The sequence below is a fragment of the Aulonocara sp. 'chitande type north' Nkhata Bay genome, linkage group LG7 (assembly GCF_057382095.1).
Source record: "Aulonocara sp. 'chitande type north' Nkhata Bay isolate Kocher_YH1m ecotype deep benthic linkage group LG7, A_spYH_male_GT1.1, whole genome shotgun sequence".
NCBI classification, from domain to species: Eukaryota; Metazoa; Chordata; class Actinopteri; order Cichliformes; family Cichlidae; genus Aulonocara; species Aulonocara sp. 'chitande type north' Nkhata Bay.
The window spans coordinates 14451430-14504030 of NC_141350.1; the positions used below are offsets into that span (position 1 = coordinate 14451430).

General features: G+C 41.1%; 3 protein-coding genes across 6 annotated transcripts; 1 reads left to right on the top strand and 2 right to left on the bottom strand.

Moving 5' to 3' along the window:
- Nucleotides 1–328: 328 nt before the first annotated feature.
- eps8l2 (EPS8 signaling adaptor L2) lies at nucleotides 329–28728 on the top strand. Of its 4 annotated transcripts, XM_086298835.1 has the most exons (21): nucleotides 329–689; nucleotides 5581–5631; nucleotides 6070–6116; nucleotides 10190–10254; nucleotides 11756–11917; nucleotides 12237–12386; nucleotides 13249–13328; nucleotides 13428–13537; nucleotides 13633–13703; nucleotides 13817–13943; nucleotides 14899–14987; nucleotides 15080–15154; nucleotides 15894–16042; nucleotides 17080–17248; nucleotides 17338–17372; nucleotides 17474–17579; nucleotides 17812–17934; nucleotides 25391–25466; nucleotides 25594–25747; nucleotides 26567–26699; nucleotides 27754–28728. In XM_086298835.1, the coding sequence occupies exons 2-21, from the start codon at nucleotides 5597–5599 to the stop codon at nucleotides 27829–27831; spliced, it is 2034 nt and encodes a 677-aa protein (XP_086154961.1). In that variant the 5' UTR covers nucleotides 329–689; nucleotides 5581–5596; the 3' UTR covers nucleotides 27832–28728. The 4 variants fall into 4 exon arrangements, with proteins under 4 accessions (XP_086154961.1, XP_086154960.1, XP_086154962.1 ...); XM_086298834.1 differs by lacking the exons at nucleotides 329–689; nucleotides 5581–5631 and having other exon boundaries at nucleotides 5884–6116; nucleotides 27757–28728; XM_086298836.1 differs by lacking the exons at nucleotides 329–689; nucleotides 5581–5631 and having other exon boundaries at nucleotides 5884–6116; nucleotides 13817–13913.
- Nucleotides 28729–28788: 60 nt separating this feature from the next.
- LOC147324783 (acyl-CoA Delta-4 desaturase-like) lies at nucleotides 28789–35791 on the bottom strand. The gene is made up of 13 exons (XM_086298837.1): nucleotides 35656–35791; nucleotides 34945–35208; nucleotides 33410–33520; nucleotides 32928–33125; nucleotides 32609–32710; nucleotides 32415–32540; nucleotides 32269–32329; nucleotides 32106–32182; nucleotides 30631–30728; nucleotides 30321–30417; nucleotides 30110–30189; nucleotides 29494–29619; nucleotides 28789–29406 (listed from the first exon to the last, which is right to left on the bottom strand). Exons 2-13 carry the CDS (start codon nucleotides 35152–35154, stop codon nucleotides 29355–29357), a joined length of 1338 nt encoding a protein of 445 aa, XP_086154963.1. The 5' UTR covers nucleotides 35155–35208; nucleotides 35656–35791; the 3' UTR covers nucleotides 28789–29354.
- Nucleotides 35792–37563: 1772 nt separating this feature from the next.
- Nucleotides 37564–46836, bottom strand: LOC147324784 (acyl-CoA Delta-4 desaturase-like). Its single transcript, XM_086298839.1, has 13 exons — nucleotides 46681–46836; nucleotides 45920–46197; nucleotides 42628–42738; nucleotides 42182–42379; nucleotides 41131–41232; nucleotides 40937–41062; nucleotides 40787–40847; nucleotides 40627–40703; nucleotides 40353–40450; nucleotides 40062–40158; nucleotides 39883–39962; nucleotides 38170–38295; nucleotides 37564–38078 (listed from the first exon to the last, which is right to left on the bottom strand). The coding sequence occupies exons 2-13, from the start codon at nucleotides 46127–46129 to the stop codon at nucleotides 38027–38029; spliced, it is 1338 nt and encodes a 445-aa protein (XP_086154965.1). The 5' UTR covers nucleotides 46130–46197; nucleotides 46681–46836; the 3' UTR covers nucleotides 37564–38026.
- Nucleotides 46837–52601: the final 5765 nt, after the last annotated feature.

The following is a 52601-nucleotide window of genomic DNA, read 5'->3' on the forward strand; positions in this document are numbered from 1 at the left end:
AATGCATGTAAAGTTGACGGTTTATTTTGCCCTGTCATTGGTTGAATGTCACCCACGACATCTCATGTGAGATCCCACGTGTCGTTTATATTTTGAAACAATGCTTCCAGCCGTTGCGCAAGGTTTCCCCACGGTAAACCGGAATAAGTAACATTTTTTAAAGAACTGTTTGCACAATTACTCCTTTAACCACTTAAATCCCTTAAAATCAAACTGCGGGAGAATAAGGAAGGACTACCCCCCTCCTCCCGTTTGGCGCCGAACGATTACATGATTTGCATTAACTTATATTGTAAAGAATAGTGACTGGCGACATTTTTTTTAGCGAATGACTGGAGTTACACCACCAGCATATTTCAAAACTGTCACCATCCTGACAGATTCTGAGAAAAACACAAGGACCGACCCACCTTCCAAACAAGGTGTCCAAGGAGCTCCGCCCCTCTAAAGTTACCTGCAGAGTCACCTTCTCAACGGCGCAGTTTCTGAGAACCGACTGGAAGCTTCTTGTGCTACAGGTGTGCAGTTGTGGAGTCCAGCGGGTTTACTGAGATTAGAGATAGTGCGAGATTTGCAGCGGAGGGTTTTCTTTTAGTTTTCTAGCTGCAGGTTGGGATGGCTGGCTGATGTTTAAGGCGCTGTTTCATCCACGTTTGTCACCTTTCGCATCCAATCCGGAAATTTTCACAGTAAGTTTCAATGATGGGTAACAGATATGCTAGTCAACTGTTTGTGTCTAAAGCCATTACATTAAATTTACATTAAAACGAATAAATAAATAAGTATTTGCTTCATAAATCGCAAATTGACTACACTGGAGCTTTTCAGTCGTGTCATACGATCTTGTGCGCCAGTAAAAGTTTAACTTTGCCCTTTAAGTTTGTCTTGTCTAAGTTTATATAATAACGCTGCGTGATTAGTTAAACGTATTCATTTATAAACTCCGTGTAACCTTGTGTACACCGATGTGAACCGAATGGATGGGAACCACCAGGCTTCATGGAAGCAGTCAGTTACTGGCATGGAAGAAAGCAGATGGCAGTATAATAAACAAGTAATTGGTTCCTGTGTGGTCAAAAATCATGTTTGCTGTTGTTTTAGACGTGGTGTGTTGAGGTTTTAAAATATATATATAATAAAAAGTTTCAATTTTTTTGCAGAGAAAACAAATGGTGGTGGTCTGGTAGCATAGACTACATGTTAATGAATGAGCTTATAATATACACGATTTATTTTTTAATATTATATAGTGTAGTCTATAATCTCACATAAAGCCACTGTATCCAGCTGAGATCTATATCACCTGACTAATACAGAACATTCATTATTTAGATATAAAAACTAGATATTAACCTGCAAGTGTGCAAATACTTTATAAGTTAAAAAACATTAAAATTCAGGAATAAGCTTCAGATAGTAGTAGTCAATGTTTTTTTGTTTTTTTTGAAACACACACACACACACACACACACACACACTACCTCTAAGCATTTTTAATTAAAATGTGTTATTAGACAAAGACTCGTAGCTAATTTGTTATCACATTTTGTTAAGTTTGTTACTGATGAAGTATAACTGACACTCTTGCAGTGCATCAGGTACTGCATGTGCATTATCAAAAGTAATTTGATTACATGTAGATTTTCCTATGTAATTTCACACAGTACATTGTAAAGTGTTACATTTAATGGAGTCTGGTCAAATGAAATTTGCTCAATTAGCACACATCCAGTTTATACCAAGCACATTTTCCTCAATGAAGAATTATTTGAATTAACAACACTTTGATTTGATATATTTTAGATGCATTTTGCACAAAGCTATCACTTCATGTTTTTGAGCGTGCATGTATTTGCTTTGCTTGCAACAGAGCAGAAAAGTACACGTCGCTGCCCTAGTTTACATCTGATTTCACCAACCGTTTTAATTGCAGCATTTAACTCGATTGTCAAAGGATCATGGTTTAATTCCAGATTAATGGGTGTAGGAGTAACCTCCTAATATGCTGCACATTAATCACCAAAAGAGAAGTAATAGCTACTAATATGAGAGTCACAGTCTTTATAAAAGTTACTTCCAGCTATCATAACAGTGTGAGCGAGTTACAAAAAAGCAAGGAACTGTTATCACTAATGAGATTGTTTTTCAAGACCATGGGTCAATGTAATGGCACTTATAAGAGATCATTGATGCAGCACTTACTATATAAGGTTTTCTAACTTTGTAGCGTTGATGTTTTTAAAATAAGCACATCTGTTGTAGTCGGACTCATTTGACATCAGTCTTCAAAACAAGTGTTCCTTATACAAGAGGCAGCTAATGAGCATGTGCTGATTATGTCACAGTAATGAGGCTGTGACTCTTCAGGTGTGTTGTGGGGCGTTTGCAGTGTTGCTTGGAGCTGGAATGCTTTTTATATGTTGTTTGTTTTAGAGCTGTCGTTTAAAGTAACTTAAGGAGCTGCAGTCTCCTGGGGTGTGAGAACCCCGAGAGATTTCATGCGTGTGGATATGCCAGGCTTAGAACAGAGAGTGAAGGCCAGCAGACCTTTACTTTGTCTTTTTAAATTTCTGCCTACTGCAACTGAAATAGCCTCTTGTAGAACGTTTCTGTATTTTATTGTAGCTATTGCCTTTTCTGCAAATCCTGCACTAAAGAAACCTTTGTTTATTTAGTCCAAACCGTATGTGGCGTACTATGAGCAAAGAAATATTGAGGTTTTCATAATTATGCACGTTCCTGGAGAAAATCCACTTTGAAATATGCACGCACATAGATTTGAATTAACCTTCAGTGTTAAACCTTTATGTGAGTTTGTGGGTTTGTATTTGTTAGCATGCTGACAGACAGTTTTCAATCCAAAAACAATTATACCACAAATCTAAAATATGAGACTGTACTATAAGGCAGAGCTTTGCTGAGTCGGGACTCACACTCAGATAACTTTTTGTCAAAGAAAGCAATTCGATATCGGACCTAATTCTCTCAAATATGAAATTTAACCAGCCTGATATTGTTGTTCTTTTTTTTTCTTCTTAAATTAATAGATTTAAAAGAAAAAACACGAGCATCCTCTGCTTCTTATTAACCCGGCCAAGGGGGTTATGTTTGTGGTTGTATTTGCATGCGTGCGTGCCATTTTGTCTGTAAACATAATAGCCTGAAATGTTTTGAATGAATTTTAATAAAACTTTGTAGAGGTGTAGAGTGGGCTCATGTTAGCAATCCATTATGTTTTGGCTGAGATCCACCAAGGTCTTTGAGGTCAACATAATGATTTGTTGGTTGAAAATTGGCAAAAAGCCTTAGAAACATTTATTCTTATTGTGTTGTCAAAGTAGGGTATGAAGATTTAAAATATAACTTCACATTTAACCTCTGACCTCTGAAGGTCAACAATGATATAAGGAGCTTCTAAGTATCACCTTACACGTCATGTAAAACTACTTGAAATTCTACTGCTTTTGTTTGTATTGTCAACATTTGTTTTATTTTGGCTTTGCTATGTACATTACAGTAACAGGTTATGACTGATTCAATACATAGCAGCTTGAATACATGTACAATGTTCCTGAATTATTAGATTTTTTTTTATTCAATTTTCTTAACTTGCTATTTATTACTAAATTGACTAAGAAATGTACTTAGCCGCAAAAATAATAAGCGTGTTAAAATAAGTTCCAGTGAGGCAAAAAACAAAATTCTGCACTTGGCACTTGTTTTTATTGATGTATATAGAAATGTATGTTTAAAAGAACCAAATTAATAATCAAATGTAAAATGCATTACTATTTCCTTAAAGTTAAATACTGCTCAGTGAGTGATCTGCCTGGGTGGAGGTTTTTGCTCTCAGAGGGCTCCTTGTTTAGTACGTAATTGTTGCTGTCATTCAGTGTAATTTCCTCTGAGTAAAGGGTTGTCATTATTCAGCAATACACACAATAAATGTCAGTAAGCGGAGGTGAGCAGGTGGCCTCTTGCCATCAAGTTCACAGCACTTGACACCCTACCTGTACTGCTTTGGCTTCACCTCCATCCTGAAACCTGGCAACAGGCCAGAACCGTGAACAATAGCACTGACGGAGGATGGCCAGAGTGATAAGGGCGGAAAGAGGAAGTCTATCTTTTGGGCAGGCTTACTAAAGTAAATATAGCCTTTTCTTTTCTTTTTTTCCCTTTGCTCATGTGACTCTTTGTTGTGGTAATCTTCAGCGAGGAGGTGGCCCCATCGTGGACATAACCATATTTTAACTTATAATAAGTATGACTGTGGTTGGCTAAACTGCTTTTATGAATTGCCCCCTCTTTGTTTCAAAAGATCTGAAGAGATTATCCGTAAATAAGATTAAGTTTATGATCGGCCAACGAGATAAGCTTTTCAGACCGCACCCGTACACATGTAACTGCTATAGGTTGTAGATAAGTAGCGTAGAGTAGTGCTTGTTAGGACGACATAACAGTTTTGACTTCAGGAAGGAGGTAAGGCATGACACGAGGAAATGTCAGAACAGTTTGTTTAAAAAAGAAAGATACTGGAATGTTTATACCTGTTGTGGGAAGCACGCCCAATGCCTCCGAGTATCTCAGTGTCAGTTTCCCACAGTTTGTGTCGTTGTAGAAAAGTTGAAATTCCTTCTAAACGCTCATCCCTGTTTGAGGATACAAACTGAACTGGCTGCTTAAAGTGATATTTGGAGTCTAAAAGTCACTCCAGCTGAGAATTCAGTGTTGCGTTCAACTCACGGTTATTAGTGGTTCATGCATTGATAAAAAAAATTACTGTAATGGCATTTAGGTTTAATCTATTTATGGTCTGCAATGTAGCTGAAATCCTTATAAGTCCTTGCAAAATCTCTAGTGTGATAACGTGTTCATGCCAGTGACTATAAAAAAAGTCACCTGTACAGTCACTGGTTCAATCACAGTGTTTGTTGTGGCTCACATTATATAACCTTGTTGTGAATGGCTTGATAGACAGGTTAAAGTCTCCAGGCTGAAAGGTGTGTGACAGTTGTTTTCGCTCGTTTTCTGCTCCCACTGATCTCTCAGATTTAGATGCAGTGCTCTGTTACACGCTGCGTCCTTCGGGACTCTGACAATTATCAATGTGGATGTAAAAACCAACCGAGTTAATTAATTGCAGCTATGCAGATATAGTCTTCAACATGTTGGATCTAATTACACAGAGTACGTCAGCCTGCTGCCTGCCATTGTCCCAGATCAGCCCCCAGACTCTTAGCAGTACAGGCCAAACACCTGGCTCTCTACAGTGAAAAAACAGAGTGTGCAGCAGAGTACGCTTTGCATACTGGATCTGCAACCTTGATAATGTAGTTATATCGATTTATGAGCCTTTACCCTTTGGATTATAAATGAGCTCAAAGTGGAGTGCGAGGAATCTCTGCTTGGAAAAATGTCTGAGCTGTTTTTAAGACATGACACATGCTTATTAAGATAAGATAGAACTTTATTAATCCCTCGGGTGGGTTCCTCTGGGAAATTCGACGCTATTGTAGGGTAAAATATTTTCCCTTCTCCTCCTTCTCTTCTCTCACTCTGTCTGTCATTTTCTTCATTCAGGTAGATGCCTTAAATCATGAATCACCAGGGATCTCCGCTGAAGCAAGCCAAGTGAGTGTCACATTCCTGCTGCTTCCCCTCTGGATGTTTACCTTTCAGTGTGTTAGCTAATGCTGCTGGGTTACTCTCACACAGGCAAGAGAAAATCACTAACCCAGTGTGTGGAAGGTGGTGTGGGTCAGGGACTTTGGGTACAGAGCCGCTCTGTTGAAAATTGTTTGTTTTGCCTGGGTCTCTGGCTCCAGCCTTCCCCTGTGCCCTACACCCCCCCCCCCTCCCTCTTCCACTCTCCCTCTCTCCCTCTCCCTGATCCATATGCTCAGAATCTCAGGCTAATCTCATCCAGTGCTGGCCAGTCTCCTCTCTGTATATAGCTCGTATTTTTTTCTGTGCATGCAAAAGGGTTTGTGACACTTAACTATCGTGAGGTGCGGGTCAGAAGATGAAGGGCATGCTGCGTAACCCTGTACCCTCTTCTTGTCATTTCAGTGGAGTGGCCAGATCGGACAGCAAGCTCAGCGCCAAGGCCCTCTATGGTAAGTGGCTTCATGGAAGTAGGTTGAGGTGTTGCGCTGTTTGTTCCTGAAAGATCATTTTGTTGTTCGCTTGTTTCCAGAACTTTGTTGCGACATGCCCTTATTTCTGTGGCATGACTCACAGCAGGCTAGCTACAGTTTACAGCTTGTCATTGAAGAGTTTGGACACTCTTACGTGTCGGGGAATTAGATGTTTAGTATTGAGAATTTGCTTACTTTCTTGCAAGAATCTGTTACTGAAAATAGATCCCAAATGCTCTATACTTTTTTTTCACATTGCTTGGTTTACTTAAAAATGAAACTATAGATTTGTGACCAATTTTTAAGGATTTACAGCTTTAGCTGTATTTTCTTAATTAGATACCTTTCCAAACTGTTCCTAGTCAATCTGTGTGGATTAGCCCTGTTACTGACACAAATCACAACAATTTTCCATTTGCTTTGCAAATGACTGTGTCCGGAAACTCACTCTGTGGCATGTTGCCGCAGGTGTAGTCCTCACTGGACTGTATGTATGCCAGTGTGTGTGTATCTGCACTTAGTCACATTCTTTGAATTCAGGGATATGCTTGTTATTTTAGTGTCCCATTTGCATTGTTGGGCTGCATTACCAATCGGTAGTAAGTGCTATTAAACTCAGTAATCCAGTACTGGCATGAAGTGACTTTTTATTTTAGCTGTTGCATGCTTGTCTTAGGGTGTGTGTCACTGAAATTCGCTTACACTGCAGGGTGTGGCAGTTTTTAACGTGTGGTTGGAACAGGGTGAGGTGGCCATGTCTTGCAGGTGAATAAAGGGCACATTGAAAAGTGAAAAGGAAAAGGCGGACTCAGGCCTCCGGTCCTCCCCTCGTTGCCTCAGACATTAGCTCACTGGTTCCTGCCAACACCTCCTTCCACACTGTCAACATAAAGAACTATTTCACAACATAGTAGGCACAGATAGAAACCTACGCCGAGCTACAGCAGAACAACCCACTTTCCTGCATGGCCAAATTTAGAATCGCCTGAAATGGCAGATGACGCTATTGTAGGGATGCAAGATGTTCCCAAAACTTCTGACTGTGCACCTCGTTGTCTGTGTGACATATCGGAGCCGTAAATCATCCAAATATCCACAGGAAACTCCCACTCTAGCAATCTTTGTGAAGTATCCCACCGTACGTGTGATGAGCTTGTGTTGTTTGGCAGATGGTCACCACTACCGTCTCACTGCAGGGTGACAGCCACGTGCCCATCCTTTTTAACCCCAAGAGGCAACAGTGGAAAATACTGAACACCAACCATGACAGTGCTAGATATTTGGTAGGTCAGTGTAGGATGGTTGTTCACACTATGCTGAATAAACACACGTACATTAGTTAAATTATAACAATCTCCCATATGCAAACCACCCTACCATTCACACAGTGCAGTCCAGCAGAAAAACGAATGCAAATGATGCACAGGTCCTCCCACTTGATCTGTTATCAGCAGCAGCAGCAGCTTTGGGGTAAAGCAGAAAGACGCCACTTAGGACTCATCATCTGCGGACTTGAAAATCACCTGGCAGCTATAATAAGTTTCTCGGGAAGTTTTGGGTTGAGGATCACAGGTAAACTTTTTCTTGGGTGGGACTAAATCAACAGGTTCGAATTGATGTTTTCCTGCTCTGTTGCTTTTCTTGAATGTCTGTGTTGTTTTGTAATTCAGTTGAATCTCTGCGATTGATCCACTGCATTTAGTGTCTCTTCTTTTGGTTAGTGGTGTCAGGCTGTGAGAGGTGTTGATGTGGTCCTTGCTAGCAACATATGGTCAAGTCTTTGTTGACGCAGCCGGAAACTTCCGTATCTAAAGGGCGGTAGCACAGTTAGAAAGAAATCACAAAGTTTTGCCATCAAGGTGTTGGTGATTGACTAGATATATAATTGTGATGATGCAATTTTTCATTATTAGTCAAACTGATTCAAAATTCTTTGTCTGCTACTCAGATAATCACCAGTTTTGTTGGTTTTGGATTGAATCCCATTAAATATGTTTAATAGTTTCCCAGTATAGGATTGTCCGATTGACCTGGGTCATGTATTGGTTTGATAATCTGCCAGGGAGCCATGTTTGTCACTGGTCATTGACTCTTCAGACCTCTGAGGATTTGCCCATCTGCCTGCTAAGTGGCTGTTATTGTAAGCTGCCGTGGCACTGTGAATTGACTGGCATAAATGTCAGTCATTAATAAGACATGGGGGGAGCTCGTCTTTCAGATCGACACCCGACGCTTGTGTTTCACCTGTGAGGAGCCAAGCAGAGAGGAAATGGCTGGAAGAGGAAAGAGAAATGCTTGCATTGTTTGGGCAGCGGTTGCGCTGGCTCTAAAATTGTCCCCTTTAGAGGTCTTGTTTCATCACAGGCAAACATGTAGGACTCTAAGAAGCATGTTCATTACCACAATGAATTGGAATATCGAATATTAGAATGTCATTTAAAACATTATTGCACATTTTGGTAAGTGCTAGGCAAACAGAGTGGCTTTGTGTTGCTGTAAAGCACATGAACAGAACTATGTCTGTACGAACAGAAAATCTGCGTGACATAAGCGTGTTGATTTTGTTGGGTAGGGGACTGGGGACACAGAGCGAGTTGATATCTAGCAATGGAGTTGATTGAGCCATGCTCTCATTTAACCGTAATTGTTACCTGCAGACTATTCAACTGGTAAATGGGTCAATGAGCACACTGGCACACTCATTTGTAATCAGCCTGTTCAAAAAGAAAGCCTTGAGCCAACAGCACACGCAGTGCATGCAGCACATGCAGAACATGCATCACGCTAACACAATGGTGACATGAGTTTCAGTGTTTTTGTGCATCGGACATTTGATATGGATCACTGCATGTTGAACCTAGGCTTTGAAAAGGTTAAATGTTTTTTGGTTTTGTTTTGTTTTTTTTAAGCTGCTGTGATTTATGTTTTTATCATTACATTTTTCTCAAAACGTGTAACGCACCCTAATCTGCAGCTCTCATCGTGTTTATTGAGCTTTACTGAGCTTATTGTCTCAAATAGTTTTTGCTTGGAACTTATTTTTATGTATGAAAAATTTTTTGTGACAAATGGGCCAGATGTGTAGATGAAACCTAGAGCTTCCTAATCTGTAATCTGTAATTCTACAGTGTCTGCACTGTAGAATTTGACTGTTTTGTGAATAAGGAAGCATTAATGGTGGGTTTAGATTTAGTTTCAAGTATTTGTAAAGGCTTATCAAGCGTGTCTTAAAACAAGCCTGAACGTGACCTTTTTCCTTACTGTATTGAATGCAGTTGTTCCTATTGCAGCAGTGTGCAAAAGTCTTAGGCTATTAAGTTATAATTTGCTGTTATTTCTTTAAGTTTAAGCCTTCAGGAATAGTTCTCCAGTTGTAGCGGTAATCGTTTCAGCCGTCTCACTACTACAGAACTTTAAGGTGTGGAAACTGTACTTCAGTCTGATTTTTACAGCTTTTAACCAGCTGAAAGGTAAAGATGAGGAAGTGTGACGCTGTCACTGATCTTTGACCCTCCAGTAAATCTGTGCCTCTGAACGGTGCGCTGGATCTGACGAAGATTTAATCCTAGCTCGGCCAAAATATTTTAATATGGAGCACAGTGAATTAATACTCAAGTATCCTCTGATTTCACACTTAATTATGAATTTCTCACATAGCTCTGATCTCGTGTTACTTGCCCTCAGGCAGCGAGCAGCTGCAGATCTATTCCTTTACCTTAAAATATAGTCGAAAATCATAAGGATGAAAACTTTATTTTAGAAAGCGTGCAATATATCTGAACAGTGTAGTTAACATTGGGATTAGCAGTTGACCTCATGGAAAAAGTAAAAGGAGCATACATTACGATTCTTTGTCACTTCCTTATTGCCCTCCTGCTGTTCTCAGCTTTAATGCGTCCTTTCAGCTGTTCACTCCGCTAAAAGGTTCGACCTGTGGAGTTGAGGTCAATGTTGTTTATATAGGTGTACATATATACAGCAGGATCGCAAGCAGCACCGAGGAGGTTTTTACTTTCTGAAATGTAAATTTATTTTTTTGTTCTTATCAACAGAGCAGAGGAAAAAATACTCCAACTCCAATTTTATCATGCAGGAGACGTCGCAGTATCACGTTGAGGTAAAATGATCATTATTTCATTGATTTTCATATCTCATTGTATTTCAAAATTAAAGCAAAGAAGCGTAGACTCACACAGTGTGTGTTCATTCATTTATTCAGTGTTACACTTATTTTAACACACTTTAACTTCTTATTTCGCTCATAAGGATTTTAGAGGTCATTAATGTAAAATGAATTTAAGTGTTTATGAAACTGCGGTATTCTTATGCACAGTGTTTTTTGTCATTGCTCTGCCTTTATAGCATTTTTTAAAACTTTTTTAGACTACGGTATAATGTAGTAGTATGTTACTGGAGATGTCTGTGTTTACATTCCATGCAACGAAGATGTAATAGTCAGTGTCCTGATCATTCAGGGCGTTACTGTGACATTTATCTGTAAATTTTTTTTACATTATCTCATATAATGCTGTTAACTTATGGGTTTAAAATGCTTGTCACGTAACCTCATTTGCAAAGCAAGATAACGACACTATGAAGGTTATGGCATATTGTTCTTTTGCCCAGAGATAAAAGCTGACACACAGGTTCATCTTCTGATTACATTTCACTTACTGGAACTTTGTTATAATAAAACAGTCGGGCCTTTGATTGCAGCAGTAATGAGCTAATGTTGGAACGACTGAGTCCGAGACGTGCTTTGGGTCAGGCATGTTTCTGAACTATGTCCTGTGTCCACATTAATAGGATATCTTCTAAATGCCTCCCTCATTATCACGCATGGGTGAGTAATGATACACAAGATAACAATCCTGGTGCCAGCAGCCACTTAGTGGCAGTAGTTCAGTTTTGATCAGATAAACAGAAACTCACCCAGCTACACAAAAGTCAGTTAAATGAAGCATTTATATAGCAAGAGAGTACAGTTAAAGGAATGAGGGAACATTTTTATTTGTTTTCTTGCTGAGAGTTAGATAAGTAGATTGATTGTGGCTCTGTGTTCTCTATGGAGTCACCGCAGGTTAGCTTAAAGACTGAAGACAGGGAGGTGGCTCCCCTGGTTAACTAATTAACAAGTTATGCTATACTTAATCATAAAAAAGTGTAAAAAAATAAACACTGTGGTGCCAGACTGTTTCTTGGCTGCCCCCCGCACTTCCAGGAGTTTTGTCATTGTGTGTCATTGTGTCATCGGTCAACTGTGAACAGCCTGCTACTCCCAGCCAAGAAACGCATACTTGGCACATGCTTCTTTTTTTGATGAGAGATTAAAAATAACATATAATGTGTTAATTAGGAAACTTTTGAGCTGCTTCGAGACAGAATTTTCTATTTGTTTCTTTCTATTTCAGTCCTAAAGCTGTAATCTGATATAGGGTCTAAGCATAAAGTAAGCATATCCCAAATGTCACAAGCTTCCTTCCTTATATTTGAAAATTAGATCAAGTATATTGCAAATTATGACTAACCACTTTCTTGAGCACAGCTTCAAGTGCAGGTGCTGTTTTTAGTTGACTTCCACTAACACACTAAGTCACCAACAACTGTTTTCTCTGCAGCATCTTTCCACATTTGTTATGGACAAGACAGAGTCCATCGCCACAGTGGATGATGCAATCAAGAAACTGATTCTTCTGGACTCAAAAGACAAAATCTGGACCCAGGAGATGCTCCTCCAGGTCACAGACAAGTCAGTCAGACTTTTGGATTGTGATACGCAGGTACAGCTCCAAGCATCTGTTTACACCTCAGAACATTATTTCAACATGAAATACCGACATTTCTGTGTTCCAATAATGACAGGCAAGGGAGATGAACAACATTAATAATCTTGTTGCATTGTGTTAGTCCTGAACACAGTCAGACTTGCTGTATATACTTTGTTTTCCGTTGCAATGCTACAATAGAGTCCTGTAATTATGCCTTTTCTCTCGTACAAGTCATTTAGAAGGCTATGTGTCTGATTATTTTGTACTCAGTTGGTGTCTCGCTCTTTCCCTATTTCCACCTCTTTCTTATCTTTTTGTTGTTCTGCTACAGGAAGAGTTGGAGAACTTCCCTCTTCCAACCATCCACATGTGTCAGACGGTGTTGAATCAGACCCGTTACCCCTCCGTGGTGCTGCTCGTGTGTCAGGACAAGGACCAGTACAAACCCGACATCCACTTTTTCCACTGCGACGAAGTGGACGTGAGTTTTTGTTTGAATACGCCACATTATTACATTGTCTTTGCATGATGGATGGCTTTGTGTTTTATATCATTAAGAAAACCTAGCTGCTGATACCAGAGCACTACAGGTCAGATTTCAGCACTATTGTCTTTGCAGCCTGTATATTTGTATGGAGGAAGCTGGAACTCTGTTAACTCACTGTAATAACATTATGTCTGTGTAGTTCAGAATCACCACTAGTCAGTGTTGTTTCCTGGCTCCGAATGAGGCTTTGGGGATTGATTTTGAATATAAGGGCCAATGTTCCATGTTGGAGTAAAGGCAGTATTTCTGTGTTACCTTATTTGATTAACTTCCTGTTATTTCAGGCCATTTAAGGGGGGAAAATGACTTCTTTGTTGGTTTAAATGTCAAAAATGGGTTTATTAGAATGCTGGATCTTTTAGCCCTGGCTAAGACTAGACAAGAAAGCGCTGGGTCATAAAGATTTACTAGAGTGACCTTTGCTTTATCACATGAGGATTGTGTTTGAGAAAAAACAGAAATCACCATAACCAACAACACAAACCAGATATAGTGTTGTTAAAAATGTCTAGAGCCAGCAGCTTTCACGTCTTTACATCTGGATATATTTCAGATTTGAGAATTAAAGTTTGCAGGTGTTAACATGCTTTAGAGAGGTGAATTCAGTGTACTGTAAAACTTTAAACCACGTGAGTTGGTCAAATAAGTTTATATTTGTCTTGTTGTTTAACCTTTTTCACACTCTCACTGAAATAACTTTTTTTTCTCTTTTTTTTGGTATGGCTCAGAGTGAACCTACTAAATGGGAATATTTTAATATTAATGTTAACTTGTGTCTCTCCCTCACTTTCTTCAGGCTGAGATGGTTCATGCAGACATTGACAGTGCCATTGGAGACGTCAAGCACGGGAAGAATATGAGGCCTCAGACTCTGAAGTGAGATTAGTGCTAATATATGTAAACTCATGCAGTCAAAGACACATTTGAGAAGGTAACTAGCCGCGAGCTAACTTGTCATCATGTCTTCCCGTTAAGGGTGAACCAGGAAAAAATGAAGCGTCACAGAGAGACTATCCTCCCCCCGTCGGCCCCTAAGGGCCCACCACCTGCCGCAAGGGGACGAGTGGCAGCCGTGGACACACAGGGTGAGATTTGACACGCATCCACGGCTCGCTTTTTATTCTAAATGTTTTGTTCAGTGGTCAATTTGATTCATTTTTGTCTCTTTTTGTCTTTGTAGACAGACGAGCTTTCAGGCAAAGTGACTCAGAGTCACATGAAAAGCTGGCCCAGCGCATTGAGAAGGATGTGGTGAGTGCCTTTCTTTATCCACAGGGACACCTGCTAATATGCTACGCTGCTCCTTTCACGTCTCATGTAGCTACATTCTTCAAAGCCTAAACCTGAGCATTTGTCCCCCTCAGCAAATCCTTAACTGTGCCCTGGATGACATTGAGATCTTTGTGGCACGGCTGCAGAAGGCAGCAGAGGCCTTTGCTCAGCTCAACCAGCGCAACAAGAGTAAGAAGAATAAGAAGAAAGGACCAGCAGGTCTGTCTCCCTTTCTTCTCATCTGGTGGCACAAACACAGTGACAATATGTTCATATTGCTCACGTCGCCATGTTTGTGTCTCTTTGTGTTCTGTGGCCAAGGACTCTCATCCACTGATGTATGTGTTGTAGTAGTGGCCACTTTGGGCTTCTTTTAAGTAATACGATTCTCATTATGCAACTCTTATAACTGGAGTAATATTATTGCATTCTTCCACTTTAAAATGACGGCAAACCAAAACAAACCGATATTCTGTTTGATCTCTCTTGGAGGCGGTGGTGTGTGACGTCAAAGCAGTCGCCTCCTGTGACTGTTGCACAAAGCAATAATATTACTGTAAATGTTGCTGAGTAATGTTTTACTGCCCAACGCTGGCGCTGATGTGATGTTTTATGTCAACACGCGTGTGCAGTTAAGCGTAACGTGCATATTACATGCGACACTGTCCTTGTGTGGGGTCAGGAGACAAACGCACATGTGTGAGTTTATCCACATCGTCTGGTAATAACGATGTGTGGTCAAGTGTGCTGGAAGTGACGAATTCTCCGTTTTGAGAATTTGTTTCTCAACTTTGAGGTCAGTGTCTTATCTACTGTCACTTAATCTGGGTAAGAATTATCAGTCAAATGTCATTCTGAACCTCTCATAACTGTGAGCTATTGAGCTCAGGTTGAGAAACACTGCTGCACCACGTTCTCTCGTACTCTCTGGCCAAAGGTGACCTGTATCTATAAAGCTGATTGAGGCTATCTGCTAACTACCATTTCTGTGTCATTGTCTTTTATTTCACTGGAAACAAAAGCCATAAGCTTCTGACTAGATGAGCATTCAGGTTTTTATGACTTTGACCTCTGGCCAGAAAGTGAAAACTGTGTCCCATCTGTATTGTGTCTGTGTGGCCGGCGGGTAACTCTGGAGTCTGTGTGTGGTCATTGTTGCATTGGTTGTTTGCAGAGGGCGTGCTGACCCTGCGAGCCAAGCCCCCCTCTGAAGCAGAGTTCATTGATAGCCTGCAGAAACTGAAACTGGCCTTCAACCTCTTGGTGAGATATCAAAGCACCTAGCCTCCCTCATTCATCAGCTGTTGTCTCTTCAACGCCTCATTGCTGTGTGTCTGTCACTGCGCTCCCTGCAGGCCAAACTGAAGAAACACATACAGAACCCAAGTGCATCTGAGCTGGTTCACTTCCTCTTTGGCCCTCTGGAGCTGGTAAGAGTTTTTCTGATCTCACATAAGTGGATTATCCCAAAAGTCAACAATATACTCTATGCATGCATGTTACTGTTAGTTTTGTCATGTGATGCCTTAGCATTGACTGAGCTCAGCCCACAGGCATATCTGATGGGAACGCATAAGGCCTCTTTCAGTTCACAGATGAGAGCAGTTCAGCATTTTTGCCATCAGGCATTTTAGCTTTGTAACACACCCACTAAACTCTCACCAGACTGGAGCAACGTGGTTTTCAGCTATACTACAGGTGCAGCTGCACTTACATAATGTTGGTTTTCTAAACCACAGTCTTCTGCCACACCTTCGATACTGCTGGATGGAAGCGCAAAACCAGACTCTGTTTATATGGCGCAGTAATCTTTGAACACATTGGTTTTATGCAGCTGAGAAAAAGAAAACGCCTCATACAGTACGCCTCCTTGACCGCTAGTTGTCCTCCAAGGACGGTGTCAAAATACGGAAACTCAAAATATTCCGAGCAGTTTACTATTTCGGACATTTTAAAATGATTTTTTTCCTCTTTAAATACTTTTACTTGTGCAGTAAAGTGAAAATGGTAAACGTTTACATGCTGAATTCAACACTCAAATACCAAGTTTGCATAACTGTTTAAAAAAAATGTAAAAAGAGCTCTAAGTGATACCTTTACAGGTAATACACCGTAATGCTTCTGTATGGTGAATGCTATGCCAGCTGTAAACACTTGGTGCATCTACAGGTGCTGCAGAGCTGTGGAAGTCCTGACCTGCCGCGCTCAGTCATGTCTCCTCACCTGTGTAAAGATGCTGTTGACTTCCTGCGGGGACACCTCACACCAAAAGAAATGACCATCTTTGAACTGCTTGGGGAAGGTTGGACCAGACCCAGGTATATTTGCGGTGTTGTCATGGATACAAACACTCTGGTTATGATTCAGTGCTTGTGACATGGATCTCTTTTGTCGCAATCTTGCCCTGCGGGGGGTCGGGGTGACCATGTGGTCCTGCGTAAAATGCTGAACTACGTTTTACAGTTGCAATTAAAGAAGCGACAAAGCTAAACAGGGCTGCAAAGTGTTGTTTTAGGATGTTTTACTCTAGCAGCGATGTTTAATTTGATATACCGGTATGACAATTAAAAGTTGAACTAATCTACAGAGACTGAAACTAAATGAAGCCAAAGCTGGCTTATGTCATGCATGCATGTGTTATTGTGTCCTAATTCTAAATCTAAATATAGTAAATGTAATCCTAAATTATCTGTCCCAGTGTCAAATGTGTTTCATGGCACAAGCATGACATACAGTAACAGGTGCAGGTACTTACATATTTGCCTCAATTGCAGAAGCATGCAGAACTGCAAGGAATTTGTACTTGTTTGTTTGTAAAATAGTTAAGAGGTTCATGTACGATAGACCTAATGTCTAATCATTACAAGACGTCATAGTAAGCTAGTTAAAATTATGTGAGTAATGCTGTCATTTTTCATATTTACAGTCAGCTTTTTCAATAGAACATCAAAAAAACATATATGTTTAAAATTAAGAATAAATATATTTATAATATATTTATAAATCTACAGTGTTACGGTTACCTTCAACATACTGTAAGCATTTTCAGATGAAAATCTGCATTTTCTTCTAATGATATATCCCCTGTCTTAATTAGCATTTGTAGGACGCAAAACACCTTGAAAATTTAAAAAAAAATTTGAGCAAATTATGATCATTTTTCATTGTGCAGTGAGATCTGATTTCATAGATTTGGATGGATGAAGAAGTTTAGCACCCCCTGAACATTATGGCAGTTTCCCCATGAACAGCAATGACCAGTTCAGCATCTGCACTGGTACTGCTAGCTCTGTCTCCACAGTAGAGTAGCTCAAGTGCAATTTTTTTGACCATCCCTTCACTCGTCTTCCTGCAGAGCCGAGTGGCCGAGGGATCAGTGCGCTCCTCCTTATTACCCGAAGTTTCGAAACGGCTGGGAGCCGCCGGCGGATCTTTTCTTGACATCCCCGTGGGAAACGGAAGGACCCTCTGCCCCCCTAGCTTCCCCCTCAAGCCCAACTTACAGTAAACACAAACCTGAGGATGTAAGGCTTTTATTAAATGTTCCCTACCTGTGGAAAAAATAAATGCCGGTATCTGTAAATTTGTTTATTTATTTTTGGTTCTTTTTCAGTATTACAGGCCTCATCCCTCAAGCCCCTTAAATGGGTAAGTAATGAGGTCCTCCACATAATTTTTATTTATTTTTTGGTGTTTTTCCACATGCGATATCACAAAATATAAAACTTTGACACCATGTGTCTCCACAGGTCCTACAATGGGATCCCTCAGGCCCCCAAATATGCCAAAATTCGCTACAGCTTTGTCGCGCGGAATGCCAACGAGCTGTCAGTGCTGCAGGATGAAGTCCTCGAGGTTGTAATGACATATTCTTTTGTCCTTCATTTGACGTTTGTAATTTCAACCAATTTGATAGTTTTACTCATTAACTTGGACATTTTATCTGCTGAATGGGAGTGTGTTACCTGTAAACCCGTCATATGGTGCTAAAACACAAATGGTAGCAAACCAATTTCAGCTGTGCACAGGTCAAGCGTCTGTCACCATTTGCAGTACAGTGGAGTAATGCGTGAACTGTCTTTTGCAGGTGTTAGAGGATGAAAAACAGTGGTGGAAACTACGGAACCGCAGCGGGCAAGCCGGCTATGTCCCATATAACATCCTGGATGTTGTGACAATAGAAGAGCCAGAGGTCCCCTACTCCTACCAGGTGACCAACACCCGCCCGTCTGCATTTTTAAAACTCTTTTTTGGTTCTATTTGAAAACGAATAAAACACACACTTTTGACTGTTTAGACTTTATTGTTTACCCAAAGTTTAAGATCCTTCCTAGTCATGACACCACAGTTCTGAAGTCCATCTGACTGCTATAAAGCATTCACGATAACAGATTAGATTAGATTGATAGTAATTTGTGAAAAACATAGCTGTTACCAATGGCATCTCATGTCATGAAACAAAAGTGACTTGTTAGTTCATCGTGCCCAAGAGCCGATGAGCTCATGCAATGGCAACGATGAGGCATGAATCCGTCCCGCCACAATTCGCGAGAATTGCTATTCCTGCTAGAGTATTACTCAGAATGCAGTGAAACACAGTGATCACCTGATGGGTCTTTAACCAAACTGTACTCAAGTTCAAGGTCACAGGGGTTGTTTCTATTTTCATAAGAATCTCTGCTATTCCTAAAACGCTGGTCAGGTTTTAGTAATTAATTTGTCCTGGATGTGACTCTATTGACTTCTCAGTGAATTTTAATTAGTTTGTTGTAACAAAACTTGTAACTTTCTTTCTGTACTTCATGCATTACTTACGATTTACCTGTGATTTGTGAAGTATCATGAGCTGGATGGGCTACATCTGGGTTTTATTTTATCCTTTAAATCCCATGCATCTTAGCTGTTTAGATGTTATTTTGTTTGATATTCTTCTGTGTCTAAACTAGTGTGTAATTTAATATAGCCACACTGAGTGACTTCTCACATGCCTCAGCAGCCTGTTTCTCAGCTCTGCTTGCAGCATGAGGGTTTCTGACTGAGCTCTCAGCAGTCAGGCTGCATTTTGGTCAGTGCCAGACTTTGCCAAGGAAAAACAATGTGTGTAATAAAATAAGATCATATAAGTGCTTCTGCTGCATGGAATTTGATCTTTTCTTTTCCTTTCTTTTCCGTTCTCAACCCTTGGTTAAGATACCTAAAAAAATGGTCCATTGTTTTGTTTCCATTTTTTGCTTTGGAAAAAGAAAGGAAGGAAAATGTTTTCATGTGTCTGTAAAAAGAATGTGTTTTTTAGTGGGGGGTTTTTTTAGTAACAATAATAAAAGAATTCAGTGCAGCCACAGGACAAATAATACTTTTCATTTTTTTCTTCACCTTTGTTTACACTGTACAGAGCCATGTCACTTTAGCTGTAATCTTATCTTCACTTCATAGACCAGAGGAGGCAAAAGTACAGACTTTTTGTACTTAAGTAGAAGAACAGATACTTGTGTTAAAAATATTCTGGTAAAAGTTGAAGTACTAAATCAACTTCTTTATTCAAGTTAAAGTAAAAAATACAGGCTCTGAAATGTACTCAGAGTAAGAAAGTAAAAAGTAGATCCTTGAAGGACAGTTCTACCAAAATTCTTCTCTATCTGTTTTTATGCAAAGTATACTAGATAGATAGATAGATAGATAGATAGATAGATAGATAGATAGATAGATAGATAGATAGATAGATAGTAGGGGTGCAACGATACACAAAATTCACGGTTCGGTTCGGTTCGATACTTTGGTGTCACGGTTCGATATTTTTTCGATACAAAAAAAATGTTCATGCTTTTTTAATTTGTCATTTATTAAACTTATAGATATATATTTTAACTCAAAAGTACAGTTTTTAAATTTAATGTTGCTGAAACAAAAGTAATTAAAAAAATAAATATATCTCAGGGCTCTCAAAATTTCAAAATCCCTGGTAGCCCTTCGGGCAGGGACTCTTCAGTTTTTGGTAGCCCAAAATAAATGTAAGTAGCCCGAATAAAAAAGAGAGAAATTTTTTGATTGATGTTTTGTTTCCTTTACAATATTATACATTAAAGTATAATATTGTAAAGGAAACAAAACATTAATCAAAAAAATTGTTGAAAAACAAATTACAACATTGTATAAAAATTACAATCATCAACTCAAATACTTGGTTCTAATTGAACAGAAATTTCTATGAACTTGTAAGAACTGTGTAGGACATGAATCAGTCTGTGTCAGATCCTGAATTTGAAATTTCCACTGAAGTCACGGGTAAGAGACAAGTGGAACCAAGATCTAGGCCATTTGCTTTTTGAAGTTTGCAAAGACTGCTAAATTTTGCCAGTGGTAGTTCATTCTTTGCAACATAGTACGCTGTTCTAAACAGATTTTTCAGGTTTATTTTTCGTATGTTATTTGCAATTGGTGTTTGTTCTGGGAAAGATATTGCAGACTGAGCAATAATGCATTTCTTGCATTTCTCATGGGTTCTAATGGGGGCCTTTCTTAAAATGACTGGTCCCAGTAACAAAGGCGCTTGTCGACTCAGAAATCGAGAGAAAACCAACAACACACCCGGCAGAACATCATGTTATTTACACGGGTGCACACAAGTGGTCCGCATGTGCGCATTCGCTGTCAAAATAAAAGACGCGCACCAGATAAGAAGTTGCAACGCGCGTTTGCGTCCATATAAAAGCACTGTTTTGGGGGCTAGAGTGGGATTTTCACGGCACATTCCGCACCACATCTCTGTGCGTTCATCATTTGTTTGAAGCCAGCTCACCTCCTGCAACCACTTTTCCGAGAATACGCGCTACTTTTGTGGTTCGGACTCCTTCTGACATTTGTTTGGAGGTAGAGGAACACCAAAGTAATTGCTTAAAGGAGCTTGCTTCTTCGACATCTTTAAGAGTTCTAAACAAATGTCTGTCCTCCTCCAGAAAATCTTATGTATGCAAACACGCGTTGCAACTTCATATCTTGTGCGCGTTTTTTTTTTTTTTTTCTTGACAGCGAATGCGCACCTGCGGACCACTTATGTGCAGCCCCGGTTATATAGCTCGTCATATTGCAGCCACAGAAATTCTTTTGTCCATGAAACCATAAAGCTGCACTTTCTTTTTGCCTTATAGACTGATTTGTCATAACTTTTCCATTTTGTGGTAAGCTTTTCTTTGGCTGTCACTTCTTCACCCTGACCTGTCTTATTTGGCTCAGCAGAACTGAAATATATATCCTGCTGCTTTTACACACACACACAACGGTCAGCGATTCTCTGCGCGATCAACCTCTCATATGTTTAAGCTGCGGGAGATTTCACTTGTCATGTTTGCATAGTAAGCTAACGATTGATAAGACGATGTCAGAGGAATTGGTGCGCAAATTATCATCACTCACCAATCAGTGCTGTTGCTCTCTATACACAGTTTGCGTGATTGCAAAGTAAAAGCAAAAAACAAGCGCAAATTCAAACGGGATTTCAATATGTCACATATTGACAGTGGCTCATCGATGCCAATGACATAATTACCCAGCTACATTTCCGAAAGAATGCAAAAGCATTGACATATATTTTTCCTTCCTACAATAGCCCGACGGGCAGGGCAGATAGATTTTGGTAGCCTGACTGGAAAAATCGCTAACCCCGGGACGTCTGGCTAGCGATTTTGCAAGCCCTGTATCTGATTGAGGAATCACTCATCTTTGGAAAAGAGCGTTTATTACACAGAAATGGCTCTTTCCAAAATAAAAGCTATACTATACGCTTCTTCTGGGCTATATTCTCAGCAGCATATTGTAGCGGGTCAGGGCTGTTCAGGGTTCTGTTTGTACAGTTATGTTTTGTTTATGTTGCCATAGTGACGGGTGACGCCCTCTCGCTGCGACGGTGTGTCCTTCCGGGGTCAGAGGGCGCCCTGTGTGTTGTTGTTGTTGCTGCTGTGCGGTTGCCGCGCTGAGCAGTTAGCTAGCGGCAGTGTTCTTCTGCAGATGTCAATAAACGGCTGTGCTCCCTGGCTAGCTCACGGGAAGCAAGACCAAACGACACCTCCGTCTCCACCTTGTCTGAGCTCGCCACAATATTAAACATATCAGGTCCCCATAAGGAGAATCATGTGCTAACGGCTGTCTAAATGACTCGGGTAAAGTTTGTAGCATGCATGCTTGTTGTTTTTGTCTGCTTCCACTTGTCTTTGCACTAGGATGATGTCAGTGTAAACGTGCAGTCATATTCGTTGTGTTCCCACTAGTGCAGTCAGCGTTAATCTCGTTGAAATGTCGTTAACGCCACAACAGGGCAAATCTCCGTTAACACATTAACGAGCTAACTGCGCTAACACACTAGTTCCCACACATGTAATTGAGCATTGCGTGGCACATCCAACATACTGTTTTACTTTAGTCCATGACGCGCTTACCTTCAGGGTCATAAGTCACATGAAAACCAAAATAATTCCAAACGCCAGATCTGGGGGGGTTCAATTTGCCATGTTGCAAGGAGAGCTTAACTTCTGTCTCGCTAGCTTGCCCTGTGCTCAGTTAATCTGCATTCGACTACTCCGCCTAGGCTGCACTGTCGAGCGCAGATCCACTGAGCGCTCAACACAGACAGCATCGTCAGAAGGAAAGTTGATAAAATAAATTAAAAATTTTGTATTGTTCGATACATATGCGTACCAAACCGAAAGCACTGTATCGAACGGTTCAATATCGATACGAGTATCTTGCACCCCTAACAGATAGATAGATAGATAGATAGATAGATAGATAGATAGATAGATTACTCTAAGATCTCTGTAGTGGCTCAGAGTGGGGAAAGAATCACAAATCATAATAATTAATGTGAGCGTCAGTATATTTTCTTAGTTTATGGGCTGTGATCAGCTGACGTGCTGCTCTTTGTGCATTTACACAACTGAATTTCGCAAGTTATGGTGGGTGATGTCCATCTGCGACACTAACATTATACTGTTTCTTTATACTAGACAGCATATAGTTGGTATAAAGTTGGAATTCAGCTAATTAATCTAAACATCATCATCTTAAATGGAAATTAGTCTACTTCATGTAAGCTGTAACTGACCATAAGCACCACAGCCACTGTGCACCAGCCCAGCGCAGTGCTTTACTATAAATTCCCCACAGTACTGTAAAGTAACCTCTTTATCCCATTTAAAAACTACAGAGTATTTTCATGCAAAGTTTTTCTTCCTTCTTCTTCCTCTCCTCTCCTGGCTTTCTTACATCTTTCTCCATCTCTGAATGAACTTATCTTGCCCTCTTTTCTCTCCCTGTGAAATACAGCATCTGGACATTTAGCTAGCAACGCACTGTGCGACAAACTGCACACAAACAGTTTGTGTGTTTGCTGATGTTTGTTGAGCTGATAGAAACACTGAATTTGAAATTGCCTACCATTAAAAAAAAACATTACTTTCTTTATGCTCACTGCTATTCTGTAGCTAGCATGATGCTGAAGTACCAAGGCCACAACACCTACACTCACTCCAGCCCACTTTACAGGGAGTGCAGAATTATTAGGCAAATGAGTATTTTGTCCACATCATCATCTTCATGCATGTTGTCTTACTCCAAGCTGTATAGGCTCGAAAGCCTACTACCAATTAAGCATATTAGGTGATGTGCATCTCTGTAATGAGAAGGGGTGTGGTCTAATGACATCAACACCCTATATCAGGTGTGCATAATTATTAGGCAACGTCCTTTCCTTTGGCAAAATGGGTCAAAAGAAGGACTTGACAGGCTCAGAAAAGTCAAAAATAGTGAGATATCTTGCAGAGGGATGCAGCAGTCTCAAAATTGCAAAGCTTCTGAAGCGTGATCATCGAACAATCAAGCGTTTCATTCAAAATAGTCAACAGGGTCGCAAGAAGCGTGTGGAAAAACCAAGGCGCCAAATAACTGCCCATGAACTGAGAAAAGTCAAGCGTGCAGCTGCCAAGATGCCACTTGCCACCAGTTTGGCCATATTTCAGAGCTGCAACATCACTGGAGTGCCCAAAAGCACAATGTGTGCAATACTCAGAGACATGGCCAAGGTAAGAAAGGCTGAAAGACGACCACCACTGAACAAGACACACAAGCTGAAACGTCAAGACTGGGCCAAGAAATATCTCAAGACTGGTTTTTCTAAGATTTTATGGACTGATGAAATGAGAGTGAGTCTTGATGGGCCAGATGGATGGGCCCGTGGCTGGATTGGTAAAGGGCAGAGAGCTCCAGTCCGACTCAGACGCCAGCAAGGTGGAGGTGGAGTACTGGTTTGGGCTGGTATCATCAAAGATGAGCTTGTGGGGCCTTTTCGGGTTGAGGATGGAGTCAAGCTCAACTCCCAGTCCTACTGCCAGTTTCTGGAAGACACCTTCTTCAAGCAGTGGTACAGGAAGAAGTCTGCATCCTTCAAGAAAAACATGATTTTCATGCAGGACAATGCTCCATCACACGCGTCCAAGTACTCCACAGCGTGGCTGGCAAGAAAGGGTATAAAAGAAGAAAAACTAATGACATGGCCTCCTTGTTCACCTGATCTGAACCCCTTTGAGAACCTGTGGTCCATCATCAAATGTGAGATTTACAAGGAGGGAAAACAGTACACCTCTCTGAACAGTGTCTGGGAGGCTGTGGTTGCTGCTGCACGCAATGTTGATGGTGAACAGATCAAAACACTGACAGAATCCATGGATGGCAGGCTTTTGAGTGTCCTTGCAAAGAAAGGTGGCTATATTGGTCGCTGATTTGTTTTTGTTTTGTTTTTGAATGTCAGAAATGTATATTTGTGAATGTGGAGATGTTATATTGGTTTCACTGGTAAAAATAAATAATTGAAATGGGTATATATTTGTTTTTTGTTAAGTTGCCTAATAATTATGCACAGTAATAGTCACCTGCACACACAGATATCCCCCTAAAATAGCTAAAACTAAAAACTACTTCCAAAAACATTCAGCTTTGATATTAATGAGTTTTTTGGGTTCATTGAGAACATGGTTGTTGTTGTTCAATAATAACATTATTCCTCAAAAATACAACTTGCCTAATAATTCTGCACTCCCTGTAAACTCCCAGTATAAATGCCATAGATGATACATCTGAACCAAAATTCTAAGGAATTTTTCCAAGGAGTAGAAACTAAAGATATCTGTGTAAAAAAACATTTAAAGAATAAAAATAAAAAGTTGTAAGTATTTGTACTTTGTTACTTCCCACCTCTGAAAAAGCCCAGATGTATTGTCTAAAAGGTGTTGTGATGGATTCCAGGACGACAATAACTAATTATCCCTATAAGCTTACGAGAAAGGTCAAGGTTTCTTTATCACTAGCTGGATATGATTTTCTTTCACAGGATACTTCCGGGATTAAAGTCAAGTTATCATTTCATGATAGAGCTGTAATAAAGTGGTCTCGTAAATAAGAAAAGTTTACGCTGCATTCTTATAGGTACCTGCTGCTTGCTTAAAGAAATGCCCTCCAGCAAACACTTGTCTATGTGTGAGAACCTCCCACACGTACTTTGCTTTTGGCTACTTGGCAAGAATTAGTCAAGCAGAATGAGATAAAAGACAAACCAGTTTTTTGGAATAATGCTGGCTTTGATTGCTTTCTCATGACCTGTGTTTGTGTTTCTGTGTGTGCAGCAAGGTTACAGCCCGTCCTCCCCTGGGTCTCGAAGCCCTGGAAATAGCTTCAAGAAGGAAAGACCCAAGAGTGAAAGTAAGGGTTAAAAAGTAATCAGAAATTCCAGTTATGTTTTTTTCCCCCTGTTTGTTGTTTGTTGTTTTTTTTAAGAGGTAGCTGTTCTTGCTCTGACTTTTGTCTCCATCATATTTCCATGCTGCAGTGATAGAGGAGCTGCTGACTAAAATCAATAACAAGCAGCCCCCAAGGAAGTTGCACGTGGAACGACCGTCAGCCAGCGCTCAAGTCCTGCTCAAATCTAGCTCAAAGCCAGAGCAAGTGACTGCATGGCTCAATTCAAAAGGCTTCTCAAAATCGTAAGTTACCCACAACTCTCACTAATCCACCAAATCAAAATACCTCCCTACGCCTTAAAAGCAGGGATAAACAACTCACAGCTTGTGGGCCAAATCATTTGTTAAACTCCACATAGGGTGCATAACAAATTTTCTAATTCGCTAAGTAGATGTTTGGTGCAGTATGAGCCTTTTTTGCAAAGAATTTGCATCATCTCGCTCTGTGCATCCTTGTTCCAAGTAAACAGTAAATAAGTCAGTTGGTTTGAAAAGAAATAATTTGAAAGAAAGAGGATTTATTGTCTTTTTAATGTGTATTTCTTATATTTGATAAATATTAGGTCCTAGACAGCAACTTGAGTATCACTTGCTGAATTTCATGTCTTTACTGACCTCTAGTGGCTTAAAAGGTGTTAGCCTCGAGGTGTAGTCTGGTGCAAAAAAGCGATGTATTTAAGTTCAGACAGAGATGCCAGAAAGGAGTGATTAAAGGTTTTCTTTATTTTATGAACAGATGCAGAGTGGGGTGGCTGTGTCTGTTTGCCTTGTTACTCTGTAACCATATAAGCGTTACCACCTTGGCATATGTGGCTAGTTAGCATTTAGCACAAAGCTAAGCTGTGTCTAAGTATAGCAACATGTCTCAGTGAGCCTGTCACGTGACCCAGGTGCAGGAAATGACAATGTGAATAATATTATTGATGATACGTATCTTTTCCTGTCATGCTTTGTTATAATGGGATACATTTTTTTAAATGGTCCTTTAGCAGTGTGCTCTCTTTTGGAAGCAATGTTGTTTTAGTAAATACTGTCTTTTAATTGTGTGACTGTTTTCTGCAGAACTGTTGACTGTCTGGGGATCCTGACTGGGGCTCAGCTGTTTTCCCTGAACAAAGAAGAACTGAAGGCTGTTTGTGGAGATGAAGGCAGTCGCGTCTTCTCACTGGTCACCGTGCAGAAAGAACAGCTAGAGGTCAGTCCCCTCAGCAGCACACTGCTTACACAGCTGTTTCATTTGATAGATGTGCTTTCATTGCTGAACATCTGACAGCCTTTAGATGCTGTATGAAAAATGCCCACTTTTTAACTTTCAGTAATTTTCCAAGATTGTTAAGTCAAGTAGATGCATGTAAAATCTGTTGTCAGCTTTCAGATTCATAGTGATTCACGCTCTATACTTAATGTACATACAGCCATAAAAAGTGGATGTACTCACTGAGATGGAGACCGTACTAAGTAGAAAGAATTTGTCAGTTTAACATGTTCTTCATAATCACAGCTACACAAAAGTGTAATCAAAAAAGTTACAAAAAATGACAACGTAGATTAATAACCTCAAATTACGAATGTAAATATATATTGCAATGCAGTGTGGTATATTCCTGAACCACCAACTGGATCTTTCACTGAGTTTATTCACAGCAATGAGATGCTGCAGAAAAATGTAAATTAAAAATGGAACGCGGTGTTTTACAAATAAGTTAAAGCCTATTTTAAACTGTTTAGTCTGAATAATTTGAAATTTGTAGGTTTTATCGTTTGCTGAAAATATTGTAATTTAAACAATAGGAAAATTTGAGGACTCTCTGTAGGAGAATGAAGAATTGAACCTCAGACAGCGCTGCATTGAAATGAACACAGTCGACAGCAAAAAGCAAAGATGAAAACGAGCACAAAAAGACTTCAAAGCAAACACCTCAGTGATTCTACTTTAGAAACATGAGCAGGTAGAAACTGAAGCTGCAGATTGACTGATCATCTGCTTGTTTATTGTTGAAGTTCAGCATCTAGCTGCTGGGCTGGGGTTGGCATTCACTCAGGTAATGTCACCCTGGGTTCTTGGCTAGCTTAGCGTTAGCATGGTGTCTGTGCAGGTGCCTCATTTAAAATGGACACAGGAACTTTGGAACTGTATTTAGAAGAAAACAAATCCTAAAGCTACTGCTTTGTAAATATATGCAAGTCTGTATATCTGACATCTTCAGCATCAAACGATATTTAAAGAGACACCAATGCTTCCTTTACAGCAGAGCGGTGGAACCTCAGAGCTGCAGGAGATCTTGACACGGCGGCAGGAGAGGATCGACTCCGGCAGCAAAGACTGAGCCTGTTGACCTAAACAATTCATCTAGTCATCTAGCTCCTTCACAGCTTTCTAAGTGCACCAGCTTCTTCAATCAATCTACAGTTAATTCTGATCTGCCTTGGCAAATACTGAAATATTGTGTATGTCTTTAATTGTATATTTATTTTGTATCATCCAACGTGTATGTTTTGAAGCGTTTTTTTCTTAATTGTGTTGCATTTTTTCTCTTTGTCTCCTTAAATTTTCTCAACAAAGATTTCTGCTAAACAAAAGAAAAAAGGAGCTTATGAATTTACGTACACTTCGGTGTGCGTGTGAGCACGTGTATGCATGACTTGCATGTAATGTACATATTTGTATGAGCAGTGCAGTTAATGTTCATGCTCACCATCAACAATGAGGCTGTTTACTAAAATACCTTTAAAAAAGTAGATTTTAGCGATTGTGTTTTAAAATCTGTGCCAGAATGCTTGACATGCTTTCTGATATATGGCCAACTGTTTTCATGTAACTGTTTACAGGAGTTAAAAAAGAAAAAAAAAGATAGACATGCTCTGTGTTACTTCTAGCAGGTATCATTTTCTCAGCCTGGTTGGTTAATGCTCATCAACACTAAGTATTAAAACAAATATTCTTGCTAATCAGGTTTCAGACATTCTGGCAAACTTAGCAAGCAACAATTCTGCATGAAGATTTTGTCTGTAAAAGTGAGACGCTGCCATTAACGTGTTCTTAGCAGCAAGGCGTTTTGCAGTGTAAGCTGCACAAGCACCAGAATAACAAGCAGTATGTGCAGTAGATATGTAAATCCTGGTAATGAATAAGTGGAGATTTAGAGAAACGTTCAAGCGGGTGTATATAGTTTTTAAAAAGACAATGATTCAAAAATGAATAAATAAACTCGGTCTTAATTGTATGTCTTTTGTCAGTATGGTTCTTGTGTTTGTCATTGGATCAATTTTACCAGAGGACCAGAAACAGTCAGCACAGTTTATTTATTGTAAACTGAAACAGAATAACAAGAGCTGCATTTTAAAGTGGTTACAATTTTAATTTTGACAGAAAATAATGAAATTAATATTGTACAAATAGTGGTTTGTGAGAAACCAGAACATCAGTGACATAGTAGCTCATCTGGCTCACATGAAAAATGTGACTTTGGCCCCAGAGCACCGTGTGTGTAATGACCAATTAGGACATCATTGATTATATTCTGAATGAAACTGTAGGAGGAGATGCAATTCTTCTCAATTTTGAATGGACGGATGGCCAACAGATGGCTTTACCTCACCACACCTTTGAGCAATAAAATGATCATGTTTTATCTGCCAAATTGACTAAACTGAAAAAGAATGGCTACTGTTGATCAAGACACTCAAAGGCAACTTACGAGAACCCCAGACTTAACAATAGCATTAATAAGAAAGGTCATTCCCCCACTAGTGGCTTGATTTTAATAATCAGACAGATACAATTAGTTGGGTTTTTTTGATGCAAAAATGAAAAACACTTTTTTTACATCAGTGAAGGAAATGCAGTCTGTTATTTATGGAGGTAAGCGTCGAGCCAGAGGTCTCCTGAGGTTTTCAGTGACCTGATGAAAAGAAAAAAAATAGGAAAAACAAGTAAGTGTCTGTGTGTGTTTTCAACCTCGTCAATGCTCCATTATGATAATACTTACGTGACAATATCAGCAAGGCCTCGCCACAAAGTTTTCTCCTGGTAAGGAATCCCATGTTTCTCACAGAGTGCGCGGACCTGTGGCGCCACCAGGTGGTAGTTGTGGCGCGGCATGGTAGGGAACAAGCTTGAGAGAGAAAAGAAACAGGAAGCTTCTGTCAGATATGATAGCGTCTGAGAATTTGTGTTTTAAAGTCTCTCTATGTTGCCAAACAATTTCATATTAATGACAGCTGTTAAATTATGAAGGCACTGGAACGATGCATGCAGACTGGGCTCCTACAAAAAGTTCTGTCAGAAAAACTGTGTTTACAGAATGTGACTCCATGTCTGTGTGTGTGTGCTCCCCCCCACAGAGCTGCCATTAGAGGCAGTTTCACAAGTGGTTAAATGGGGAGGCCTGACTTTAGCATGTGATGACACCACTCTTTCACCATTTTTTTCTATATTTACAACAAGCGTGATGCTTGATTCTAGTTCCTGATTCAGAGAGGTTTTATGGACATTTGCTGCTTGTGTCTGCAAAATGGTTGTTTCTATTTTAATCCTAGTACTCGACTTTGTGAAAGCACACTGAACATACATTTGTCTGCATTTGCTGCACTCATTTCACTTACTGGTGCTCGATTTGAAAGTTGAGGTGCCCACTGAACCAGTCGTTGAAGAAGGACTGCTCAATATTACAGGTGGATTGTAACTGAAGACGAGAAAAAAGCCTAAATAAGATCAATATTTGTGATACAGGGACATTTATGAGGATTGGGCGATGGAAGAATCAAAGTGTCCAAAACCTTTGCACAACCTTGCTGGTAAAATAGGTACAGGTACCTGAATAGTCAGCCAGTCCTTGTGCTTTTCATGATCAATGTCCATCGGTATGTGATTCATCTGAGTCACCCACACAAACCAGTGACTCTCCAAAAACCTGCAAAATGAATAACAACATGATAACTTTCATTGTAGAAGGGATAACGGAAAGAATAGAAAAAAATCTTCCTAATAAGGTATACTACAACTGATAGGACCAGGTGACTCTTTCACCCAGAATCTAATCTAAGACAGTGTAACAACTAAAGTATGCCTTATTAGGAAGAGCAATCACATAATGCTTTGGTTAATTCTCTTTCTAAATATTTACCTGACAAAAAAAAAGAGCGCCACTGAGCCAAACACGCCGTATAGAGGTGCATAATAGTAGAAGTAGCGGAGGTAGTATGTCATGGCCCAAGCCAAATCCTTCACAAGACAAGAACATTCATATGATTTATATAATGTCTTACTTAACAAGAGTCATAATTCATCACTATCGTATTTGTACAATTGGGTCCATAATTTATTGGACATTTTTTGTAGTTTTGCCTCTGATCAGAACACAGTGCAGCCCTTCATCTGTCATAAGAGGTTTAACAAAAATGTTGCATTGACTGTTTGGGAATTACAGCCATTTCATACGCAGTCCTTTATTTTCAGAGGCTCAAAATTAAACTAACAAACTACTTCAATTTTATTTAATATAAGCAATATTTTTAGTACGTGTATGAAAATCCTGTGCAGCCAATGACAATTGGAAGATTAGCATAGATGCTCTGCTATCCCTTTACTGTAGACACCTTCAGCTGCTGTCTGCGTCACTTTCTGCCTCCACTTTTGTCTTCAGTAAATGAAAAGCTGCTCTGTTGGCCTGAGATCAGGTGACTGACTTGAGGAATTTCACATTCTTTGCCTTGAGAAACTCCTGTTTCACTAAGCACCAGTGGGGATACTGGCAGACATACAGGTTCATGCATAACACTGCCTTCACCATATTTGACAGACAATTGGGTTTCTCTCCTTCTCCATACTTTTCTCTTCACATTATTCTGGTACAAGTTCTTCTTGTTTTCATCTGTCCAAAGATTTTTACAGACCTTTGCAGGTTTTTTCACATAATTTCTGGCATAGTCTGGTCTTCCAGTTCTTAACCATAATCTGCTGTATGTATCTTGTTTTAAACCCTCTGTATTTTCATTCACAAAGGTGTGTCTCGATCACAGACCTTGACAATGATACTTTAACTTCCTCGAGCGTGTTCTTGACTTGGTTAGATGTTTTACGGCTGTTTTTCGTAACCATGGAAATAGTTCTGCCATCGTGCACTTCAGTTGTCTTCTGTGATCTTTCAGGTCTTTTGGTGTTACTGAGCCGGCTGTCCACTCATTCTTTCTAAGAATATGTCTCAAATCATTGATTTGGGCACTCCTAAAGTTTTTGCTGTCTCTCTGATAGGTGTAAATGATGGCCGGCCTCCTTCCCTTGCAGTGACATCAGTTTGGGCTTAATATTTAAAAAACAATGAAAAGCTACTAAATGCTAGTTCAATATTTGAAATGAACTTTGCTTTTCGTTCTTTTATCTGGTTAATTTGTCACAGAATAATCAGTTAGTAGTTTAAGCCTCTGAAAATGAGGAGAAACTGTGTGTTTGCTACCACCTGTGCTATTCTGATTTTACTGTAATGTTTTTCTTTAGCACTCTAAGCTCACGTTTCCTTTGCTAGGCTAAATACAGCCTGATACATCAAATGGAAAATAATTATACAAACTGCACTACACCACTCAGAGGCTGAGAGCTTACCAGCCAGTATCGCCGGGTTATCATGGTGTGCATTATATTAAAGTTGTAGAAAACTGGAATGAGCAGCGGAGGTCCCACTGAAAGAGAAAAAAAAAGACAAGGCTTTTTAAAACAAAGCTGTCATAGTTTTTTATTCTTGTTAAATGACTCTGAAGAAACATACAGAGAAAGAAGTACTGGTGTTGGTGATTGTAGGGCATGTGCTTGATCTTCTTTATCCCGTACTGTAACACAGAGGTAAACAGAGGGTGATGAGAAGTTGGATCATATGACTGAAGAAATTAGAAACATTAGTGCTGTGCTACTTGCCTCCACTGGTATAGTCTGTCCAAGTACAAAGGTGTCCAGCGTGTTGATATCGGGGTCCTTGGTGAAGATGTTGGGTTTAGCGTGATGCTGGAAATGTCTGTGATTCCACCAGTTGGCCGAAGCTCCCTGAGAAAATCGATCTTTTAATACCTGTGTTTAATTTATATGAAAAGAATATAACTGAGAGAGGTTACCTTTAAATGACCAATGACAAACTTGTGGACAGCGTGGTTCCAGGTGGACTTTTTGAAGACCGACAGGTGACCAAAGTCATGCTGCAGCCATCCAGCCTGCGCCTAAAGAAGTAGCAAGCATTATGTGATGTTTTTGGCTGGTTTATTCTGAGATTCTACTACAATAGAACTAATCCTCTTACTGACGAAGGTTGAGGATTAGTTATCTCATTATCTCAAACTTTGTGTTTAATGTAAGCATCCACCTTTGTAAAAGTGTATATGTCAGAAAATAAGGAAATACATATTAGGATCCATTTAAAGTTTATGTCTGAATTACCTGAGCGGTTGCTAAAATCACCGAGCACAGTAAGGTGGGTATCCAGCCCGTCCCACACATTGAAACAAGCATCCATCCGAGGGCTTCTAGCAGCACGATGTGACCGAGGTGGAGGAAGAAAAACAAAGGCTGACCTTGAAGCAGACCCTGCTTCTCTACCTGAGCTCGCAAGGTTTTGAAATCCTGCACGATGGCTGCCTGGGTTCAGAGAAGAAGAAACAAACAGTTCTGTAAAGCTGAGAGGATGTTATGTACTAATGTGACACTTGTGAAATCAAGAAAAATGTTTGCATTTTAGCCGTTTTAGGTTTTGATTCAGAGAAACGAGGCATTAAACCCGGCAATGAAACCTGAGCATCAGGAATCTCAGCTGTTCCCAGCACTGTAAAATGCATGAATAGGAATTCAGATCTGTGAAAAGGCTGGCCTACTTCTGTTCCGCATCTAAACAAGGTCCTTTATTCAGGGAATCAAAGGCTCACATTTTTGTCTTGGTCCTGACTTGGCTCTGTTGCTGCCAACTCTCCAAGCAGCAGCGGCTTCAGAAACTTTTGCACGAACTTGGAATCAGGATGAAAAGCAGTGAATGCCTCCTGAAAGAGAGAAAATTGGAAATGTAAGCTAGTAGAAATTATTTAGTGGTTGAAAATAGTTTTGATCCTTCTGAGGGGTCACAAAATCAAAAAGAAACCTCTGGTAAACATACTTATGTATTTGCAACCATGTTGCGTAAAAACAAGTTTACTACCACCGGTATTATTTTTATTTTTCATGAATCATTATTCATAAAACCTCAAAGGGGAACTCTCGTTCTGTTAGAGCTCCAAAGAATGAATAGACATGTAAGGAGTGGCAAAAGGTCCAGGTGTAGACTGTAGACTGGTGTGTAAACTACTTTTCATGCAGGACATATTTAAAGTAAATATCAAGTGAATCAAATTAATTCCAAGCATGTTTTTCTTAACAACAGCATTCACAAATATATGCAGAAAGAAAGAGACACAGTGGGAGAAAGACTTGCTGGCTTTGTGTTGTAGAAGGTCTAAATATTCTTACAGCCATGATCAGTATCCATAAAAAATTAATTAGTAGGTAGTAGATAGAAAAAGATCAATTGATAAAATTAAATGCCAATTAACAAAACAGTAAGACCACTAAGAACAACCGAAAGATAGAGAAAATGTGTGTCTTAAGATTAAGATAAAACTGTTAACACAGAGTTGATCTCTGATAGGAGGTCTCCTCCAGAGGTGTGGAGATGCATGATCTCCCTTACTCACCCCAGAACAGTTAAAAGTGTTTTTTCTGAGGATCTAAGAGATTATTACATGAATGAAAGCTCTGACAGAAATGTTGGAATGACTATTTAATACCCAGGAATGTGTCCATTTCAAGTATATTAGTAACTATACTTGCCAGTACGATTAAGCAGAGTAAAAAGTAGACTTAAAGAGTTTAAATAGTGTCCAGTGCCATCTGCTCTGTGGAGCCATCCATGGATCCAATTCCAGTGTTTGTACAGCATGTGTTTTTTATGTTTAATATATTTGCTTATATCGGTAAACAGGATTTATGAAAGGGTTATATAATATGAAAAGCAATGACCTCTTTTGAAAGTATCTTTTAGACATTTTTAATGTCAGTGCCACTTTTTACCTTGATAAATAAAGGATATATAAAATTCCCAAAAAAGTTTCTTTGTACCTGACAGCAATGTTTGTTTCTGGCTCAAAATGAATCGATCATAGGCCAATAAGTCATTTACAGTCGTGTAAATACCGGAATTTTTTTAACCGTTTAACAGTTAAAAAAACAAAACAAAAAAACCGTGGTCCACCTCCAACACGTTCTCACTCCCAGAATTGTAGTTAATCACAATATTTAGGTGGTATTCATAAACACCACAACTTTCATATTATTAAAAATAAAATAAAAACAAGCAAACATAAATGCACAAGCCCGTGCATTCTGAATTTATTTTCAAGGAAAGTACATAAAACATATAAACGTAATATACCGTGGCATCCTCTCCAGCATAGTGGCCGATGACGCGAAACCCTCCTGGATGCCTTTTGGCCCACTGAGTGATGTTGTAAACCTTTCGATCGATGACCAGCCATTGATCATTCCTGCTGTTGTGGCTCTGCACTTCCTCCCAGGTGTAAACGCCTTTAGCTTTCCCACTGTCCGGCTCTCCCGGCACCGTCTGCTGGCTTCCACGTCCCATCCTCACCGCTGCCTCTGGTCTGAATGCACCTGAGCTCTAAAGTGCCAGTCCGACCTGGGTGTAAAAAAGGGGCCCTTTTAACCGTTTACGCAAGGAGCAGCACACGCAGGGAAGATGTAGTTTGATGCTAGTGTTTTCTTGAGTTTAATACACCGAATGTAGCGCAAGGAAAACACAGAAGAGTGCAACATCCTCATTAATAATTCATGAGATCCCACAGCCTCCAACTGAAGCTGCTGGTGAAGCAAAAGCTCCAAGATTTTGTGTCGACATTAAACATCAACCTAGCCGCCAGATGCATCGATACTCAGCACATAAGTTTGTTTTATACGTGAATGCACAGGCTGGAAAAAGTCCAGTCGAGGTTAACGTGTAAAAACCCAACACAAAAGTGACTAAAGCGCCACCAAAACGGATTAATCGTCCCACAACTGAACAATTAAACAACAAGGGTGGGTGTCCGTGCAGGCAATAACACGAAGAGGATGAATGTTAACTTACAGCATCCGGCTTTCAACTTCTCTCCTCGGGTTTCAGTCACAATAGAGCGGTTAAAAAGGTTCAGTTCCGCTTTATGTAGCGATCATCAAGTACAAACTCCAAGCAGATCATTCGAGGGTGTCTGGGCCAATCGGCGCTCAGTATATCCCCCCCCCCCTCGCTGGCCAGGGTGGCCTCAATAAGCTCCCTGCACATTTTCTAATTCAGAAAGGGCAACCGGTTTAATGGCTCTAACTTTGTTTGATGTGGTATAAGCCATTTGTTTCGCCCTTCTTCTTCTTCTTCTTCTTCTTTTTAAAAAAATACAGTGCAACCAACGAATTTGCAAATACAATAAGTGAAGCCTCTTAGTGATGCCTGATGTTACTCCTTGTCCAAGTTAATGGTCGATGAGTCAGTGGGTTTGAAAATAAGTCATTGGGAAGGAAGGAAGAGGGGTCCCTGGTCTTATAATGTGCACTCACTTTGCATGACTATCATTTGCTCATTGTCTTTCAGAGAAAGCAATTTCAGTATCATTCCCTGAATTTGATGTCTATGCTGACCTCCAGTGGCTTAACTTGCTATCTTTCTGCAGGGTATCAGTGTGCAGATGTACTCTGATACCCTGTAATAGTACTGCTACTGCTGCAATAAAGCAATCCGCTAATCAGTCTGCGCCTTTTTAAGTTCTGACTGAAATGTCAGAAAGGAGTGATTAAAATCTTTATTTCCGTGACAGATGCATACAGCGTGGCACAAGGAAAAGCAATGTCCATTGGTATGGTACACTGCCATAAAAATCTGCCTATGCTAGCACAAATTACCACTTAAAGAAATCCAGCTGTTAATAATGTTATTGATGGCATCTTTTCTTGCCATTACCTGTCACTGTATCCTAAAAACTTTGCATCTATAGCATACACTTTCTGTCAGAAGTGATCGTGCATTTAGGAAACTACAGTTTAATTTGTGATAGACTGCAAATGATTGGCCTGACTGTATTTTCTGCAGGACTGTTGACTGTTTGGAGGTCCCGACTGGAGCCACGAACCCTGTTGTCCCTGAACAAAGAAGAAGTGGAGGCTGTGTTTGGAGATGAAGGCTGTCGTGTCTACTCATAGGTCACTGTGCAGAAAGAACACAGGTCAGTCACAAACATCTGTCAAACTGCTTACACAGCTGTTTAATTCATAGACGTGCTTGTTTGTTGAAAAGCTCAGAGCCTTTGGATACTGTAGATACTGTGTGAATAAGACCCACATTCAGACTTTCAACAATTATCTGAGCACGTTAGGACAAGTAGATATACACAGGTACATAAAAAAACAGGTGTCAGGTGTCAGAGTCTTAGTGATTATAGATCATCACTGAGCACACATTACATCTTTGAGGCAAAGATCAGTAATCCAGTGTGATACGTTTCTGAATATTTTACTGTTTATTCTCTAGTTATAACATACCCTATATCAGAAACAAAGTCAAACTTTAATTTTGAGTCCAAATAGGTTTCATTTTGTTTTATTGATCTCAAATGATTATTTTTGTTTTTATTTCTTTCTTTCATGAAAAAATAGCCCTAGAACCTCATTGTGTAGCTCTGCTGTTAATAACCATGATTGGTTTTGAAACGCCTGTTTGAACAACTCACAACCGGTAAGATTAATTAGCAACATAACCTCTCAGAGATGTGGAGAGAATCAGATAAAAACGTGTCCACCATATGGTCTTGGTAAGCAACTTAAAAGTAACATAAAATTATCACGATTTTGCAGGGTTTCAGCATGACTTAGCAAGAAATGCTTCTGCATTTTGTTGTTTTCGTCATTAAAAGTGAGGTTATATGCAGTATATATGTTGCTGCCGTAAAGTGTCATTTACATTGAGCTTTTTGTTGGAATGTGTTTTCTAAAATAGATTTGGTGACGGTTTCTTTCAACACGGTTTCTTTATTGTATACTGAAAGAGCAGAACAGAAGAGCTGTATTTAAAGTTACACAAAGTTGCACGTTAGACAGGAGATAATAAACATTTTAATATATAGTTTGTTGTTTGAGTGAAAACAAATTATCCTGTTTAATCATTCAAATATTATCACAAGATAGAAAAATGAAAACTCATTTTAAATGAGTCACAGGGGCAAGTTTCACAACTGTGTTTATAACATCACACCGCTGCTGATCAAGATATTCTTAAGGCAACTTAGGAAAACCCTGTGATCTATAAAAATCAGCAAATCTGATAACCAAAGTAAGACTTAACAATAACACCAATAATGAGAAAGATCCTTCCCACAATTTCGACTGAATTTTAAACTTGAAATGGATACAATCGCTTTCTGATGAAAAAGAGAAAAACGCTTCCTCTACATCAGTCAAGGAAATGCCGTCTGTTATTTATGGAGATATGCATCAAGCCACAGATCCCCCGAGCTTTTCAGTGACCTGTAAAAGTCCAAAAGAAAAGTCAATCTTTCCATAAAAGAAGACTGAGCCATGCACTGTATTTACAATCTTTCTAACAGTCTGCACTTACGTGACAATATCAGCAAAGCCTCGCCAAAACGTTTTCACCCGGTAAGGAATCCCATGTTTCTCACAGAGTGCGCGGACCTGTTGGGCAACCAGGTGGTAGTTGTGGCGCGGCATGGTAGGGAACAAGCTTGAGAGAGAAAAGAAAGAGGAATTTTCCCTCAGATATGACGCCATGATTCACTTTGATGTAGGCAAAGAGAGAGTTTCATGGATCTTTAATGCTTGTACAGTTTTGTGCAAATGTCCTGAGCTACTCCTCATTTCTTTACGTTTTGCTGGGAAAATGAATAATAGGTCAATAATTTATTAAAAGATGCATAAATAAGTAGTTTTCGGGAATAGTTATCCAGACTTCTAGAAAGACATTCGAAGCTTATTTTTGGGTGCTGCTTCACTGCTTCAACAATGCTGAGGTCTGGGCTCTGGGGAGTCCAGTTGTGTTGTTGTTCTGTGTTTCACTGCACTGGGACTGTGTGTGATCATCATTATAAATGCAATGGTCAATTAGATGTTTTTCGTGGAAAACGTGTGATGTGGTGAATCAAAATCTGACTGTTCTTTTCTGTGTTCATAATTCCGTCAACTTCAACACTGGCTGAAATGCAGCCCCAAAACATGACAGAGCCTCCACCATGTTTGGATGTAGACACTCGCTGTTGTGCCTCTCTCCTTCTTCGATCGTCGCTTGTCATATTGATGAGAATTTTGTTGATCACTCAGTAAGACCTGTTGTCACTGATTTTCAGTACAGCTCTTGTGTTATTACCTCAGCCTTTTTTTCCCCATGCTTGCTTAAAAATGAAGTCTCGACAGCCACCCATCCACTACCGGTAACAAAGTGCTTAAAGATACAATGTCACAATAGTTGTTTGCTAAGTTGTTTGTTATACATAGACACTCGAGTTCCTTTTTTTAATGCTCGAATTATTCATAGGTCAGTATTAAGTAGTTTAACAAACAAAGAAACGTTCCTCTGAGAATAGTCAACTGATATTGAATAAAAAACCCGAAAACCTTAAGAAACTGTTGCTGAAGACCGCTGTAAAAAGTTGCAATAAAGTCTGGCTCCTTTTAAGCAAAATATAAAGGTCATGTTATGGAGTAACGTGATGAGTTGCTTTTTCTGATGATTCACTTTTCACTAACAAACCCAACACCGTTAACAGTTAAGTGGCTTTATAAACAATAAAATATTCTTTTGAAAATGATCAGGGACAAAGGAGAACTATTGCTCAAGAACCTTTATAAAAATTACAGGGAAGTCTGGCTCATTGGAGGGAAATTCACTAGCTGCGACCACATTATCATTTAGGTTCAACTCCATTTCTAGACGGTAACAACAGATGGTGCACGCATGAATGGAGGGTGCGGTTTTTGGGAGGACTCAGAGGGGAGTGGCAGCCACTCCCAGACCAGACAAACCCCCGTGTACGAATGAGAGGCGAATAAATTGGAAAAGGGAGGCAGTGTGAGGCAAAAAACCGAGAACAAACAGCTTGTCGTCCAGGCGGGTCATATATAGACAGAGAAGGGGAGTGTATGAGGTGTAGTCCTGTTCCTGAAATTCTGATAAATTATCTCAAGACATTTGAACAGTATTGTATCTGTAGAACAACTGTTTCTTATTTAATATCAGTAATCGACTTTGAACTCTCAGCAGTGTGAGCATGCTGAACATACATTTGTCTGCATTTGCTGCACTCATTTCACTTACTGGTGCTCGATTTGAAAGTTGAGGTGTCCACTGAACCAGTCGTTGAAGAAGGACTGCTCAATATTACAGGTGGATTGTAACTGTCAAAAGGCCACGAAGGAGTTAATAAAAACATAATAAAGGGAATGTTTTAGTCATCAAATGTCAGCAGTGCCTGCTGGTAAAAGTAGTACAAGTACCTGCATGGTCAGCCAGTCCCTGTGCTTTTCATGATCGATGTCCATCGGTATGTGATTCATCTGAGTCACCCACACAAACCAGTGACTCTCCAAAAACCTGTAACATTAAAAACAATATAATACTTTTGATTGAAAAGATGCTATAACATGATGCTAAAGAGTACCACAGTCTGTGTTACAGTTTGAGTCAGTCTGTTAATTGGTAACAAATCATGAGTTAATTATTTACATATCAGTAGTATTAGGAAGAGCATTAAAAAAATTTGGTTGACTTGTTTTATAAATATTTACCTGACAAAAAACATGAGTGCCAATGAGCCAAACACGCCATACAGCGGGATGTAACAGGAGAAGAATCGAAAGTAGTACGACAAGGACCACGCCAGATCCTTCACAAGACAAAAAAGTTCATTTTATCCTGATAATTTCTGCTTAAAAATAATCTTAATTCACCATATTCTTATTTTAAACTTATTCTGTTTTCACTTTAATGTTTTTTCTTTAGGCCTTATCCTTAAATATTTAATTTAAACGAAACTAAACCATCTGTAGCCTGACAGCTTACCACCCAGTCACGCCGGGATATCATGGTCTTCATTATCTGCATGTAGAAATAAACTGGAATGAGCAGCGGTGGTCCCACTGAAAGAAAAATACAAAAAGATTTACTTTAAAATTGCAACATTGTGAAATTATAGTTTTTATTCTTCTCAGACAAAACATACAGAGAAAGAAGTACTGGTGTTGGTGATTGTAGGGCATGTTTTTGATCTTCTTTATCCCGTACTGCAACACAGAGGTAAAGAGGGGGTGTTAAGAAGTTGGACCGTATGAATGTTTGAAGAAATCAAAAATATTCGTTTAGTCCCGCTTGCCTCCACAGGTTGAGTCTGGCCAAGCACAAAGACATTCAGCATGTTGATATCGGGGTCCTTGGTGAAGATGTTGGGTTTAGCGTGATGCTGGAAATGTCTGTGATTCCACCAGTTGGCCGAAGCTCCCTGAGAAAATCGATCTTTTAATACCTGTGTTTAATTTATATGAAAAGAATATAACTGAGAGAGGTTACCTTTAAATGACCAATGACAAACTTGTGGACCAGGTGATTCCAGGTGGACTTTTTGAAGACCGACAGGTGACCAAAGTCATGCTGCAGCCATCCAGCCTGTGACTAGAGAAGAAGGAACAGCTGTTATACTGGCCACATACAGCCAGAGCCTGTGCTGCAGGTGGTCAATTTAGGACTACGTTCCATCACTGGACTCGTAAAAAGACAAGAGCAGGAATCGAAACTGAGTGCTTAGAGGGTCTGAAACCCAAGCTTTGCCCCACAGTGCAGCTCCAGAAGCCACCTAAGTGTCCTTATCTAGAGGACCTTGAGCTGCCTGAGCCACAGGACGTAGAGTCCAAACTGTCCGTTGACCCTTCACCTCTGGCCCCTGGTGGATTCAGCCGATCTTGGCCACCTGAGGAATCCAGTCCTCTGCCAGTTACGAGCCAAGCCACCAGAGATGTCCCTTTACCTCCTGCCATGCCTCAGGAATGGTCCAGTCTCTGTCACAGGCCTCCGTGCCCACCCCCTGAACAACTCTGTGTTCATTCCTCTGCTGGGGCCCTGAATTGCTTCATTTTCTCTGTTGGTCCATGCCATCCCACAGATCTGAGCCTCGGCCATGCTGCCCCTCTGTTTCAGCCAAATGAACAGCTACCCTGAGCCCTTGTGTTGTTGCTTTTTGTTTTTCATCCCTGGAGACTTCCATCACCCATTTGGGTCAGCTGAGTTTGTGTCAGGTGGGGATACACTGTGTCATGGACACTGAAGTTTTGGATTATTCCTTTTGTTTTTAAATTCTTGTATTTTTGGTGTTTTTAATCTTTTGAGTTTTGTACATAGCAGTCATTTCCTGGTGGGTTTCTTTATGCTTTTGTCTTTAGGTGTTTTTAGTTTTTTGCAAACTATCTTTTGCCAAGATGAAAGTTATAGTTCATATTCAATTTCCTGAGTTTTAGTTTATCCTGCATGTGTTTCCCTGTTGTTTAGTCCCTGTCTGTGTTACTTGCAGAAATGCATACTAGGACCCATTTAAAGTTTATGTCTGAAAAGTTCATGTCTCAATTACCTGAGCAGTTGCCAGCAAAACTGAGCAAAGTAAGGTCAGGATCCAGCCCGTCCCCCACATTGAAACAATGAGCCATGGAAGGGCTTCTAGCAGAATGATGTGACTGAGGTGGAGGAAGAAAAACAAAGGCCGAGCTCGAAACAGACCCTTTTTCTCCACCTGATCTCGTAGAGTTTCAAAATCCTGCACGAGGGCTGCCTGGGTGCAGAGAAGAAGAAACAAACCATTCTAAAAAGCTGAAAAGGTGATGCACTGATATCACATTTGTAAAAGTGTTTGTTTGTTCAAGGTAACAAAACCTGACCATCTAGAATCTCAGATGCTCCCAACACTCAGCACTTCATAATTAACAAAACAGATCTGCTAATTTTTTAACTTACATTTATTTCACAACATCACTCACATGTTATCAATAAAAAAATAAGGGACTTTAATTAAAGGCTCACATTTTTGTCCCGGTCCTGGCTTGGCTCTGTTGCTGCTAACTCTCCGATCAGCAGCGGCTTCAGAAACTTTTGCGCAAACTTAAGATCAGGATGGAAAGCAGTGAATGCTTCCTAAAAAACAAAGAAACAAGCAAAAAGAAAAAGAAAAAAAGAAAGAAAGAAATTTAATCAAAAACAAAAAAGTTTTCAGATCCTAAAAAAAACTGTTTAAAGATAAATTCTCACATGATTTAATTGTTCATAGTAATGCCACAGCATTAAAGCAGCAGTGTTACCATCTGGCAGACGTTACAGGAGCCTGTCTGCTCGGACTACAAGACTTAAAAACAGTTTTTACCACCAAGCCATACGACACCTCAACCACAACACTTAAACACACACACACACTCCACAGGACGCACTCTAGTGATGGGATTTCCGGCTCTTTTTAGAGATCCGGCTCTTTCGGCTCGGCTCACTAAAAAGAGCCGGCTTTTTCGGCTCCGAACCGGCTCTTCAGGTTGTTTTGTTGCTTTAATTAATTTATTATTCACAATAATATAAAATTATGCACAAAAGGAATTACTAACGTAAAAAAGTGGTTTTATTTATATATGTTTATATATAAATATATGTGGTGGCCCCTAGAGACAAAACACGTACAAACTCCAAAACACATTTCTAGCATGAACTGAACTTCCAAAGCAGAGCTACTAGATCACTTAAATTACACAATTGAAAGCATGTGTGTATTGTTTGTGTATTTATACACAAGCACTCAAATATATTCAAATAATTTAAAAAAAAAGTTCATCTACCTGTTACTATCACACACCAAATCCGGTCATTGGTACTTGCTGGATTGTGTAGCCACAAGATAACAAAAGCTCAACACTGCGCCCAGCATCCTGGAGCACTTCTGTTGTCTTTTGTAAGTGTTTTGAGTTTTTATGTGCTTCTGAGTTTTTACGTGCTTCGGAGTTTGTACGTGTTTTTACATGTTTTGGAGTTTTTACGTGTTTTAAGATAAGATAAGATAAGATAACCTTTATTAGTCCCACACGTGGGAAATTTGTTTTAATCAATTTGGAGTTTGTACGTGTTTTTACGTGTTTTGGAGTTTGTACATGCTTCAGAGTTCGTACATGATTTGAAGTTTGTATGTGCTTTGTCTCTAGGGACCACTGTAAATATACTTTTATTTATTCACGCCACATAAAATGTAATAAATAAATCATATAATACAAAAATCAACTATTCACATTTCAACTTTTAACTATTTAAATTTTCAGCTGTTTCCTTTTACAAATTTAAAGTGAAAACAACACAAAACACTGCAAAACACAATTAAATATAAATTATAATATGAAAACAAAAAGAACATGCATATTCTCTGTCATATGGGCCCGCATGAATCCGCACTTTCTGAATCCTTTGTCATCTGCAACTGAAAATAGTTGTGGATGATTACTATACCTTTCTAATGTGAAGTTGTTGTCCCTGGCTCTCTTTCTCTCTCTCTCCCTCTGGCTCTGTTCCTGTGCTACTGAGTGTAACTACCGCCCCTCCCCCCTCTGCCCAGCGTAAAGCACAAGGCTCGCGTGCAGAGTGAAGCAGAAAAAAAGTGCGAGACAGAGGGTGAGAGAAAGAAAAAACAAAAAAACAAACCCACTCACGATAAAGAGCCGGCTCTCGTCGTTCACGTCAAAGAGTCGGCTCTAAGAGCCATTTCGTTCGCGAACGACCCATCACTAACGCACTCAGAAGCTACCCTGCAGCTTCACAACTCTGTTTAATCTGCACTGGTCACTCCACTTTATTGTTATTGATATTTATATTTAAAAAAGTGCAATACTGTAATTTTCTGCTGCTCATTCCTGTGCAATATCCCATCTGCCCTCCCGTCATATTTCTTTTCAAGATTTTCTTATTTAATCAATAGTGTACATATATTTATATTTATAGATTCATATATATTTAGTCATCTTTTCTCTTTTACCATGTCTCTCTAATATTTTGCTCTTTACTATTTTTCTATTTTTTTAATTATTATTTTTTATTATATTTTCTTCTACTGTACCTGCTGCTGAGTGACTGCTGCTCGTCAAACACATTTCATTGCAATGTTGACCCTGTGCTAACTTGCATATGACAAATAAAACTGAAAACTGAAAACTGAAACAGCAATTCATTGCTGTATAGCAAAGCTGTGTACAGTCATAGTTGAGGGGTTTCAAATATGGGGGCCACCCTCACACAATGAGACAAAAAATGAATATTGACCAGAATAAAATGGAAAACAAGCTTCTGCATCAGTTCTGTACTTGTGTCAGTATTTTGGAGTTTCTAATATTTTTGTTCTTGAACAGTTATTTAGGGCGTGTGTGAAAGCCCTTTCTGTCACAATTGCAAGGAACTTATCAATATGCGAGGAGTGCCAGGGGACTAGCACAGACACTATGTTTTGTAAGAAATGAGAAACCACTGAGTTTTTATCTCTAAAATAAAATACTAATAAGATACTCTTTACCCTTCCAATGTTGTAATAAAATCTATTTATTTATTATTTCATTAATTGCTGTCAATTTGAGATACTAGAAAAGTCAAGTCAGAATAGAGTAAAATAAATAAATAATTGATAAAACAAATAACTAAATAAACGACAGCTCTGAAGAGTTTTCTTGAAAAATGTCAGTAGAATGTCTCTTTCAGTGTTTTGGAGCTGCCACAGAAAAAAAATCATGAACTGCTTTATCCGGCTTAACGGTAGAAGGTTGCTTTGAGGAACTGAGAGATCAAGAAGTATTAGGAGCAGAGAAGTCAAAGGAGCTTGGAAAGAAAAGCGTCTGGACTTCTTTAAGTTGCTTGAAGACGTTTCACCTCTCATCCGAGAAGCTTCTTCAGTTCTAAGGTCAAATGGTGGAGAGTCCCAGATATAAACCTAGTGGGAGTAACCCCCCACAGAGGGACAAAAGGACCCCCTGATCCTTTTGTCAGGGGGTCCTTTGACTACGATGACCTGGATGACTGTCACAGACATACTAGGAGCAGAGTTTGGCAAAAAGGATGAAACTGCTTTTTAAACTTCAAAAATCTGGACTTCTGGATTTTTCCCCCCTGAAAAGTGACAGTTGAAGTGTCAACCATTCGTATATCCATTTATCCTCTTTCAAATGTTCCTCCATGTCTGGGTCACGGGGAGTATCAGGTAATGTTTCGTGAAATGAACGAAGAGAAACCTACTTTGTCATTTGATGTCTTTCAAAATAAAATCACATGAAAAAAAGCACAGGTCTGTATAATGAAAACGTACCGTGGCATCCTCTCCAGCATAGTGGCCGATGACTCGAAACCCTCCTGGATGCCTTTTGGCCCACTGAGTGATGTTGTAAACCTTTCGATCGATGACCAGCCATTGATCATTCCTGCTGCAGTGGCTTTGCACCTCCTCCCAGGTGTAAACGCCTTTAGCTTTCCCGCTGGCAGGCTCTCCCGGCCCCGTCTGCTGGCCTCCACCTCCCATCCTCACCGCTGTCTCTGGTCTAAATTCACCTGAACTCTAGAGGGTCAGTCAGCCGCAAAGTTTCACACCTGGATGTAAAAAGGGCGGATTCAGGGAGGAAAACTCATAGGGTGGATGTTACTGGTATACTGTTGCTTTCTTTAGTTTAATAAGTTGACTGTGGCACAGAAAAACAAAGAGGAGTGCAACATCACTAACTAATAATTCATGATGAAATCCGAATACCATCTATTGGAGCTACAGTTGAAGCAGGTCGGTTTTCACCCACTGACTTTGCGTCATTCGTCTTTATCGGCATTAAACGCCGATCTAACTGTTAGACGCACATTTTCACTTAAAAACAGGAAATTGAACAATATTGAGGACACAAGTGCGTTTTATACGTGAATGCACAGGTTAAAAAATAACTAGTCAACGTTAATGTGTAAAATCTAGACACAGAAATGACTGTAGCGCCATGGAAAAAAGCGTTAATTAAATAATTAAATAATAGCGGCAGATAACGGGCGGCTGGCTGTGCACGCCAAAACATGAAGATGATATTTACTCACAGCATCCAGATTTTAAACCAGCCTCCCCGGGTTTCGGGCACGTTAAAAGATCGATTCAGTGAGCTCAAGTCCTTTTTATATAACAATCATCCCCAAAAACCCATCCTCTGCCTTCCCTATACGCACACCATTTCATCCACGCACTCCTTCTGTACAAACTCTGAGCAGATCATTCGAGGTGTCTGAGCCAATCGGCGCACAGTACATTCTTGTCCCCTGGCCAGTGTGCCATAGGCTCAATAAACTGCTCGTCTGAACAGTGCAAAGTCGTTTGAGCGCACAGACGAAAAATAGTTTTAGTCTGGGAGATGTCACACACAGTTTCTGACAGTTTCTGATTTGATAGAAGGATTAAAGACACGGGAGGTCTTTAAGGGGCAACCCTGCTATTCATTTATTTACTTTTTGTTGTTTTTGTTTTGTTTTTTAATTTTTTGTTACCTCCCCCAAAATGCTTCTATACCTAATTAACCCGTTTAACTCCTAACTCCCATTTTTTTCTCCAAATAGTTTAATGTTGTATGTCTAAAAAGTTTACAATTATTGCACATTTGAAATTGCTTCTTCTTCTTTTTCTTTTTTCTTTTTTTCAAAAATATTATATCAAAACACACGCTCCATAAAAACATGCAGACCATCAACGGGTAAACAAAATGCAGGACTCTTGGATATCAGACATGTCGAAAGCATTGTTGTGTCAAGCTTAAAGTGATGTTGACGCCAATTGTAATCATTATTGTGCTGGCAGTGCTCCAGTAAGAGCAGAAAGTTTCCATCTCTAAGGCCATTTTTATTTTATATGCCCTCCTGATCGCCAAACGACCATAATGCCAGCGATAACGAATTTCTGCACATTCAGTGTCGTAAAATAATGACTCACTTAATTGCGCACTGTTGCAAAATAGGACAATTTATACTACTTTAGATCAGATAGTTTTTTTAGTGCCACACCACCAGCTTGAAAGGAGAAGCACAGAAGCAAAAAAAACAAAACAAAAACAAAAACAAAAAAAAACAGGCAATACGTTCTGTGAACAATAATTTGCATCTCCTAAAAATGTTGCTGCAGACAAATGGCTACAGTACACGCAGAGGTACTACAGTCAGTATGTTTTTAAATTTTAACTGCTTGAAAAGTTGCAAATATTTTTACTTTACTGCAAATACCGAGGCTATCAAGCATGCTTTGGTGTGTTATCAGGTTCTTGGTAATATAGCTGCAAATTCTGATGCATGGGCTGCCATTCCCTCCCTCACCAGCAGATTGTGCTCCTTTAGTCAAACCGCTTGCTTGTCATTTGACTCAGTGAATCAACAGTATGCAGGCTTATCATTAGTGTTGTGTTGCTTCTGTTGTTCTTAAGAAATATATAAAATATTGCAATGAAATCCAAACCAAATATCTGAATCATCTTTCAGTCTACAGAAGGCACGTCTGTTGTCCGTTGCCAATTAAGATGTGCACAGGTGTGTAATTACTACAACGACATGCAATCTAAAGGAGCAAGCAAGTTAACTGAGAAAGCCCTGGACTAAAAACTAAACTGCACAGGCCCAATGGAGCCAGATTAGTAGTATTAGTACAGTAAGAAAGAACTTGACAGTTTGATGTGATGTCAGTAAGATGCAAATGATGTAAACCATTATATGCACAATGGTTTCCTGCTTTTGTCATGGAGTTTGAAGACCTCACTAGGTAAGTGTCATGGTCCTGGGCCATGTTGGCCCAGTGTTCTTAGTTTTCTTGTATGTTTGTATTTTGTTCCTTATTTAGGCCATGTTTTCTGAGTTGCCCTGTTGTGTTGTTCCCTAAGTGTTTTCCCTTCATGGCTTTTACCCCCTGTGTGCCCCTCTGTGTATCTGTGAGCCCTCGTCTCTCCTTATGTTTTATTCCATGTTTCCCCTGCCCATTATGTCCAAGTTCTCCCCGTGCTCTCCCCCCCCCCCTGTGTGCCCTGTGTATTTATGAGCCCTCGTCTCCCTTTGTGGTTGTTTCATGTTTCCCCAGCCCGTTATGTCTGTGTTTTTCCCCGTGCTCTCTCTCCTCCTGTCTGAACCTCTGTGCACTTCCTGTTTACTTTGTGACTCTCACGCCCGTACATGTCATGTTCAGTTCACCCCGCCCTGTCTCGTTATGATTATCAGTGTCACCTGTGTTCCCCGTGTGTTCCCACTTTCCTCGTTTACCCTCTGTGTATTTCTGTCTGCGTCTCCCTCTGTTCGGCGTGACGTCGTCCCTCATGCTGTGTGTGGATCTCCCTGTGTGTTCTTAGTTTATGGTTTCCCAGTTTAGTCTAGTTTGTATGTTTGTTCTCCCAGCAAATAAAGCTGTGTTTTGAGTTCACCTCCCCGAGTCTGAGTCCTGCATTTTGGGTCCAACTCCTGCCTGCCGCACAGCGATTCCTGACAGTACGACGTCACCACAACATGGAGCCAGCGGATTCATCCCGGGAACATGACCTCTCCCGCATCCACCGCCTGATCGAGCGGGTTTCCCTCACTAAGGACGCTAAGACCATGGCAGTTGGGATTAACGCTATAGAAGCGATCCTGGAGGGGAATCCTCATTTGCGCACACTAAAGGGATTTATGGGCTTCATGGACCAGCTGCATGAAGCCCAGGAGGTGCTACAGGCTCGGGAGCTTGCAGCCTTTGTCCGCGCCCAGTATTCTTCGCCGAAGCCGCCGCATCGGCATCGGCCGCAACACAAGGAGCTCTCCGCGGAGTCGGCCGCCGTACAGCAGCAATTGCAACAGGGGAAAGGCGTTTCTGCACCGCGGCCACAGAGCTCCACTTCTTGCCGCTCAGGGCTTAATTCACCTGCCTCCTGCTTGGCGGCGATGTGGTCGCAGGACGAGGACGTCTTTTCTCCATCGTCACCAGTTTCTCCTGTCGCCTCAGCCCCTGCCGCCAGGAGGAAGCGGCGCCACCGCCGTCATTCCTCACTACAACCGGAGCCCAATCACTCGTCAGAACAGCAGGCAATGGTGAGTGATGTTGACTGTACCCCTATTGCTTGTACCCCTATTGCTTCACCTGCAAATAGTAATGGGAACTGTTTTCTTCTCACGGCTAAGAGTAGTGAGGTGAAGGCGGTTTGTTCCATGGACATTCACCCCGGCCCCGTAGAAAGAAAAGACTCCCTGACTAATTATGTTGATGCTTTTTCCGCTGAAGAATCAGAATGCATGGGCAAAACTCTGATTGTGCACCCTCTGTTGGAGCCTGCTAAGAACTCTTCTGTCGATACAGAGTTAACCCCGGACAGTTTGAATTCAGTTTTGACATGTACTGCTGAATCTATGAATGACGCTGTGGGTTTGCAACCCAAGAGTGGGGAGGGGGACTTAACGGGCTGTTTCTGCCCTGTTCTCTTAGAGCAGAGAAGCCTAAGCAGAACTGTTTCTTCTGAACTCGTTCAGCTAGTTAAACCGAGCCCTAGAGGCTCAGGGGAGCCTATACCACCCCCTGCATCACGCTCACTACAAACACCTCCTCAACCGTTAGCCCATTCAGCAGCCCAGCTCGCTGTTCAGCTGCCCTCAGCTCAGTCAGCTGCCCAGTTAGCTACTCCGTTACCTGCAGCTCAATCATCTGCTCCTTCACTAGTTTCATTCTCACCACAACGGTCACTTCAGTCTTTCTCAACCCAGTCTCCTGCTGAGCAGCCAACTTTTCTCACTCGTATTAAGCAGGAAAACATGCTCAACAGGACTGTTTTCGTCCCTCGAAAGCTGGCCCGATTAGAGACATTTACTACCTCCAGGGCCTCCCCAGAGTCCGAGTTTCAACCCGCAGTTGACTCTGGACCCCTGGGGGCTAAGGAGTCAGCCGAGGACTGCACCCAACTGTTGCCTCCTGAGCCTAACCTATGTGTTGCTCAGCCCCAGTCAGCATCAACGCTGCCAGAGGCCCGTGCGCCTGCTGGTCCTGCTCTGTCCCTGCCTTCCAGAGGCCCGTGCGCCTGCTGGTCCTGCTCTGTCCCTGCCTTCCAGAGGCCCGTGCGCCTGCTGGTCCTGCTCTGTCCCTGCCTTCCAGAGGCCCGTGCGCCTGCTGGTCCTGCTCTGTCCCTGCCTTCCAGAGGCCCGTGCGCCTGCTGGTCCTGCTCTGTCCCTGCCTTCCAGAGGCCCGTGCGCCTGCTGGTCCTGCTCTGTCCCTGCCTTCCAGAGGCCCGTGCGCCTGCTGGTCCTGCTCTGTCCCTGCCTTCCAGAGGTCCCCGGTCCTGCTCTGTCCCTGCCTTCCAGAGGTCCCCGGTCCTGCTCTGTCCCTGCCTTCCAGAGGTCCCCGGTCCTGCTCTGTCCCTGCCTTCCAGAGGTCCCCGGGCCTGCTGGTTCTGTTCCGTGTTTTCCAGAGGTCCCCGGGCCTGCTGGTTCTGTTCCGTGTTTTCCAGAGGTCCCCGGGCCTGCTGGTTCTGTTCCGTGTTTTCCAGAGGTCCCCGGGCCTGCTGGTTCTGTTCCGTGTTTTCCAGAGGTCCCCGGGCCTGCTGGTTCTGTTCCGTGTTTTCCAGAGGTCCCCGGGCCTGCTGGTTCTGAAACTGTTTTTGCTGGGGGGCCCGAGGAGCCCGTCCAGCACCATGCCACGTCAGCTGTACAGGCTGGGAAGCAGCCTGCTAGGAATGGCGTGAGCTTTCTCTCCGCCTCGGACTGCTTTCTGCTTCAGCCGTCTCTTCCGGCTGGAGGGCCCGAGGAGCCCATCCGGCCTCAAGCCACGTCCGCTGGGGGGTCCGAGGGGCCCGTTCAGCCTCCTGTCTCCGCTGGAGGGTCCGAGGGGCCCGTTCAGCCTCACGCCGCATCAGCTGGATGGCCCGAGGAGCCTGTCCAGCCGCCACCTGCGACCGCCTCGTCGTCGCCTGGTCCGGCTGCATCCGCCTGTGCTTCTGCTACGCCTGGTCCGGCCTCAGCCTCTGCAGCTCCGCCTGGTCCAGCCTCAGCCTCTGCAACCTCGTCTGGTCCGGCCCCCGCATCGCCACCGTCTGGTCCTGCCTCGACTGGTCCTGCCTCGACTGGTCCTGTGCCCACCAGGCCATGGCCAGCATGCCTGAGACTGGAGGGCCGCCGCTGCCTTCCGCGCGGTCGGCCCCCTGAACTGCTCCGTCGTCTCCTTCGCCGCCGCCGCTGCCTTCCGCGCGGTCGGCCCCCTGAACTGCTCCGTCGTCGTCCCCCCCCTTCGCCATCGCCGCTGCCTTCCGCACGGCCGGCCTCCGGGCCAACTCTGTCACCTGTGCCACCCGCCTGGTCGGCCCCCCGACCGTGTGGCCCGTGAACTCTTGTGCCTGTGGGCTCTGGGTCGGCCCCCTGAACCTTATTTGGACTATAGTCATGTGCTCCTGTGTTTTCTGTTTGTTTTTGTTTCCCGTTCTGGTCCCTCCGTCCTGGTCCCCCGCCTCCCGCCCTGGGTGGGTTGTTTTCTGTTTTTGTTTTTTTGGGTTTGGGCTGTCGGGAGCCAGCCCTTGAGGGGGGGGTACTGTCATGGTCCTGGGCCATGTTGGCCCAGTGTTCTTAGTTTTCTTGTATGTTTGTATTTTGTTCCTTATTTAGGCCATGTTTTCTGAGTTGCCCTGTTGTGTTGTTCCCTAAGTGTTTTCCCTTCATGGCTTTTACCCCCTGTGTGCCCCTCTGTGTATCTGTGAGCCCTCGTCTCTCCTTATGTTTTATTCCATGTTTCCCCTGCCCATTATGTCCAAGTTCTCCCCGTGCTCTCTTCCCCCCCCCCCCCCCCCCCCCCCCCCTGTGTGCCCTGTGTATTTATGAGCCCTCGTCTCCCTTTGTGGTTGTTTCATGTTTCCCCAGCCCGTTATGTCTGTGTTTTTTTTCCCCGTGCTCTCTCTCCTCCTGTCTGAACCTCTGTGCACTTCCTGTTTACTTTGTGACTCTCACGCCCGTACATGTCATGTTCAGTTCACCCCGCCCTGTCTCGTTAT

Bases quoted from the DNA above. Each gene is read 5' to 3' on its own strand.
- eps8l2 (XM_086298833.1), top strand. From the start codon at position 6,023: ATGAAGGGCATGCTGCGTAACCCTGTACCCTCTTCTTGTCATTTCAGT. The intron at 13,329-13,427 runs GTGAGATTAGTG...CTTCCCGTTAAG, and splicing joins ATGAGGCCTCAGACTCTGAA to GGTGAACCAGGAAAAAATGA. The intron at 13,704-13,816 runs GTGAGTGCCTTT...TGTCCCCCTCAG, and splicing joins AGCGCATTGAGAAGGATGTG to CAAATCCTTAACTGTGCCCT.
- LOC147324783 (XM_086298837.1), bottom strand. From the start codon at position 35,154: ATGGGACGTGGAAGCCAGCAGACGGTGCCGGGAGAGCCGGACAGTGGG. The intron at 32,541-32,608 runs GTAACCTCTCTC...CGATTTTCTCAG, and splicing joins TTGTCATTGGTCATTTAAAG to GGAGCTTCGGCCAACTGGTG. The intron at 30,418-30,630 runs GTAAATATTTAG...TTCATTTTGCAG, and splicing joins GCGCTCTTTTTTTTTGTCAG to GTTTTTGGAGAGTCACTGGT.
- LOC147324784 (XM_086298839.1), bottom strand. From the start codon at position 46,129: ATGGGAGGTGGAGGCCAGCAGACGGGGCCGGGAGAGCCTGCCAGCGGG. The intron at 42,380-42,627 runs GTGAGCCTTTAA...CTCTGCACCCAG, and splicing joins GCCAGGACCGGGACAAAAAT to GCAGCCCTCGTGCAGGATTT. The intron at 40,159-40,352 runs GTAAATATTTAT...TTAATGTTACAG, and splicing joins GCACTCATGTTTTTTGTCAG to GTTTTTGGAGAGTCACTGGT.